The 69,707-nt window shown below is 44.4% G+C and overlaps 4 protein-coding genes across 8 annotated transcripts; 2 read left to right on the top strand and 2 right to left on the bottom strand.

Moving 5' to 3' along the window:
- Positions 1–1,412: 1,412 nt before the first annotated feature.
- On the bottom strand, positions 1,413–4,255 carry cetn3 (centrin 3). The gene is made up of 5 exons (XM_004074466.4): positions 4,090–4,255; positions 3,257–3,389; positions 3,071–3,185; positions 2,809–3,000; positions 1,413–1,690 (listed from the first exon to the last, which is right to left on the bottom strand). Exons 1-5 carry the CDS (start codon positions 4,104–4,106, stop codon positions 1,647–1,649), a joined length of 501 nt encoding a protein of 166 aa, XP_004074514.1. The 5' UTR covers positions 4,107–4,255; the 3' UTR covers positions 1,413–1,646.
- Positions 4,256–11,045: 6,790 nt separating this feature from the next.
- Positions 11,046–31,787, top strand: LOC101160748 (hyaluronan and proteoglycan link protein 1). 3 transcript variants are annotated; one of them, XM_023960803.1, is made up of 6 exons: positions 11,046–11,185; positions 23,350–23,484; positions 27,341–27,501; positions 27,593–27,791; positions 29,270–29,572; positions 29,806–31,787. In XM_023960803.1, exons 2-6 carry the CDS (start codon positions 23,379–23,381, stop codon positions 30,093–30,095), a joined length of 1,059 nt encoding a protein of 352 aa, XP_023816571.1. In that variant the 5' UTR covers positions 11,046–11,185; positions 23,350–23,378; the 3' UTR covers positions 30,096–31,787. The 3 variants fall into 3 exon arrangements, with proteins under 3 accessions (XP_023816571.1, XP_023816569.1, XP_023816570.1); XM_023960801.1 differs by having other exon boundaries at positions 11,055–11,185; positions 27,338–27,501; XM_023960802.1 differs by lacking the exon at positions 11,046–11,185 and adding an exon at positions 23,110–23,198 and having other exon boundaries at positions 27,338–27,501.
- Positions 31,788–35,403: 3,616 nt separating this feature from the next.
- Positions 35,404–47,123, top strand: LOC101160495 (poly(ADP-ribose) glycohydrolase). 2 transcript variants are annotated; one of them, XM_004074611.4, is made up of 16 exons: positions 35,404–35,706; positions 36,568–36,917; positions 37,004–37,090; positions 39,310–39,417; positions 39,496–39,567; positions 39,641–39,727; positions 41,086–41,246; positions 41,312–41,403; positions 41,471–41,537; positions 42,125–42,200; positions 42,269–42,416; positions 43,633–43,711; positions 43,779–43,887; positions 44,687–44,786; positions 45,630–45,758; positions 46,508–47,123. In XM_004074611.4, the coding sequence occupies exons 1-16, from the start codon at positions 35,700–35,702 to the stop codon at positions 46,606–46,608; spliced, it is 1,773 nt and encodes a 590-aa protein (XP_004074659.2). In that variant the 5' UTR covers positions 35,404–35,699; the 3' UTR covers positions 46,609–47,123. The 2 variants fall into 2 exon arrangements, with proteins under 2 accessions (XP_004074659.2, XP_011479714.1); XM_011481412.3 differs by having other exon boundaries at positions 41,468–41,537.
- A 2,062-nt stretch (positions 47,124–49,185) lies between these two features.
- LOC101160253 (2-oxoglutarate dehydrogenase, mitochondrial) lies at positions 49,186–69,305 on the bottom strand. 2 transcript variants are annotated; one of them, XM_004074610.4, is made up of 23 exons: positions 69,212–69,305; positions 68,014–68,391; positions 63,341–63,529; positions 61,726–61,819; positions 57,741–57,847; positions 57,378–57,532; positions 57,159–57,305; positions 56,993–57,083; positions 56,060–56,239; positions 55,855–55,983; positions 54,700–54,879; positions 54,386–54,538; positions 53,980–54,082; positions 53,671–53,799; positions 53,449–53,599; positions 53,194–53,321; positions 52,087–52,265; positions 51,895–51,966; positions 51,596–51,721; positions 51,443–51,515; positions 51,200–51,363; positions 49,797–49,951; positions 49,186–49,538 (listed from the first exon to the last, which is right to left on the bottom strand). In XM_004074610.4, the coding sequence occupies exons 2-23, from the start codon at positions 68,236–68,238 to the stop codon at positions 49,418–49,420; spliced, it is 3,051 nt and encodes a 1,016-aa protein (XP_004074658.1). In that variant the 5' UTR covers positions 68,239–68,391; positions 69,212–69,305; the 3' UTR covers positions 49,186–49,417. The 2 variants fall into 2 exon arrangements, with proteins under 2 accessions (XP_004074658.1, XP_020563072.1); XM_020707413.2 differs by lacking the exons at positions 68,014–68,391; positions 69,212–69,305 and adding an exon at positions 67,021–68,001.
- Positions 69,306–69,707: the final 402 nt, after the last annotated feature.

Below are 69,707 nucleotides of genomic sequence, written 5' to 3'. Positions count from 1 at the left end.
TGTGTGTGTGTGTGTTCATTAATGTGTGTTTATGTGGGTGTCAGTGAGTTTATCTGTGTGTGTGACTTTATGTGCGTCTCTGTTTGTTCGTGTCCGTTTTATGCGTGTTTGCGTTCATGTATGTGTGTGTTAATGTGTGTGTTCATTAATATGTGTGCGTTATCGGTGTGTCTGTGAGTTTATGTGTGTGTTTATGTGTCTGTGTTACTGACATTGTGTGTTTGTGTGTGTGTTCATGTGTGTGTTCATTTGTGTGTGTGTTGTCTCCAGCACTAACCACAGGGGGCGACTCTGAGTCTGTCACTGGGGAGGAACTGGGTGGGGTTATTTCTGGAGCGCCGGGGTCCGGGCGGTGACAGCTGAGCATGTGCGAACCCGGAGCGGCCAGCAGATGCAGGTCAGGAAGAACGCCGCCGACCTTCAGCCCGGGGTGGGGGCTGGGGGGCAGACGTCCATTCACGAGCACAGATTGAGGATTTCTGCGTCTTCATCTCCTCACCCGTGTGAGCCGGCGCCGCCGCAAAAGACGTTTGTTTGGTTCACTGCAGCTAAAAGTATTCTATTTAAATGAACTGCAAGTACACTATATACCAGGCAGTAATACTTGAAGTTTACTTTTTATGTACCATATATATATATATATATATATATAATAAAGTGCATGGTCAATAGTACACTTGCTATACTTGTACTCAAGTATATTTAATAAACTTTTAGTGCATTACGTTTTGCTAAAAGTTATAAGCAGTTTTTAAGGCATCAGACCTGAAGCCATATTATATAAAAAATAATTAAATCTCCCAAATATGAATGATTTTCACCTTTAAGTATAACTAAAAGCTCTTTTAAAAATATTTTTAATGAAAAAAGTATACTTGAGTATAAGTATAGCAAGTGTACTATAAACAATGTAGGTGTTGTTTAAGAAATATACTAACTGAATACTTCTTAAGACTACATTGAAACATTTTAACGTTACTATAATAATAATAGTATATAATAATGTATAAAAAAGTAAGCCTCACTTTACTTTATAGACTAAGTATACTTGTAGACACTTTTATAGAATACTTTTTGCCATGGCGAGCTTCAATGTTCAAATCAAAGAAATGATCAAAAACATCACAAGCTCAGTGTGTCCACCATCAGGACAGATGGCTAGTTAACCAGTTAACTAGTTTTCCCTTTCATTACTAACTAGTAGAATCCAAAGAGAGGGAGTGGAGAAGTGGCTCGAGGATTGCTTTTCTGCTCATGCTAACGTTCAGTTTGTTGTTGAAATGTCTCCATCTAGTGGACACTGAGGGTAAAACAGCTGCAGCGTCACAGAGCGGCTGAGCTCCAGAGGAGCCACACTGAGGGTTTGTCGGGTTCTGAACCCGCGGCGGAAATTCTGAACTATTAGGAAGAACTTTGTTGGGGAAAACACTCTTTATTTTATGAAAAATAAATAAAACACTCACACAAACAGTTCAAAAGTCAAGATCGACTTAAATCTTGATCTTTACAGAAAGTCAGTCCAGTTTTTACTGTTGGAAAGTCTTCTCATGTCCAGCGGGATTCAGACTCACGGGCTCTGAGGGGGCGTCCACTGGCTCTGTGGAGAAACGTCTGGGTCCAGCTCAGAAGGCGTTCCGGGCTCCTCCTCAGGAGTCTGCGGTCATGATGGCGAGGAACTCCTCCTGGTTTACTGAGGAAACACCGGTCTGCTCAGACTCTCAAGGCCTGTTCACACCGGGACGAATTTCGTCGGCGAAACGCCTCGTGACTAAACAAAGGGCACCAACGAGAGTGTGCACACCGACGCGAAAAAACGCCATGCGTTAAAGCGTCAAAAAAAAAAAACGCCTCGGGTTCGTTTTTTTTTTTTCGACGCGTCGCATCGAAATCTATTCGACCAATGAGAATGGCGCTTTTGCTCACGTGTCTGGAGCTTCTGAAGTTACAGTAAAACACAACTTGGGGGCGCTCAAACACAAAACTGCCTTGCTGAGCACACATACCAGCGAAGAAGATAGACGCCAAGTAGCGTCTACACAGCCGCGAAGCAATAATGACGGACATTCTAAAATATCCCCGAACCAAGCACCAGTTGGAGCTACTGATGCTTGAAATATTAATGTTTTCTTTGTTTGATTCTGACAAGCGTGTAAATACTTGCTCTCTTCTTCTGAGTGAAAAGCGACTTTAAGAAGCGTAAAGTTGCGCAGCGCCACCTTGTGTACAGGAGTATTTCTGTTTACATTAAGCGCCATCTAATGTCAGGGAATGAAATTGCATGTTCGCTCGGCTCATCGTCAGCGAAAATCGCCTGGGTGTGAACACAAAAAACGTGGAGAAAAACGCTGGCGAATAACGCCTGGCGAATATTCGTCCCGGTGTGTACGGGCCTTCGGGTCGCTAAAACTCTGGAACAGGTCAGCTGAGGAAACCGTGAGGGGAGGAGCCGCGCTCTCCGCCCAATCACCGGCGACCTCGGAGCGGGAACGCCAGAACCTTCCTGCCATGGAGGTCAGAGAGCGATGGGATTTCTAAAGCAGGAGCCGCACCGGGAGAAGAGCGGTCCACCTACGATCAGGAGGTCGCAGGTTTATGCGTTGAAGTGACCTTGAGCGAGAGACTGAACCCCCACCTTGCCCCTCTGTTGTCATGGCAGCTCTGCCGCCTTCAGAGTGACCTTAAAACGCGTTAGACCTGCATAAGAGCTACATAAGTACAGGCTGTTGACCCTCATCTCCGCGGCAACGACAGAACACGTGTCATCCGGTGAAGGGGGCGTGGCTTTAACCTGAGCGAATGCAGACTTACTCTCTCCGTCTCTGTCGGTGTCGAACTCGTCGATCATGCTGCGCAGCTCTTCGTCGTTGATGTCCTCGCCGAGCTCTCGGGCGACCCTCCTCAGGTTCCTCAGGCTGATCCTCCCGGACTCGTCGTCGTCGAACAGCTTGAAGGCCTTCAGGACCTCCTCCTTCGGGTCCCGCTCCAGGATGCGGTCCGTCACTGCGGGCAGACGCGTTTCAGGGCGGCTCCTCGTCGCCTGGCTCTGAGGAAGAGGAGGCCAGTGACTCACCTACTTCACTGAAGTCCTCAAAGGTGATCTTCCTGTTCCCGTCTCTGTCGTAGTCCTTCAGGATCTTCAGGACGTCCATCTTCTTCACTTCAAAGCCCAGGGCGCGCATCGCCACCTGGTGGGACCGTGACAGATGACACCTTTGGTCTCGTTTCCACGGTTTCCATCCGATCCGCCGCCGCTCACCTTCAGCTCGTGATAATCGATCTGTCGGTCCTTGTCCGTGTCAAACAGGTCGAAGGCCTCCTTGACCTCGTGCTTCTGCTCCTCGGTGAGCTCCCTCCTCTTATTAGGCTTGTTTTTGTCGGCCTGGTCGGTTCTGCGGAGCAAAACCAGAGTCACAGATTCTCCCTGTGACCACAAACCAGAGCTTGAACCTCGCCGTTCAACCGTGAAGGATGGACGAAGACAAAAAAACAAGAGTTTGAACATCTTCATCAGTCAGGAACAGACATGAAGGCAGGAGAAGACTGACGGCAAACTCTGAGCCGAGAGAGAAACCTGCTTCAACCAACTCAGAGATCTCCGATCAGATTTGAGCCAATAAGAACCCAGACCCATTTAGTCTTATCGTAGTATTTGACCACAAACCACAGAATCCTATTTCTGATATTTTTCTGTCACATTGACGTCACAACAGGTTTATTTGGAGAACCTTTGACCAAATATGGTGGAAAAACAAACGTTATTTCAAAATAAAAGAACTCATTCCCCGAAACGAGCTTTTGGTCCCGGAAAGTCCAAATCAGGTGAAATATTATCTACCGAGGACAGAACCTGAGAGGTCACAGAATTTCGGTGCAACGTCTTCAGCCAAGCTCAGATTGATTCAGAGACAGCTCCACCGAACCGAACCCTTTGACAGACACACATTTGGACCGTTTGGACCGACGCAGCCCTTTGACCGAGTCTCCGGTCAACAAGCTCTGAATGTTTGAGGCAAACGGGCGACATGCTAACGTCGGCTAACAAGGCGAGAGAACCGGAAATGACGTCACCGTAAAAGCTGCGATCCTCACCTCAGAGACAGACTCATTGCGATCGAATTGCAGATCCAAACGCGAAGATTTCACTTCCAAGGAACGGCTACTGTCGCTCAACGAGCAAAAACAAACCCCGCGTGTCCGCGCTCAGATCCGAGGTCCTCATTGGTCGGTGGTCTCTAGGCAACAGCAAGGCGCTCGCTTAGTGGCGCTCTGTTTTTTTTTCTTCGGGAGCAAACTGAACCCAAGCGGGACACCAGCGCCCCCTGCTGTCGTCTGTCATTGCTACATCTGCTAATACTGACGCTGGAATCCTTTTCAAAGTCAAATAAAATGTAGAAAAACTTTAAATAGAAAATCAGTTTGTGATTCACAAAAGAATAATCCAGATAACTTTAAGACACATTCCGGCCATCTTTTGATCTATTTCCCTTCCTGTGGACAGTTTTACAGGACAGTTTCTGCAGATCCACAGGAGTTCATCAGAGGTTCTCCTCTGAGTTGTGGCCATTGGCACACAGTAAGCCTGTCTAATTTCCCATGATTCCTTTGTTTACACTCTTTCCTGCTATCTAACAGCCCCCCCCCCAACCCCCCCAACATTACTGGTGCAACAAAAATGGCAGCCTCATCAGATCCGTCCATTCGTCCAGTTCAGACTCCAGCTCAGACCAGGAAAACAGAGATGTTTATGGATCTATTTGTCTGACAGTGAATGCATCGGAATGGAGCGCAGCACGGAGCTTGTGGCACCGCCCAGCACATTTTTTTCTTTTTTAAACTGCATTTTTTTAGTCTGCTCCTGATTCACAACAAATGAAAATTTGCGCTTAATTTTCTTCATACATGGTCCTCCATCATCAAGAACATGTTAAAAACACCTAAATATTAGACTTTGTCCTCCAACAGTTCAGCACACCCTTTATTTGTTGTAACTTGTTACTCTGAACTGATGACAAGTTTTCCTCATAAACATTGGTCAACGGTCCTGTTATGTCTGATGTCTGTCTGTCAACATTAAAGGCATGTAACCCATAATGGTCCTGGCTTGTTGAACAGTCGTCCTTCTCTCTGGAATCCTGCCGGAGGTTTCTACCCTCTGGAAATGCTTGGAGCATTTCCCGAGGGTCTTTGTGCCCCCACCCCTGATTTGGGCTTTGTCTCAGTTTTATCAGGGATTTCCCATGGTGCTCCGGGATGAAGGTGCCGCCCGGTCTCGGCTCACGTCGGGGCGTTTCCTGTGTCACATGTGTCATCCTAGATAACGCCTGAGTGAAAAACCATGTCGCCTCAGGAGAGATTCAAGCTCAGCAGAGTCTAAGTCAGAAAAAAATACAAAAAAACAGGTGGTAACAACAACAACAGGCAGTAGTTTGTGACGGAATGAAAATAACAGCATAAAAAAAACTCCTCCTGATGAATTTCCTACTGGAGCCTCTGAAGTTTCACTGCGATGATTGACTGGAGGAGGATTCTGGAGGCAGAACATTCTCCTTTCTGTTCAGCTGAAGGAGGATCTGTGTTTGATTTCCAGCCAGCCCTCCTGTTTTTACCCCCCACCCCACCCCCAACTCAGTCTGAGAATTCATGGGGGGGGGGGGGCACAGGTATTTAGCCAGCGTCATAGAGGAGGCTTTCTAAAGAACCCAAAGGGATGTGTGCACGTGTGCAGGCGTGCACGTATACAGGTGTGCACATTTAGCAGTGGGGGGGGGGGGGGGTAAGGTTCAGGCTCAGAAAGCAGCATCTTTATTTGCTCAAACCCACTTTCTAGAACCAAATCAAACTGAAAGAGTCAGAGAACGTTTTCACTTTTTAAAAAACCTGAAGAAATGATTAATGACAGAAGTTCACTCATGTAGGACAAGATAAGAACTTAGGTCCAGACGCCATGACTTCAAACATCATCACCTGGATGAAAGGATGAGAACCTTTTAACATCTTTTAAAGAGCAGGTGAGGCGCCTGAAGGCTCTGAATCTTCACGTGTTTTAAAACACACAGAAGTGCATCAACGGCAGTCGTGAATGCAAACATTTGAATAAATGCATTAAAGATGTAATACAGTCAACTGAGGAACGATGAAGAATGGCTGGTTCCTGCGGGTTCCTCCACACCATGAATGCACAGAAGTTCAGCTTGTTGGGGAGGGGCTGCTTCATGTCAGAGTCTCTCTGTCTGTGTTCATTCATGACCCTAAACCAAAACTGCCCCGAACCCCACCCTGAGCGCGCACAAAGACCCCCTGTCCGCCCGCCTGCACACGTATGCGAGTGCTCGGAGCCGCACAGCCTTAACACACCCGGAAAAAAAACAACACATCTTTTAGCAGAGAAAAGCTTCACTTGTACATTTATTTCACTTTTTACTGAATCATAACATAAACAAAACACCTACGAGGTAAAACACATTATTTAAATAGTTTATTTACTACATTCATTATGAATTTATGTCATGTTTAGGCTAATTTTAAAAACCTTAAATTCCATATTTGACTTAAGATTGTGTAAAATATCCTCTAGATCAGGGGTGGGCAATTCCAGGCCTCGAGGGCCGGTGTGTCTGCATGATTTCCAGATACTCTTGCCCTACTCATGGCTGATTACCTGGTTCAGGTGTGTACAGCCAATCAGAACATGCCAGAGCAGGGTATGCTGGAAAACATGCAGGACTGCGGCCCTCAGTGCCCACCTCTGCTCTAGATCCTCTATGAGTCACTACATCATTGACACGCGTCAAAATGTCCAGAGAAACCCGAGGTTCTCCAAAGTCTGATCCACAAGCTGAGGAATCATTTATGAGGAATCATGTATGAACGTCAAAGAACCCTCAGATGTAAGGAGTCTTCCTCTGAACGTTCTAGTGGAGTTCTCCTCCTTAAGAGGTTTTTGTGGAGTCACCATTCTGCAAATGTTCTCCTCTTCAAGATAATTTAGTGGAATTCTCCTCTTTAACACGTGAATCAACTTCTTAAAAAATGAGCAAATAAACTAATGAACTAACTATGAAACAAAATAACAAACAACTTAATTAACTGACTGACGCACTACAAAGCAAGCAAAAAAAACAAAAAAACAAGCCAACCAATGAACAAACAAACTGACTAACTGACTTACTAACGAACCAACCAAAAAATGAACTAACTATCCGATTGACTAACTAACCACCCAAACAACTAACCAACGAACTAACCAACTAACGAACTGACTAAACAAGAAACTAACTAACCAAACAACTAACTGACTTACTAACAAACCGACCACAAAAGTAACTAACTCACTGATTAACCAACCAACAATCAACCAAAAAACTAGCTAACTAACTGACTGACTGACTGACTAACTAATTAGCTAACTGACTAACTAACCAACCAAAAAACAAGCTAAGTAACTAATTAACTAACTAACTTCCTGACTGACTGACGTGGAAGGAAGTTAGGTGATAGTTCAAAGAACATCCTAATGTTTTCGGTTCTGCTTTTGCTTTAACTCTAAAACAGATTCCTGACAAACTTCATGACCAAAGATCATTTCTTAACCTTCAACTGAACCGATGCTGTAGAACCTCCCCAGAAGTTCATCAGAACCTCCCCAGAAGTTCATCAGAACCTCCCCAGAAGTTCATCAGAACCTCCTCAGAAGGATCTAAGTGTTTTTACTCAACATTGATCGTCATTATGGTCTGCATGGATTATGGGGGGGGGGGGGGGGGGGGGGGGGGTGATTTATTGGAGTTCCCATTTGTGCATTATTAGGGGCGTGTCTCTTTGATTGGCAGGGGGCGGGCCTAACAGGTCAGTGGTTAGAGTGGAAAACGAGAGTGGAAGTGGACCTGGAACCTTTTCTGTGACGGGAATGTTCTGTTTACTCCAGGTTCCGCCCCCCCTCCTCAGAGATATGCACTAATGAAAACCTTTTGTGTGAGTTTAGGATAATTAACGCTGAAACGAGTCTATTACACAATCCCCAGTGAGTCTTCAGAGGAGAAGTTAATGAAGTCCATCCGTCAAAAGTGACAGCTTAAAGTTCTGATGTAAACTTGCCTGATAACCGGGACGGTTCCCCCGGTTCCTCTGAGTCTTCCAGGCTCTCTCTGGCTTCTCCTTTGAAGGGTCCTGCTGCTGACAGGAGGCTTTCCACCCAAAGAACAACAGATGTGGGGGCTCAAGACAGGGACGGGGGGGGGAGGGGGGGATGCTCCGATAAGGATGGGATGGAAAGACGTGGAGGGAAAGAGGAGGGGGCAGGGATTCATTTCCAGATGCTTGTGTTTTGAAACTTTTGCCACAGAATGTAGTTTATCCAGAACTGTTTTAGATTAGAGCAGATGAGACGACACCTTAAAACCCACCAGAGTCAACTTTACCCCCAAGAACCCGGACGTTTGCCCCAGAGGAAGAGTTTCAGAGTAAATGTTTGTTGATGCTAAAGGAGCCCTCATGCTTCGCTCACACCGGGGAGAGCGCATGTGTTCACACTGGACAAGCAGGGAGGGGCTTCTTCTTCTTCTACTGTTTACTAGCGCATATTTGCCACCTACGGTTGGAGCAAGATGTAGAAATGGGGCAAATCTCAAGAATCTTTTCTTTCACAGCTCTGTTTCGATATATGCAGTCAAATAATTCCAGTCTGGCCCAAATTGCAGTTATTAATTTGTCCTTCATGATCAATTTTCAAACATTTGGCAATTCTGTGAATTAAAGAGGACGCCGTCCAAACGTCATGACTAAATCGGAGTCCCTGATTGGTCAAAGTTTGGTCTACTTTACCTTTCAAGTCTGCGTTGTCTCAAAAATGTGCATAGCTACGTGTGAACACCAGAGTTTGAAACTCGAAAGCCCAATAAGTAGGTTTACGTGGACTTTTCTTTGGAACTGGTCGCCTGAACGCACCGTTCCAAGTCCGGTGTGAACATAGCAGAAGAATTTGTTGTTTTGGTCAAATTGTAGTAACACAGATCAGGCACTAGAGGGCGCTTCCTGTGTGTCTCACAGCTGCTGCCTTATCGTTTTTGCGCATTTACACGTGTTTATGGCGGTAGCTTTAAAGCTCAGTAGTCTGCCTTCATGCAGGGATTCCAGAGCTGGACGATGATGCTGGATGAAGATGAGAGCGATGAAGAGGAGAACTAGAACCTTCTAAAATAAAAGACAAGTTGAACCTCTTAAGGCCCGTTCACACCGGGACGAATTTCGCAGGCGAAAATAACGCCTCGTGACTAAACAAAGGGCACCAACGAGAGTGTGCACACCGACGCGAAAAAACGCCACGCGTCAAAGCGTCAAAAAAAAAAAAAAAACGCCTCGGGTTCGTTTTTTTTTTTTTGACGCCTCGCGTCGAAATCTATTCGACCAATGAGAATGGCGCTTTTGCACACGTGTCTGGAGCTTCTGAAGTTACAGTAAAACACCACTTGGGGGCGCTCAAACACAAAACTGCCTTTCTGAGCACACATACCAGCGAAGAAGATAGACGCCAAGTAGCGTCTACACAGCCGCGAAGAAATAATGACGGACATTCTAAAATATCCCCGAACCAAGCACCAGTTGGAGCTACTGATGCTTGAAATATTCAAGTTTTCTTTGTTTGATTCTGACAAGCGCGTAAATACTTGCTCTCTTCTTCTGAGTGAAAAGCGACTTTAAGAAGCGTAAAGTTGCTCAGCGCCACCTTGTGTACAGGAGTATTTCTGTTTACATTAAGCGCCATCTAATGTCAGGGAATGAAATTGCATGTTCACTCGGCTCATCGTCAGCGAAAATCGCCTGGGTGTGAACACAAAAAACGTGGCGAAAAACGCTGGCGAGTAACGCCTGGCGAATATTCGTCCCGGTGTGTACGGGCCTTTAAGGTCCACAGAAGGAACCAGGTGACAGACATTGTTTTCAGTCAGTCTCTAATGTCTTCTTCTTATCAAACCCTCAGGAGCTCCCTCAGGTGTCCCTCCTCCGTCCTTCCTCCTCATGTGTTCCTTTTCCCTCCTCCTCTCTCCTCTTATTCCTCAGGTGTTCCTCCTCCATCCTCCTGCTCCTCAGGTGTTCCTCCTCCCTCCTCCTGCTCCTCAGGTGTTCCTCCTCCCTCCTCCTGCTCCTCAGGTGTTCCTCCTCCCTCCTCCTGCTCCTCAGGTGTTCCTCCTCCCTCCTCCTGCTCATCAGGTGTACCTCCTCCATCCTCCTGCTCCTCAGGTCTTCTTCCTCCCTCCTCCTGCTCCTCAGGTCTTCCTCCTCCCTCCTCCTGCTCCTCAGTTGTACCTCCTCCCTCCTCCTGCTCCTCAGGTGTTCCTCCTCCCTCCTCCTGCTCCTCAGGTGTTCCTCCTCCCTCCTCCTGCTCCTCAGGTGTTCCTCCTCCCTCCTCCTGCTCCTCAGGTGTTCCTCCTCCCTCCTCCTGCTCCTCAGGTCTTCTTCCTCCCTCCTCCTGCTCCTCAGGTGTTCCTCCTCCATCCTCCTGCTCCTCAGGTGTTCCTCCTCCCTCCTCCTGCTCCTCAGGTGTTCCTCCTCCCTCCTCCTCCATCCTCAGGTGTTCCTCCTCCATCCTCCTGCTCCTCAGGTGTTCCTCCTCCCTCCTCCTGCTCATCAGGTGTACCTCCTCCATCCTCCTGCTCCTCAGGTCTTCTTCCTCCCTCCTCCTGCTCCTCAGGTCTTCCTCCTCCCTCCTCCTGCTCATCAGGTGTACCTCCTCCATCCTCCTGCTCCTCAGGTGTACCTCCTCCATCCTCCTGCTCCTCAGGTGTTCCTCCTCCCTCCTCCTGCTCCTCAGGTGTTCCTCCTCCCTCCTCCTGCTCCTCAGTTGTACCTCCTCCCTCCTCCTGCTCCTCAGGTGTTCCTCCTCCCTCCTCCTGCTCCTCAGGTGTTCCTCCTCCCGCTCCTGCGCGCTGAGCTGAGGAGCAGCGTGGTTGTCCTCGTTCCACAGTCGTGAAGGTGCTGCTAATCTGATCCCAAACTCTCCTCCCTCCTCCCCCTCTGTCACCCCTGCGTGTGACATCGCAGCACCCCGGAGCCCCATTGGACCCGGGGAGGGCGCAGGGGCGCGCGCGCGCCGCCCGCCGCCGCTCATTTGCGCGCGCGGACGTTGCTGCGCCTCAGTTGACTTGGAACCGCGCAGAGTTTGACTTCCAGCCGCAAAGTGCAGCTCGAGGTAAGAAGCTTTGCTTTTTCTCTCTGCCTGATGAAGTTTTTTAAAGACTTTACGGAGAAACAGTTTGAAGAAAAGATTCTTTGTCGAGAAAATGGAGAAAAAGATAAATAAAGATTCCCGGGAGTTTTAGGAGGTTTGTGCTGAAACGGAGGAAAACGCAGAAAGTGACACAGATCTGTCAGAACAAAGAGCCTGCATGCTGATAATCAAAAACGACAGTTAACTCAGGACTGAGCCAAGCATCTCGACCTCCTCCTGACGCTCCTTCTGGTTGATGGAGGAGGAGGACTTCAAACGGCCTTTCCGCCTGTTTGAATCTGAAGTTTTTCATAACTTTGGCTGCTGCGTTCGTACTTGGACGGGAAGGGGGGGGGGGGGGGGGCTGTAGTGCAGAACATAACCCGGGTTAAAGCGTTCCTTTGGGCTGTCCATCATCTTATCACCGCAGGAACTGGAGCTCAGAAACAGGACCTTCTGGAGGAAACTCCAAAGGTGTCCATTTACTACAGAAGACCTTCCTGGGGGGAGAAGGGTTTCCATTACACCAACTTTATTATTATTCCTTTAAAGACAAAATATGCCAGAATTGTTATTAACTACACCGAAATCGCAGAGACTGCTCTTCCAATCATATCAGGTTTGTCCAGTAGGGGGCGATGATGAAAACTATTAAAAAAACGATTTAAAGATAAAATATCTCTATTAACAAGCGTGTCTTCTGCAGAGAAGATTTCTAAAAGTGAACATCTCCAACCACTCCATGCTACTGGATAGACTCTCTTTGGGATCTTCAGTTAAAATGGGCGGGGCTCTGGGAATTGTAGTTCTTAGAGGATTTAAAAAGCAAAACCTTCAAACCAAACTTAACTGAATACATTAAACCAAACAGAAACCAGCAGAAGCTTCAAAGTATTTCTCTGAAAATGATCGTTCCTGCATGACGGTGGGTTAGAAGAACCATAAGAGTAAAAAACACAAAAGAATAAAGTCATCAAAAGTTAAGGAAAAAAAATCCAAAATTTTAAGAAATTAACGTTGTAAAATTGTGAGGGAAAAAAAAGTCAATTTATGAGACTAAAGTCATCGTGCCTCATTTAAAAGTTGTGATTTTATAAGGAAAAAGTCCTACTTTTTCTCAAATAAAGTTGTAAAGCACACCCCCCCCCCCAAATACCCTGATTTCTATATTTTGTCTGCAACAGAAACAAACTGGATTGTCTTTGTTGAAACATTTTAAAAGTTAAACATAATCCTTTGTCTCTCAGAAAATTCCTTTTTTTTGTAAAATTACAACTTTTAAAGCAAAAATGAACAACTACAGTTCTATTCTTGTAAATTGTTTAAAAATTGTTCTTTTTTCCTAAATTTAAACTAAAATTAATTTTTTTGTGATCGTATGTTTTTTTTCCTCATAAAATTCTTTTAACATTTTAAATCTTTTTTCTCATTTATTTCATAACTTTATTCTTGTAAATAATTGCCTTATTTCATCGTTTTATTCTTAAAAAAATCGAAATTCTGTGATTTTAATCATGTAAAATTCTTTGTATTTTCTTATAATTAGAGGTTGTTCTCGTCGTATATTGTTGACTTTATTCTCATTTTCATATTTCCGCTCCTCTTTTGTGAAACATTTGGAGTCAAAGCAGAAAACCAGGACGTTTTGATGCTTTTAGAATCTTCTCAGCCCAATGAAACACACAGACGAACCTCAGCAGACTTAAAGACCTGCTCAGTGTCCCAGTGGGTCAGCGTCCAGCCTTGGCCTTTATAAATTGTCAGTTCCAGTCAGGTTGAACAAGACATTATCTATTGCTGAAAGTGTTCATAATGAGCGGATAAAAAGTGATGAAATAGTTTTAAAGAGGAAGGTGCTGTAAAGGGCAGGTTGTGCAGACTCGGGGATTGTGGGATGGATTTGCGGCGGTGGCGGCAGTGGCGGCGGTGGCGGCAGTGGCGGCAGTGGCGGCGGTGGCGGCGGTGGCCGCTTCGCTCCATTAGGAAATCACAACAAACATGAGTGTTGATCTTTTTCCAGCTCCTGACGTCACAGCCTCTCAGCTCCTGATGGTCACTAATGATGATTACCTCCACGGCAAAACTATGGAGGCTTTCATTCACTCTAAGTTTCTGGGGGTGGGGGGGGTTTAACCTCATCCATCCTTCCTCATTGATTTTTAATTTCTGAACCATGACGTCCCGCCTGGTCGGCTGTTTGAGGAAACATAACGATCGTCATCAGACTCACTTTCACTTAAAGGACTGGGGGAGGGGGAGGGGGGTTCCTCAGGCTGAGGCGTCACAAGCTCGCCGTCATTTTTGTGAGACTTGTCATAGCTGTGGTCGACCACGGCTGTGAAGAAAGAGGCAAAGAGATTTAAGGCTGAGAGCAGAGGGGCTGAGTGCAAAACCCCCCCTCTACAACCCCTCTCTGTGTGCTGGACCCCACCCTCGCCCCTGCACCCACCCATAACTCAAACACTTACAGTGTGTGCAGGCGAATGAAAAGGGGGGTGTAGCTCAGTGGGTGTGTCTGTGGAAACCAGGAAACAACACCTTAAACCAGGTTGAATGTTTGGCTCATTGTTTGCTTTGGAAAACGACTCACCTCTGCCATCTGCTGGACGGAGTCGCCCACAGTCTGTCAGTCACAACACATTAAAGGGGTCTATGTCACGCAAAATCAACGTTTGAGCTTTTAAGTGTATTATAACGTTAATTCCTTACCAGAAAACACCCAAAACTGTATTTTGATCCGTTCATTTCTGAGTATTCCTCTGAGCACCAGCCCCTCCCAACCCAGGAAAACCAGTGGGTCACATTGTGACATCACAAAGTGAGGAACCGCCCCTTCCAGGAAGAGTCTGCACTGCCAGCTCCGCCCCCAGGCTAACAAACCCCCACTTTCTCTGTGGAGCTAGCGGTGATTGGCTAAACGCTTTTATTTTCTATGCACGGTATGAAAATACGTCTTTGCAAAAGTTCAGATGTTGTTTAGTTTGTGGGAGAAACGCTGACTCTAGGATGACGTCGTGAAATGGGCGGCACCCACAAGGAGAGAAAGGCGGAGCCTCAGAGATCGAGTTCTCTTGCTTCCTGGTGGGAAAATGAGCTGTGAAAATAACTCATATTTCATTTAAAAGTTTTCTTTAGTGTACCAAAGGTAATATATTATCATATATGTGGAAATAGTTTACTCTGAAAGGCTAAAAAAAAAGCAGGATAGAGGCCTTTTAAATCGAGACGCCAAATCCGGGATCTCTGACGCTTCCCCGTCTTTGAGCACCGTCCCTTGATGTCCAGATGTTCTCAGCTTCATTGTGAAAAAAGACATTTGATCATCAGCAAACCTGGAGACTTTTCTTCATCTATCATTTGTCTGCCAAACCTAAGCCACAGCATCAACCTCTGTGACCCCAAACCTCTTTGGGAACTAAATCTTCCTGAAGTCCAGTCTGAAAATCCCACTCCGATCATCTTTTGATCTATTTTCAAAGTGCTATCAGAGGTCTTTTCATTATGATGATGCCGTTTTTGGCCAAAACCAAGGACTTAGTTTTTTTGCAGTAGGGCAGGAGTTTATTAAAAAATCACCGAGCGGAACTGTTGGTGCCCCCCTTCCCCTCTCTGTTGCTGAGAGCTCTTTGTTTACAGCCCCTCACACCACCAACCTAACATCAGTGGATCAACAAAAATGGCAGCAACATCATAGCTATCCATCCGTACAGTTCAGATCCAGATTCCAGCTCAGACGAGGAAAACACAGACGTTCGTGGATCTATTTGTCTCTAAAGATGCATCAGAAAGGGGCGGAGCTAACAGCATTTTTTTCATCTGCTCCTTACTCACCATATGAATAGAGAAAAAATCTGTTTTAATCCTAATTCTCCTTATTTATGCCCTCGTCGGAAAAATGCCAGAAGAACATGCTAAAAACACAATTTTTTGTGGGAGTGGGTCTTTACCTGCACTGACTCTCCATCCACCTGTGGGGTCCAGAAGGGCTGAGCTTCCAGCCTTCCTGCAAACAATGAGAAGATTTACAACCTCCCCAGTATTTGTTCTTGCTCCAGAATCTCGGGAAGAACCAACAAGCAGACTCTGTTGTGTCTCTTTCTCGGATCATTGTTTTCCCCGTGGATCCGTCAGCAGATCTCTGCACGTCTAAACCGGTCCATTCATCCAATTTAACTAGAAGGTTTATCCAGGTAAAGGAAAAACGGACACTTCAGAAATGTCAGCATTCCAGCTGTGAGGATCAGGGTTCATGGCATCACACTTTCTGAATGTGAGAAACACAAAACTGTCACGTGTCAGTCTAAAGACCACGCCTTTTCTGTAGCTACCCCTACACACACACACACACACACACACACACACACACACACACACACGCACACACTGCTGCAGGTTGGAGGGAAACTGCCCCTATGTTTGCCTCTGCTGTAAAGTGGGACTGTTTGTTGGGAGTAAATGGAGACGTAATTGTGTTACAACCCAACTAGTGGTCACCCGGCGAACTGATCTGGCTCCAGTTATTTTCATTTTGCAAATGTCCTGGAAAAAGGAAGTGGATGATTGTCCGCAAAAGCTAATGAGGAACCCTGAGTCTCGCCGCTTTGGCGCTTACACCATCATTAGGTCCATCGCGGGCCGTCAAAGATAGATAACCAGAAAAAGAAAGTATTTTTTTAAAATTCCGTCAGCGAATAATCGTGATTGACATGCAGAACGGCCAATTGAACATCCTCCGGTCCATCTGTCACTGCTGCTCGCTGGGTCCCCAGCGGAGGATCACTCCGGCTTCCAGGGGCGGTACTGAGGCCTGGGTCGGAGACGGAGACGCCCCCTCTGACCCCCGCCGCCCTGCCACGGCGCCTGGTTCCCGCCCGGGGGATCAGAGCCCGCTAAGGCAGCAGGGGCTCAGCCGTGGTTAGAATGATGATGACGATGAATTCAAAGTAAGAAACTAGCTGAAAAGTCACTAAGACTTTTCAAAATAAAAGAATTTTCGATTCACGTCTTTTATACAAAGTAAATTAACATTTAGTTGTGTTTTACAGTGATGTTATTGAAAAATGACCGCAAATGTAGAAGTTATTTTAATGAAACTTGTACTGACTGTACGTTTGTTTTTATGGAAGTGGCTGGAAACAGCTTTTGTCTCCACTGTTCAGTTTGCGCTCAAACCAGAAAAGTGGGGGTCAAACCAGCAGGAAGCAGCGCCGACTCAGCGGCATCCCCCCGCTTGAATGCCTCGCAGGTCAGGAAAAAACAAAACCTCTGACAAGCAGCTTCCCAATCCAGCCGCACAGCAGCCGAACATCTCCCAGAGTGCTTTGTGCTCTCAAAGATGGAGACGGCGTCTGCACTGCAGCAGCTGCTGATGGCGGGAGCAAGTCAGCTGTGCTCCCGTGGCATTTTTCTGACGATGGAGGACATTTATAAAGAAAATGAAGATTAAAACAGCATCTCAGAGGATTTCTTCATTCAAATCGTTGTGAATCAGGAGCCGTTTGACAAAAGATCGTATTTGTGACATAGAAAATACGCTTTAGCGGGCAACGAGCTTCTAGCTCCGCCCCATTCCAACCATCTGCAGGGGGTTTGGTCGGCTCTGCGCCAGAGTTTCAGCCAAACAAAGCGATGAGGTGAGGACGGCGTGTGACGTCATCCGTGCGTCCAGATAAGGCCTTTTTTTGGTCCCGCGGTGGTGTGAGCCGCTCTGCAGCATGTCAGACGTCGACGCAGAGACACAGCGATGGAAGCCACATGTGGGTCTCTGGAGCTCCTGGCGTTTCTCCCCGGGCCTGAGGAGCCGCTCCACACGGGGTCGGAGGCCCTCGCGCCTCCCCTCAGATGAGGTCATCTCCAAACCGCTTGTGGGGAAAAGCTCTTCTGCTAGTTCAGCGAGCCGTCTTTGTGACGAGTCCTGCTATCAAAATGCAGACATCCTCGCTGGGACTAAGAAGGAAGCAGGCAGCGCCGAGAGGAGGCAAGACTACCAAAACAAAAGCTTTCATTTGGAAGGCTGAGGTGAGGTGATAAAGTAAAAGAAGAAGAAACAAATCCACAGTTTGGCACGGTTTGCGTTTTTTCCTTAACAAACCAAAATGAGTGAGAAAACTGCTTTCAAAGCTTGTTGAGAGCCGGAAGCTCCTGTGTGACCTGCAGGTCAGGTGGGAGTCACCTCTGACCTGAGCCGAACTCTGACCTTTTGGTGCCTGAGAGCGAGTCCGCCCGTCAGAAGCATCTGACTTCCGCATCCGAGCAAATCGCACAAAATCTCGACACGAAACTCGGAAACTTCAACTTTTAAAAGAAGAACCTCTGCAGGGGTTAAAAAGGCCTCTGAGGCTCTGAGAGTGTTTATCGTCAGTGAAAGGATTGTTTTACGTTTGGCTGGACAGAATAAACTACAGCCCAGATCCTGATGCTCCACTTTAATAGACTCGTTCTTTCCTCGTTAAACCTGAATCCTGGAATCGCTGCTTCTCAGCTGCCAAACACTGACTGACACCAACCTGCCTCAGTTTTCCTCCCGGCGGAGGTAAACAGGAAACAGAAAAGCTGGGCTTTGCGAGGCCGGAGCGCAGCCACAAGCTGCCGTGCAGAAGCCACAGATGTTTGGACAGCAGCAGGAAACCCAAAGACATATTTAGACGTTCAATTAGTTTCACTGCGACTCTGTGGGAAAGGATTCAGTAACACGTTGGTGAACAGAGAAAATCATTTGGCTTTTAAGATAAAGAAAAATACTAAAAGTGGTGAAATTTGTGAGAAGAGGACAAAAAGAGAAACGAGATCCAGCTCCAAGTTTTGCTCTTAATGAGGGGCTCGGTTTTAAATTTCCTTTGGCTAAAAGAAACAGAACTGTAAACTTCCAATATTTGTCTTGTTTTAAATTATTCAGAAGAACCAAAAAGGGCGTTAATTTAATAAACGTGACTGGAAACGTCAGATACAAACCGGTTCCTTCATGTTTCTGCAGACGGGGGCTGCTGATGTTTCAAAATAAGAGCTTACCCAACGAGAGAACCGCTTTACTGTCTACCTGCTCGACCACAGAAACCGATGAAGCTGCCTACAAATGCAAGTGTGGGAAAAGCCCGCGGTATCCCGATAGGGATCACAGCAGGGCTGCTGGAGCCTATCCCCAACTACTGTCGGGTGAAGGTGGAGGTCACAGGTCGCCTGTCCGTCGGAGGACCTTTTTGTCGATTCCTTTACTGCTCAAACAAAAATGGGAACAATTGAATCAATAAAGCGTCAAAATGAAACAAACCTGAAGACCTTCAACTCGGTTTGTCGTCAGCAGACATTTCCTGCATGGATCATTCCATAAAAGGGCGGGAAAAAGTAAATTCAAGTTTGTTTGCTTTTTTGTCGACCCGCCTGATAAACATAACACCACGCGCCTAGACATGTATGTAGTTAAATAAAAACAGCTGGTTTAAAATAGTAGTAATGAATTAAATCTGAAGACACAAAAAGCTGTTTGACTCCATTTTTAAAATAAATCGCTGGGACATTTCTGAAACCAGCCTCCAGTGGTCGACCCGACAAAGGAGCCTGATGTTGGCGAAAAGGCGTTTCATTGGCGGATGTCAGGTCTGATGTTTGCTTTGGTGCCTCACACACACACACACACACACACACACGTGAACACACAGGTCCTTTCAGAGTCTCTTCCACCACGCAGAGGCTGATTGTGTGTAAATGCTTGCATTGGCGCCGGCTCCTTCTCAGAATGGTTACTTAACAAAGTTCCAGCTGTCGGGTCGGGGAGGGGTCCCGCTGCTCGCTGTGGGACAACACATGACTTCACTCCCAGCTCGTTTGACCTGAAGGGTAAACACTTTTCACTGACGTTATAAACGTCTGGAGGCTAAAATTAAGTCTTGAGGTCATTAAGTGACTCTATCTTATGTTGCCTGGACGGAACGGACCGTTAAACCAGAACCCGACCCCGTTTTCCAGCTGGACCTGCTCTGCTTGCACTTAATTACCTGGATCAGGTGGATCAGGTCAATCAGAATCTCTCATCTGAGTCTGACTGAGTCTGAGAGACTGTTCTTCACTTTAACCGTTGTGCTATCTTAGATGACCCCCCCCCTTCCATTGACGTGTTCTCCCTACCATGACAAAGGTGGATAAAGGTGGAAAGATTTCATGTAATCCATGGACACCAGTGAAGATCACAAATCATTGAAGAAAAAAGGTTCAGAGCACTGTCTAGTGGGTCTAGATGACCCAACTCCCAATGTCAAAGTGCCTAGGATAGCACAAGGGTTAAAAATGCACACATTATTAAAAGACATTGGAGTAAATATTGCAATATAATATATTTCACATTTGTTTTCTTTACAGAAATTCAAAATTCCCCAGATTTAAAGAAACAGAAGAGGCAAAAAAGTTGAGAGTTGCACGTCACAAATTCATAAAAAAATGTTTTTAAAAATGGCGCCTTTTCGAACATAAACACTCACCTGAGCACAGGTGTTAGCTCACCTTTGCAATAATAGTTTGCATGATTGAATGAATGAAATATTTCACACTAGTTGGTTTTAAGGCATAAGTATGCGTGTGTGAACACTATCTGTTTTGTGTACATGTCGACAGGTGGACATTTTTGCAGCTAGCAGGTGTGTTGATAACATTTGAGTGTGTGTGTGAACAGGCCCCGCCCTTTTTGTACTACATTTGAACCTTACCATAATGATAAACAACCAGTAAACTTGTTGCTCTATGCTGCTTCATGGTCTTACCCCCCTTCCCCTCCTATTATCACCCTCCTACCCCCCCCCCCCCTCTCTCTAACGTCCCTCTCTCTTCTTCCCCTCTTTCCTTTTCCGTCCGGTCCAACACCAAAGATTTTCAAACATGATTGAAATTAATAAAGTTTGGCCTCAATTACAAAAGGGGTTTATTCAGACATACCTTTGGTTTGTCTGAAGATTAATAACCCCTCTTGTTAAAGTAAAATATGTCCAACACAAGAGGCCCTCAGCTCTCATCTGCCTGCCTAGCTGTTGGACAGGACAAGTTAAAAAAAAAAATGGCGCCTTTCTCTGTTTTTTTTTTTCATTTAAATTTGTAGAAGGGACTAAATGCAATTTTTATAAAAACATATATGGATGGGTTATTTTTTTATTAATCCACCTGGAAGCAGGTGAGGAAGGGCTGTAAAACAGTCCTGGAGGAGGAGGAGGAGCAGAACCTTCATTCTATGTGAGGACAGACGAGGAAGACACAGACACACACCTGGCCTTGTTTACCATCCACACAGGTGGAAGCAGAGGAACGTTCCCACCGTTACGGTCTGCTGAACGCAGGAAATGACTCAGTGGATGTTAAAAGACTAATGCGCACTTTAAGTACGGAAGCAATTCTGTAGCATAATTAAAAATAAAAGTCAATACTTCAAAATGATTTTATTTTTTACTTAAAAACGTGTATTCTGTGTCATAATTAAAATGAAAATGCAAAGAGGGGATTTTCATTTTCACATCCACCCTGCGAACATTGTCGCATTATTCAATTTGCATAAGCATTTCTAGAGGGGAGGCGGGGCGATGATGTCAGTGTTATCTCCATCTCCATATCTGGGCTAGAACCAGCCTACAGTGATGAGCCAGAACTCCCAATCAGACGTTTCGTTTTTGCATTTACGCTGTTAGTGGAAGTGTCCCCTTGTTCCATCGTTTGAGCTCAGGTGGTCTAAATAACCTGAACCAATAAAATAAAAAACATACTGTTTTGTTAGCATTTTGTGTGGACAAATTACTATTAGTATTAGACTATTTAGTATCTTCAATTCCTACCACTAATTTGTGCTCACAGAATACTAGTTTTAATCACAGAATACTAATTATTTGCACAGAATGGTAATTTGTGTGCACAAAAGGTTAATTCGTGTCCACTTAATGCTAATTTGTGACCAAAAAATCCTAATTGTGTGCACAAAGCTCATTTGTTTGCACAAAATAATATAGTATTGTAACGACCCAGCTGGTACGTCACTTTTGCGGGGAAGCAAGAGCCAAGCTGCTGATTAACTGGCTAAGTTTTAGATTAGATTAAATTAGATTCAACTTTATTGTCACTGCACATGTAGGTACAAGGCAACGAAATGCAGTTGGAGTTGTCTGTCTGTGGAGAGCTGTCTGTGCTCCATACGCCACACGACCCCGGACAGTCTCAGAGAGGAAGAAACAGGCAACACACCACGAACAGCCTAACAGCATGGGGATCACTTGTGTTCCCAGCCCTCTCACTCATGGTTTTCACATCAAGATTCCCCACTTCCCATTAGTCTTATGGGCTGAAGGCGGGGCTAACCCCCAGGTCGCTACAGTATTTTATAATTTGTTCCCACAATATACTATTTGTGTGCATGAAGTACAAATTTTTCTGCACAAAATGCTAACTTTGTTTGCGCCAAATGCTCATTTTGTGTGCGCCAAATGCTAATTTGTACACACAAAATGCTAATGTGTTCACACAAAATGCAAAAGTGTTTGCACAAAATTACAAGTTATTAGCACAAAATTCTAATTTGCTGATACAAATTTTTAATTTGCGGGAATAATTTAAAAAACCTTTTCTTGTACGTCATGTCCAGGGCTCCGTAAGGCGCTCTGCATCAAATCGGCTGAATCTCAGAACGAGGCTGAAACTCACTAAAGTCACCAACTGCTCATGGAGCTGAAACTTCAGTCCTCTGCATCATTTCTGCTGCTTCTGCCCCCCCCCCCCATCTTCATGTGGTCTCATCACATGTTCCTGTTCCGCCCTGTCATGTACACGGACTAAAGGATGTCACCTTTCTCATAAGGAAAGAGAACCCCCCCCCCCCCCACACACACACACACAGTGATGCAGTCGCTCTGCCACCCCCCTTGTTGTGTTAATCGTTTTCATGGAGGGAGGGGTAACAAGTGATGCGTGCTGCACTTATTCTGCTGACTCCTCCTGGCAAACGAGGAAGAGCATCAGCAGTTTGGGACGAAGTCGATGAAGACTACGGGGGGGTGCATCAGAAGTAGATGTGTTATAGGAACATTACTTAAAAACAATTCGTTAAGCACTGCTTGATCTAAAAAGTAATCTAGTAAATCAAGTACTTAGTAATTAAAAAGTAACTTAATTACTCTATAAACATCGTTTCATGTCAATACTTGATAGAAAGCCAATGAACTGAAATTAGTTAAAAAATACATTTTTAGTATAACAACAAAAACATTTTCTAAACTTTAACTTTTGTAATAAAAGTAAACAGTTAAAGATTAAAAAGAGAGTTTGACTTTTTTACGAGATAAAACAGAAATTCCAAAAAGTGTGTTTCCATCTCAGTCAGCTGGTTGGTCTACATCTGCATGTATGTTCTTCAGACAGTTAGAATTTAAAATGCTCTCGAAGCTATGAACACTTCCAGCTCTCCGTCTGAACACTGGCCGTCTGCAGGTGTGGGTCCCGGGTGACCCGGACGGAGTTTCAAGGTTGTCCACTGCTGGGCCCGTAGAGGGGCTCTTCTTTTTCCTGTGGTCGTCCTGCGGAGACACGTCAGAGTGAATACGTCTACAACACGTAAGGGTCGAGTTCCAGAGAGGTCAAGCTCAGACATGAAGGTCCCGTGTTCTGCATCCGTATCCACTGATAAGGCCTGCTTTGCTTTGCTGGGATGAAGCCCAGGATGGGGGGGGGCTGTTTCCTTTCTGTCCTCACAGAGACAGAGTGTGTGTGTGTGTGTGTGGGGGGGGGTGACGCTGCAGACCGCCGCTCTGTCTGTAAAGTTGAGAGGTGCTGGAGGGAACGTGACACTGCACAGTACGTACACAATTCTGGTTAGTTTTTTTTTCTTTTTTTGGGGGGGGGAGGGCACATCCTGCCTGTGCATGGGGGTGGGGGTGAGGGGTTCTTCATGTGCTGAGTCAACTTTGGTTTCCCCGTCCTCTGTGTTTGCGTGGAACACGTTCAGAGTGGAAGGCAGGCGGCGCCGTGCACTCCAGTGGTAATGACAGCGTCCTCCGGGGGGGGGGGGGGGGGGGGGGGGGGGCAGCACTGCAGATGGAAATGCAGCTGCACGGTGCGACTGCAGGGATACTTTCAGCTGCATGTCCCGGACGATAACCCCTCCCTGCATGTGTGGTGTGTCTCTGCAGCGATCGGAGCCCCGCCGTGGTGAGCCGAGATGATTCCTGCGCTCATCTGTGCTTTGGTCTCAGTCAGCGTGGCAGAGAATGCTTTAGACGTTCTGTACCCGGACCTGGAGTTCTCCAGAACCATCTATGTCACAGGTGAGCTGCCCTCTGCGCTCCCGAATCAGCGGAGATCTTGCTGTGTTCTGTTGGTGACCCTGACTCTGGAGGGTTTCTCCTTCCTCATTCATTTCCATCCTGCTGGAAAGATGTCAAACAACTGCTCAGGCGGGAGAACGGCGGTGCGGACCAATCAGAAGCTGCATGGAGGAGCATTAAACATCACTGAGGAAAAGCTTTCCACATTTCCATGAACATGACTGAGCGTTCCTCGGTTCTTCTAGCATGAGGCCGTCGTAATGACTTTAACCCCGGAGAACCCACGGGGTCAAATTATTTTCCTTTGGCTGCTGTTTTGGTTCAAAATGAAGTAAAAAAAAAGTTTAAAGGAACTCTAAAAGCCAAGGAGAAAGATGTTGTTGGATTATCCAGGGTTAAAAGCCTCATTGATAGTCTGGGAGTCTCCTGAAGATGCTTCTGCTCTTTGATTTTTACCTGATCAAAGAAAACAGTCATTTAAAATAACGAGGAAACATTTTCAAATGGATTTTGTTTAATCAAGAATAAAATAAGAAGTAACTCCTACAAATATCAATGAAATGTCCAAAACTGTGTTTTATCTGATTGAAAGATTATAATGTATAAACTAAATGAAATATTTAAGAGCTTAACTTTAATATTTAATATCTGAATACAGTAATAGCTGGATAATTAATCACTTAAATGTTCTTATCCCATGGTCCGGGTGATTGGTTGCCAGGTGCAGATTAAAAAGTAATAATCCACAGGGATAATGCATACATAAAAAAGGAGTTCCGGTCACATAGCCTAAATGTTCTGTATCACTCCGCTGGAATCTTTAAAATAACCTTTATCTTCATATTCTGGACAAAAACAAGCGGTAAGAGCTGAACTTTCTCTCTGAGCTGATGCTTTATTTAACACATCATGATCATCAGCATAGATATATCGCTTTGCCGGATCAGCCGTTACCATGACAACGAGCTGCATCACGCATCAAATAGTCTGCGAGAGCAACGGCCCTCCGCTCCGCGTGGGATGGCTCAGGCTTCCACTTCATCCGTTAATTCGTGACGATGGACACCTGGTCGGGCGCATTATCCCTGACGTAATTATCTTTAAAAGCGGTTTAAAATACTAACCCATGAAAACAAACAACTGCTTTAAACTTGAACTACTTCAGTAATACCTTCAAAAATATGTTAAACTGTGATTTCTACATGAAAGAAGAACAAAACCTCACTTTTCTACTGTTCTTTCAAAAACCATTTCATCTCCAGCAGTCGAAACGAAGTCCAGTAAATTTATTTGAAATATTTTTCATCAGACGTAAATGTAAACACAATAAAATGGTCCAAAAGGAACCGAAACAAAAACAGAATCCAATGGATGTTCTAAGGCTTGGTTTGAATAAAGCTTCTTCAAACGTGTTTTAGACAAGATGCAAAAACCGTTTTGGGGGACTTAACTAAAAGCAGCCATTTTTAACCAAGATAACCAACAGAAGATGGCTTTGCAGGTTTACACGTGAGACCTCGCGGATCAGAGAAAACAAACAGGAAAACCATGACAGCAGCTGCAGACCCTCATCCTCAGGAGAAGAATTAGTTCAAAGAAATTAAAAACTCCCCCCTGAAACGGCCCATCAGCTCCGAACAACGGATCGATGGGCCATTAGCCGCTGGGCTCAACCTGGACGCGTGCTTACACAGCAGCTGGAGGGAAGACGAGCCAAGCCAGCAGAAGAATCGTCTGTGGTACCATCCTCCTGACAGACTGGCCGCTCCACCACGCTCCCCAACTGTGGACCGCTCAAAAGAAGCAGCTTCGTCGGCCACCACAAACTAGACGACAAACTCGACCAGAAAATAACCACAAACCGCAAAGAACTTCCACCGAGACGAGCAAAAAGAGATGAGGGACAGAAAGATAACATTATGTCCTAACATTCCACAATGGAACGTTAGTGCAGCCGTAACAAGAAAGAAATTGAAGCTATGAAGAATAAAGTCCAAATCTTCTAAACAGAAGTCAATGTTTCTGTTACTGAGAATCTCCATTCCGAGCGAGGTCCCAAAAGGTTGTCGTACGAGAGAAGCCGTGTGGTTCTGAAAACAATGAGGCATACTTCCAAACACCCAGAATTCTGTCGGTTCTCACAGAGAACGTGACCCTCAACCAACAAACCTTTTCAAACTCAAACACTAAAAGACTAAACCAAACCTGAGTGAATTCACAAAAACTTCCCACCTCAACCTAAAGTTCCAAAACAGTCTTACCTGAAGTTACACAGACTTATGAGACACGCGTGATGGTATCGCACAGTGTCCGTACGCCACACTCCAGTCCAGGGGTGGCCAAACTACGACCCAGGGGCCATTTGCATTATTAAAATCTGGCCCGCCAAACTGGAATAAATTTTAACAAGAATCCTAACTAAAGGGTATATCCTGCTTTTCTTAAGCCTTTCAGAGTAAACTATATCCATAAATATGATAATATATTACCTTTGGCACACTAAAAAATTATACATTTGATGAAATATTAAGTTATTTTCACAGCTCATTTTCCTACGCGGAAGTAAGATGACTCGATCTCTGAGGCTCCGCCTTTCGCTCCTTGTGGGTGCCGCCCATTTCATGACGTCATCCTAGCGTCGGTCTCGGCCGCGTGTCGGCGTTTCGCCCACGAAAACAAACAATATCCGAACTTTTGCAAAGATGGATGTGCACATTGTGGATAGAAAAGGAAAGTGTTTAGTCGATCACCACTAGCTCCACTGAGAAAGTGTGTGTGTGTATTAGCCTGGGGCAGAACTGGCAGTGCAAACTCTTCCTGGAAGGGGCGGTTCCTCATTTTGTGATGTCATAATGTGAGAACCCAGTTGGGTTTAAGACTTCACTCAGTTGGTGGAGTAGCACTTCTCTAGAAGGATATCTCAGCATCTCATTCAAGCCCTGATGACAACACAAGGAACCTGTGATACCACCGTGGTGTTTCATGGCTGAACCCCCTGGAAGCTTCACACAGTTTTAACGGCGGCTTGCTTGTGGCATCACTGCCTGAGAGGCGCTCCAAGCGTTTTTATCCTACTCCTTAAATCCGTATCCTCTAAAGTTACGTGACTCTTTGGTTTGCTTTCACACCGAACACAAAGGCCAGCAAACACCAGTCTTCCATATTTACAGACAAAATCATTTCTGAAACCTGGACATGAGCAAAAAAAACAAGAAATGCTAAACAAAAACATTTTAGCTAACAGAGCTTTTCCGAGAAGTGGGTTTGAAGGAGGCAAAGTCCCTGACACGGATTCTGGGTTCACGCCGGACCCATAGTCTGTTGGTTTGTCTGTGCTTGAACCTGATTAAGCGTGCTGAGGCTGGGCCAAAGGTGAAAGGTGGTTCAGATATCGGTTCAGAGGACTCTGGCGCCGTAGAGGTGGGAATGATTTTCCAAAATTGAACTTAACCTGTCTTATGAATCCATGAAAGCATCTGGGTGTGGAACCAAATGATGTGCTCTAAAGACAGACCATAGAAAAATTAAGGGATACACTCTGAGCTCTAGAAGATCTTTCCTTCTTTATCTCCTTCTTTTTCATTTCCTTTTCAATCTTTTTTTGGTGGAGGGTAAACAAACAAAAATAAGGTAATACTGCCACCTACTGGATAGAAGGAACATCTGCTCTCAGGTCCAGATTGTTATGGATATTGTGAGTGCTGGGCCAGTAGGACCAGGACAACACGTGTGCTGTAGCGGTGTCAGGTCCAGTTGTCTCGAATCAGCAGGTTCTGACCTGAAGGCGAGACCTGTGGGCTCTAGAAATGTTTGAAGCTGCAGTTCTTTCACAGATTCCATCTTTGTTTTTCAGAAGATGGCCCTCGCCTCACATTGGTGGCAGAACAATCCAAGGTGGTTTCAAGGAGAGGCGGAAACGTGACTCTACCCTGCAAGATCCAGAGGGACCAATCACTGGCACCCAGTCGCAAGATGAGGATTAAATGGACCAAACTAACCTCTGACTACCTAAAAGAAGTATCCAGTTACATCTTTCAGAATCTGAAATGTGCTAAGCTTACGGTAAATATTCTAAAACTGTTCTTTTCCTGCCTTCACCCTCTTGTAGGAGGACGTCTTTGTTGCTATGGATTACAATAAAAAGAGTTTTGGGAGTTACCATGGACGGGTGCACCTTCAAAGCTCCTCTCCGATGGAATGTTCCCTGGTCATCACAGACATTACCCTGGAGGATTATGGGAAATATAAGTGTGAAGTCATTGATGGGCTGGAGGATGGAACGGTGGTGGTTTCCCTGGACCTTGAAGGTAAGACTTGTAAGAACAGACCATAAAACACACGAGGAGGAGTAAAATTGCGGATGTGCAGCATGTCAGTAGTCAGAACTTCCTCTACCCCTCTGGTCACCGGCGGGAACCATTTCCGGAGTACTGAATGAACTACATCTCCCACAACCCCCAGTGCACATGCCACACACCTGACTTTCATTTGCAATCACTCACGGCATACCTTTTTTTTTTTTTATCACAGCATACTTAAGCACTGTACTGAGGCTCACTCAGTGTGAAGTATTGTTTGTGCCACTCTGCCTGCATTACCGAGCGTTTTATCTGTATCTTATCTTCTGATTTCCTGACCCTGTATTGTCTCTGACTCTGTTTGCCTTCCTTCTGTCCCGAATCTCTCCTGGATCCTGACTATTCCTGTTTCTTCTCTGATGCTCCCATGCTCGTTTTTGACCCCTGCCTGCCTGATTCGGATTTAGCTTTGTTGACTTTTAGCTGAGCCAATAAACCTGCTGCAATTGGAACCAGCTGTCTACCCCCTTACGTGTGACACTCTGAATGGCGTAGACCATTTACTGGGGTCAAAAAAATGAAGAATGAAGCCAGTGTCCAGTTAAAGAAATGTCCAGTTAAAGAAAATGTATATTACTGTAATTTGCAAACTAACAAAAAAGTAAAAACGTAATTTTACATGCAATGAAAGCAGAATTACAAAATTAACTTCCATTAAGTTACTCGGATCCTGTCTTTTTCTTCTTCTGTTCCTTTCAGCTTTTTCCTTCAGGGGTCGACACAGCAAATCAGCTTCCTCCATCTAACCCTGTCTTCTGCATCCTATTCTCTAACACCAGCTACCTTCATGTCTTCCTGCACTGCATCCAGAAACCTCCTCTTTGGTCTTCCTCTAGAGTCTAGACCTCTTGCCTTGCAGCTCTAGACTCAGCATTCTTCTACCAATAGATTCACAGTCTCTAGGCCCAACAACATGGATGCTCTCACCACAGTTTTCTATACCTTTCCCTTTCATTTGAGCTGTAACTCTATCACTTTTCTCCGCTCTGCATGCACTCACACTCTCCATTCCTCTGGACTGTTGACTCTAGATCCTTCAAATCCTCAACCTTCTTTCTGCACTCTTCTACCTGTAACCTCAGTCTTTCACTTGGGTTCCTTTCATTCACACACATAAACTCTGTCTTGCTGCTGCTAGTCTTTATTCCTCTTGGGGGGCAAACTTCCAAAAAGAAAAGAAAACGAAAAATCAGTGCAAAACATTTCACTTCCACAACCACACCTTCCTGACTCATTGGGCTAGGTATTGATACACTTGCAGAACCGCTGTCTTACTCTAGCCTCAACCTGTGACATCCAGGACAACGTGGGGTTGCGTGTCTTGCCCGAGGACACTTTGGTCTCAGCTTTGGCTCAGAGGATGGGCTCGTCTCAGGGCAGAAGCTGATTCTTCATAGCTCTTCTCTGCTTCCACCCCCTGCCTGCAGGTGTTATCTTCCCTTACTTTCCACGGTTGGGTCGCTACAACCTCAACTTCTACGACGCAGAGCGGGCGTGCCGAGATCAAGACGCCGTCGTGGCATCCTTCGACCAGCTGTATGACGCATGGCGGGGGGGCATGGACTGGTGTAATGCTGGCTGGCTGAGTGATGGCACTGTGCAGTATCCCATCACCACCCCCAGGGAACCCTGTGGGGGCAAAGACACGACCCCTGGCATCCGTAACTATGGTCTAAGAGACAAGGACAAGGGCCACTACGATGTCTTCTGCTTCACCTCCTACCACAAAGGTAAGGACCAAACCATTTACCCCATTTAAGAAGGGGGCAGGCTTTACACCCTTTGGGTTTGTTGGACCCAAAGGGTGTGGAAATCTTTGCATGTCTAGACCTGATCTTACAGAGTTTCAATTGAGAAACTCGAGTTAGACACACAGGATGACTGTCACGCAATTTCTTAAATCTTCTTGGCTCAAGAAAGCATTTTAGTTCCCATCAGCCTCCTTTCCTTTCCTACTCTTCAGGTCGCTTCTACTACCTGATCCATCCATCCAAGCTGACCTACGATGAAGCAGTGAGAGCTTGTCAAAAAGATGGCGCTCAGATTGCCAAGGTTGGCCAGATGTTTGCTGCCTGGAAGTTGCTGGGTTACGACCGCTGCGACGCAGGCTGGTTGGCAGACGGTAGTGTACGTTATCCGATTTCCCGCCCCCGGAGGCGCTGCAGTCCCACAGAAGCGGCGGTGAGGTTTCACGGCTTCCCTGACAAGAAGCACAAGCTGTACGGAGTCTACTGCTTCAAGGGCAACAACTGAGGGACACAGAGCTTTCTGCAAGCAGCTGCATACAGTTCACAAGCATGCACAACACATCTAAGGAACACACCAGGGGAGCTGAAACAACAGAAAAAAAGAGGAACTGACACGTCCAATCCAACTGTGATGCTTTAGTTCATAGAAAAATGATGCCAGCTGACTCATGTCGTTTTTTAATCTGGGACATGATCCTCTTGAAGGACAGTTTACACCCATATCATTATTTAATCAAAGCCTTGTAGAGGGTTTGTCATAACCACAGCGATCCTGACATCCAGAAATGGACTAGAAAACTGTGAACGGCTCATACCTGACTGTTGGATAAAACTTTGGCCACTTGTTGTGCTTAGAATACACGCCTAAAGTTTGTTTGCTTCGCCATTCCTCGCTGTCCGATCTGAACAAGGTGCTCCAACTGGTACTTTGTACTTCACCTACAGTCCAGTATTTGATGTTTTTGTACAAGTCTTTTGGACCAAACATAAGAGTCACAGCAAAGTGAACTAGAAACAGGAAGTGTACGTCTTTTCTGTAGGAAGTGGTTATCTAGAACATGTATTACTGTTAATGCATTTGTGTTTTCATATGTTTTGGAAAGATGGACTCTTTATTTTGTCTTTTAGATGAAAATATCCAAGATTATTTTAGTTGCATTAAACACAATTAGGCCGAATCCGAATTGCTTCCCAACCTCTACGGCTTCTCCCTATCCCTACATTTTTCCCTCCAAGTGGAGAGACATGGAAAGAAATAGGGTCTTCAATTCCGGATGTTACTACCGCTCAATGACATCATCTCCCGCTGAGTTAGGGTTAGCTGCTAGCGCTCTAAAAATACACAACAACATCATTTTATAACGTTAAAAAGTCATGCTAAAATAAAGACTCAATACTTGCATTTAAATGTAAACTTCTCCACGCCACAGATCACCCTACTGGTGGAGGGTTAGCCAGCCATAAGTCACTAAAGCTCCTCCGTAAAAAAAAAAAACTTTGGGATACCACTACAGCTTCAAATGCCCCTTCGATTGGAGCAAAAGGGAGGAGCCAGAGGGGTAGGGGAGGAATTCAGATTTGGCCTTAGAGTAGCGACAAAGTAACTTACAATCAACATCTAAAAAGTGAGAAAATATACCAAGCGGCAGAAAATAAAAAAGCATGAATAAAAAAAACTCACCAATTCTCTATTAAATCACTTCTACAATGAAATCTGTGGCTGTGTATCTGCTTGGCTTGGGTTTCAGAGCACGTCTAGCTTGGGTAGAATAGATAGAAAAAAATATGAATTATTGTAAAGTAAAAAAAAACTGATTTGTTTTTTTAAATGCAAATAATGTAATCTTAACCGTAGAATAAATTGAGCCAGGTTGCCATAAAGCTACTTTAATGCCTGGCTAACACAAAATGAATGAAAAATGTGTTCATTTTTTCAGTTTTATGATTCTGTAACTCACAATTCATACATTAGAGTGAAAAGTTGGCTTTAAGTTAGAGCAAAAAAATGAAAAGTGTTGTTGTCCTTGTTTAAAATCTACAGGGCTCCATAGAAAATAAAAACAGATTGGAGCTGCAGAAAAAGTTAAATTGTAGGAAGAAAAACTCATTTGGGGTTCTGAACTGGATCCATGTACTTTTTGGCATTTCAAAATTCCCCTTAAATAAATAAAACCAAAAAAACAACAAAACAAAAGTATTTCTTTTCTCTGTTTCATTGTGTTTGTCGATATAAAGAAACCAAAATAGAAAACCAGTATTTACGTTTATACTGTGCTTAGCAGCCGGGTAAATAAATTACCTGTTCAGATGCATCTTTTTCTTCTTTGTCAGTGTTAAAAATCTTTAAGGAGAGTTAATAAAAAAAATTGGTTATGACCTAACCAAAATTACAATTTTTCCAACAGGTGTCATTCTCCAAGAAGATCAGATAAATACGGTCTATAGAGGAAGCGTTAAACCAAATCCCAGAGAAAAACCTTCTTGTGACTGATCTTGAACAGAGGTCAGGTCTGAGGAATGCATGCACACTTCAACACGACTCTGCAGCAGCCGGCTAGACGTGCTGTCCGGCCTTAGAGCTCACTGCTCAAGCACCTCCACATGTTGATCAACCACAGCCTGCTAGAAAAGGACAAAATGCAAAACCTTTTCGTGCCAACGTTCCATGTTCTTCCATGTAAGGAAGTCCGCCGGTGCAGAGTGGACTCACTGAAGCTGGTCTGCCAGGGTTCAAGTGTTCGCCACCTGCTTTTACAGTCCAAAAACACACATGTCAAATGCTTGAAAGTATTTCGATGCATTTCCATGAACAGCATCCTGCAGCTGCAGACTAACAGCTGGGAGGAATCGTGTCCTGCTGTGCAACTACACCTTTTCTTTGTAAAAAAGAAAATGTTAGAAGACAGTTATTGTTTTGACGTAACCATGCAAAGTTTCAATAACTATAGTGAGCTACCTTTACACTGACTATTAAATTGCGCAAATAGGATTGGCAATGATAAATTCGCCTCATGGAAACACAACAGCTTAAAAAAAAAACAACAGCATTTTTTGGAAAAAAAAGTTAGTTGTTGGAGGAAGTGGTTTTTTGAGGCGTTTCGAAAAAGACACGTTTCCCAAAACTGCAACGGAAACACGTTAAATTTTTCAAGTTAAATGAGTCACATGACCAACAACCGGATGACGATGCGCCCCTTGGTCGCTGCACAGTGGGCACCACCAAAGTTGCGTGTGTCGTGTGGAAGCTCCTCTGGAAACCACCATTTCCCAAAATGGCTTCATCCGTAGCCCCTCCCACGTGTACGGAGCTCGCGCTCCACGGCTGACGTCTCCTTTGATCGATGATGATGAGCACAAGCGCCGTGGCGGAAATCTGAACGTATCTGCTGTCAATCAAAGTATTGATCAGATCCGTCACCGTGTTTCTGAATGACTTATCACATCAGCTGGTTTGTGTTTATTCACATAATTATCATTTAATGGAAACTGTCTAATTGTCAAATAGTGTTTTTTTTGGACACTTCCAGAGTTTTGATCAAGTTTTGCACATACGTGAGATGGAAACTATTGTTGGAACTTTTTTTTAATCTCAATTGTTTCTCAAAGACTTTCCCGAATGTTAAATCTTTGAATGTCACTTCAGAGACAAAAAAGTGGTGCAGCATATTTTTATCTGACATTTTCATGAGCCATTAAAAAAGTTAGTTTTTCCCCAAAAAACTTTACCAGATCATTAAAAAAAAGTTTTTTTCAAAAACAACAAAGCAAATATTGTTTATACCAGCAGCAGTAAAACGAATATTAAGCAAGACAAAAGAAACAAAAAACTATCCAGAAACCACGACTCTGCCTCTTCAAATAATAAAAACTTTTAGGAAAACACATGACAGCACATGAACTCGTATCTATGTGCCAAACATAACAAAAGGCAGTGAGGTTGATAGTAGCTGGAGCCAGGCTTCAGTTGACTTTAGGACGTCTGTCTGCAGGAACCGTCATGGCCGCTTGTGGTGGGAAGTACCACAGATGACAGAATGTGATGTCAAACGTTACACGGAACTGCAGAGAAGTACTACTTCTGACAAAGTAGTTTGTGCAGAGAAACAGTTATTGGGGAAAACAAGCGTTTAACTCCAGTGCGTACCACCTCAACTGAAAAAGTACAGCGGCTTCTGGACAGGTAAATGGCGAGAACCGGGGGTGCTCATGAAAAACAGATTTTTAAGTGAATCAGACAATTATTTTGAAGTAAATGGATACATTGAGATGAATATGTGAGATGACAACATGATTAAAAGATTCTCCGTCATTTTGCCTTCACCGACTTGTTGAGTTGGATCCGTGGTCATACTTGTCATGTGCCGACAACCCAAACCGTTGCGTGTCCATTCTGGTCTATGTTCTTTTTTAAGGGACTGATCTTGAGCCAGTCCAGAAAAAAAATCACGTTAGCAGCTAAATCCACCGTGAGGAGTCTGGTACTGAACGCTCACACCTTTCTGAAGATGAGGAGGAAGAAAGACTCCACACCTGGCGCTCAGGTTTTTTTTTCCTTATCTTTATGACAAACATTTATGCTATGGATAGGACCAACCAGGTCTCCCCGGAGCAAGAGAGCATGACAGCCCAGGCCCCTGGTCCGTGGGCAGGGCTGGGGAAGCGGATGCTCGGATCCCACGGGCGGGAACCATGGACCTGGCAGCGGGCGCCGTGGCAGGACTGCTGGGACGCGGGCCAGTTGGTCAGACTGAAGCTCAGAACCCAACCAAAAACACAGAGTGTGGGTTTGAGTCCCGTCCTCCACTTTCTGACTCACAAACCAAGTCAAGAAAAAGGAGGCGGAGTCTAATGAAAGTCCAAACTTTACACGCCTGAAAAATATCCGATGACAAAGTTTTAAACGAGTTTCCATCAGCCGACCCCGGTGGACATGCAGTTCTCAATTCCAGCTTCACAAAATATCGTGAATATGGCAAAAACCAATCAGATTATGGGGATGAAACTTCTGGACAAACAGGATGAAGATCTTTTGTTGTTTTATAAAAAGAAATCGGAACCAAGAAAGTTAGCATTTGCTAACGTGAAACCGAAAATGACTGATCTGAGATTTGTTTGCTAGGAATCGGATAGAATCCCTCTCTCTATATATATTTATATCAATATCTATATATATATACATTCATATACATACAATTTTTAAAACGCCCCTCTCACCCTCCGCAGGTGGTTTCTCCTCCAAGCTCAGGTCTTCTACCAGAGGCCTGGGAGCCTTGGGGTGAAAAGAAATCAAGGAAAATTTGTCGTCTACAACTTGATGAACTGCTTGAAATTGAATTTATAATCTAACCCATAGACACCATAGAGCTAGGTTTGAAGAAAAGTATAATTTATTGACTAATATAAGTCACACATTCAGGCAAAAATAGTTTTATCTCTAGTATCAAAGCTTTATGGATAAATGTAAAGAACTAGTTATGCAGTAACGATGTGTGCCTTTGTTACATTATTAAATAAAATTAGTGCTTCATGAACAAACTCGTATAGAGAGGTTGGAGTGAATCCAGACTCTTCCGTTTGGGTCACAGACAGACAGCAGGACGAACCAACAGTTCGCTGTTAAATGACCGCATTAGTTATAATTATAATAATTATAAAAACTCCAAACATAAAGAAGAAACCGGAAGTGTTCTGATAACAGCAGATCTGGAAAAGCTGGTGCTGAGACGAAAGCACGTTTGCTTGTCAGTCAACAGGTGTGAGGTCACCTGGTGGCTTCCCGCCAGAGGAGCGGCTGCAGAAGCGCGACACCCAGCGGAGCTCAGCAGAACGACGCTCACAGGCTGTGCGCGCTCCCGCGGACGCCCCATTCCTCTCCGACGACAGAATTTGACGCAGTTTCACAAAAACATGAAGGCTCAACGATCCAGGACCTGATGGACTCTGAGCTGAAGATCGGGGCATTTCCTGACAGCGTCCCACGGCTAAGCGGAAGTGCGCAGGCGCAGCAGACTGAAAGAGAAAGTGAAGTTTTCGTCACGGACCTCCGTGTACATCCATTAAAACAGCCCCACGAACACGCGGGATTTAAGCTCAGTCCCGCCGGTCTGTGATGGAAGGTGAGTTTAAAAACATCCACTTGATCCGAAATGAAATGTAATTTCCTCTGACGTCCAGAAACAGCCTTTTAGTCAGAAACGCGCGAGGGGTTTTCCTGATCAAAGACTTTAGTTTTGAGTTTTCTGAAAGCATAAGGCGGGAAAAAAGAGGCTTTTAGATCTATTTTACCTGATTTATTATGAGTGGATTTGATCTTTGAACTAGAACAGAGTAGAATAGAATAGAATAGAAAGTAGTAGAGTAGAATAGAAACAAGTAGAATAACGTAGAACATAATTGTATAGAGTAAAATAGAATATGATGGAATAGAATAGAATTTAAAAGAGTAGAATAGAACGTAGTAGAATAGAATAGTGTGGTGATGGTCAGAGGGGTCGTAGGTGCGTACTGGAAGCCACGCCCCCCTCAGTCTGCCCCACGGCAGCTGTGGCTACATCAGTAGTTACCATCACCAAGAGTGCATGAATAGTGGAGATCCACTGGAGACACTTTGAGCGTCTCTGTTGGGGAGTCTGGAAGTCTGCATGTGTAGCACTTGTGTCAAACTTAATTTCTAAGTGGGTTACACATGGAAATCATGTGGTTGTCAGAGCAACAACAAGCCCCTCCCTCATGATGGATTTGTCTCCATGCCATAGACCTCCTGTTTGCATTATGAAACCAGACACGAGCCTCTCCTTCCCAAAAACGGGCCCAGTGTCTGACACCAGAACCTCAAAGCGGGCCGACACTCGGCTTCTGGAAGGAGAACCGGGGCAGGACACCGCCACGTTAGCCCCCCCCAACACCCCCCAGTCCTGCCTGACTATGATTTCTGAACACTTTGTCTGATGAGCTGCTCTCGTTGTGAATCTCCACAGAGATGCGGAAAGGAAACCGTCGAAATGACAGCCACAACGTGTCTCTCGCCCTCCAACACGACCCCCCTGAAAGCAACAATGTGAAACCCAAGCCAGGTGACCACAGAGGGTCAGACTCCGCCCACAAGGACAAGAAACAAAACGTCCTGGAGCTGGCCGGGTTTGGCGGGGATGAGGGCCGGACAAACTCCGGCGAGCACGCCGGCGGACAGATGGATGACAGATGGAGGATGGAAGAGGAGGAGCGTCCTTCATCGTGCTGTAAGCTGGACGACCTGAAGAGACTCTCAGATTGCGAGGAGAACCTGGGTCTGATCCGATTTGATGGGACGCACGCCGTCCTGGTGGATGTGAGGCGCCTTCACCTGTCCTTACCTGAGCAGCGTCGAGAGGCGCTCCGCCTTCACGTCAGCTCACTGCTCTGCTTGTCTTCCAGGTGGAGCAGTTATATAACTGTCAGCGCATAGTTCCTGCGAAAGGAAAGGTGGCTTGGGACGATAACCACGTGAAGATGCCACACGCTGTAAGGGAAACCGTGACGCCACGTCCACACCGCCCTCGGCAACGCGCGTCTACGCAACCACTTCAGATGAAAAGTCTATGTGAACATGTATACATGCGTGTTTTGGGGTTCCGTATTCATGGGACACTGCACATTTTTAAGAGAGTGGCCTCGTGGTAGAGTGTGCGCCCTGTGACTGGAAGGTCGTGAGTTCAAATCCACGCCGAGTCATACCAAAGACTAAATATGGGACCTGATGCCCCCCTGCTTCACAGTCAGCATTAAGGGGTTTGATTTGGGGGTTAAACCACCAAATGGTTCCCGAGCGCGGCTGTGTCTGCAGCTCACCGCTGCCCCAGGGGATGGTAACTCATCGGAATATTGCACGTCCATGTGTTGAAGTGTCTTTGGGCAAGACACTGAACCCCACCTCGCGCCTGGTGGAAGGTTGGCAGCAGTGTTCAGCAGCGGAGCCGCCATCAGTGTGTGAATGTGTGTGACTGTAAAGGAAGGTAGAAACATGCTTTACAAACATACACTGTTTACCATTGACCTAGGTTTGTGACAGATAATGGGACTTTAACTTTAAGTCCATTTTCTGGCCCTGCGTCCAAACGCACGGCCATGGGACGTTGAAAACGTAACCATTTCAATGCTGACTAATCGGGGATTTGGATTTGGAAGTGAGAAATGGATGGCGCCCTTTTTCATTCACCGAACCTTTTGAATATTGATCATGGAGGTGAAATTAAGACCTGTGGTTTGCGTCCGGCCAGAATTCTCTGATCTGTTTCATTGTTGTGCATTGTCGGACAGATCGACGTTTGGATCGTAGGAATAGAATTCGTGAATCGGTACACCCCTAGTTTCCTTTCAAACTGCTCATTGAAGGTTTTCATTCGTTAGGAATCTGTGAGGGTATTTGAATGACTCCCAAACATTTGGACTCTTCTGGGATCTGTTTTTTTGTTTTTGTTGTCTTCATTGTGACGTCTTTGCTGCATAAAATGATTGATGGTGATGCAGAAACTGAACGCAGTTTGATGAAACCATCAGAGGAAACGTTTTTTTTACTACATCAGCACTTTTTTAGCACTTTTTATTTTGATTTGATTTGAAATGGTTTATGTCAAGCAATCAAATAAGAATATAACACAAAAACATTACAATCATCAGTTATACATTCATACAAACGAGTGTCAAACTTAGGATAACTAGACATAAATTAAATATTGCTTGAAAGGGAGTTGAAGGAAGTGAACTTCTATGACCCACCCCTTTTCTACCATAACCATTTAATTACATGATTTATCATTATCCGGTTCCTAACTTTTATCAGACAGAATTAAGAATCATTAGTTATCAATAAATCACATGACAAAGATGAATTACTTAAATTATTATGTAAAAAATAGTTAGAAATCAACATAAATGCAGATGAGTTTTCCAAAATATATGCAGATTATGTTAAGTATAAAAATCCTTTATATAAATAAAAATTAATACCATATCAGTCAAATAGGCATATCACTGTTTGAAAATCTTCTTAGCATAAATTGATCAAGTATCAAAAGTTAAAAAATGTGCAAATTATGTTTTATTAGGAAAAATCATGAATCCATTTTTGGAGCAAGTGAAGTAATATCATTAGAAATGAATCCATTTAACCATCTTCAATAACTGATTAAGATTTTTTTATTTAAATAATAAGGCAATGCTGTGAAATAAAATCAAAAAGGGTCCATAATCTATCAAATGACGAAGGATGGTCATTCGACCAACTTTTAAAGCCAAAGTTAAAGTACCACTAGCTGTCACACTTACCTAGGTGTGCGACATTTGTTCTCCACATTTGACCCCTCCCCTGGGGGAGCGGTGAGCTGCAGACACAGCTGTGCTCAGGAACCATTTGGTGGTTTAAATCCGCAGTATAACTCAAGTGTGTCGAGCAGGGAGGCATTGAGTCCCATTTTTAGAGTCTTTGGTATGACTCGGCCTGGATTTGAACTTACAACCTTCCAGTCACAGGGCGGACACTCTACCACTGAGCACAGTTTAGTCAAATGATCTCATCTGAGCAGAACAATCTCAAGTCTGACCAGTGAACTTTTTTGAATCGTTTTAATGCCTGATGGGAGCTACGGATGCAAAGAGGCCAATTGTATGCTAAAAACTGTTTGATTGGGATGAAGGTGTTTGTGGTCCTGAAAAAAACACTCTAAAGCTGTGTCCCGTTGTAGACGAGGAATCAAATGGGGCCAAACAAGGGTCCTCCCAAATGGAAGCAGATCTCTGAGTGCCTGTTTGCTCTCGCCAGTCGGACAGAGGCGAGCGCCAAAGACGTGGAGGTATGTTTGTGTCACTTAACCAAAAAAATGCACATTTTTATGAACTACTGACCCCCTCCCTGACAAAACTCTGCCCAGAAAGCCATCCTCCACTTCAACCCCAAGTACCGGAGTGTGTGGACGTTTGATGCGCTCCTCTCCTTTGTTAAGGTCAGAGTTCGCCTGAAAAAACACGATGAAGCTTTTTGTTTTTTATGCTGAAATCTTCATCTTTGCCTTTCAGTCGACACCTTCCTCAGAAAACGACCTTAACAAACTGTTTGCCAAGATCGCCGCTTTGGCCTTGAAGCTACCGGAAGAAGTTCAGAAGGTATGACCAGGAACCACCCGCCATGGTTTTTCCTCTGAGTCTGTCGATTTAGTTTTCCATGGAAACGACCACGGCATGAAACTGCTCCAAAAAAGGACGTCAAGTCAACTGTAAAACTGACTAAAAGCCAACAGCTGGTCACTCGGGTTAATGTCATGTCAAGCCTCAGTCCCACCTGATCTCATGGCTGGATAGGGGATAACTGCAGCAAAATGCTAAGGTTGTAGACAGCTTAGTGAACTCGTAGAGAGAAAATGTTCACAGACATTTTTTTTCTATGGGCGACGGGTCGCACAGAACCCGCCTTCGCCCAACAGTAGCCAGGACGGGCTCCAGCAACCCCGCAGCCTCAGCAGGTCAACAAAATAGATGGAAGTTCAGGACAAAAACAATGTGTCTTCTACCCACTGATCAGTTTACTGAAAACGTCACGTACCCAAAGCCGAGTCCCTGATTGGTAGATGCGATGCGGCGACCTAGCCAAAGTTTCGATATATGACCTCTGGTCGCGCCACTGAAATCGCGCTACAGGACTTCAGATCGCGTCTGTACCATTGATTTAACATTAAAACTGGCCGCCTCTGTCGTGCGAATCACGTTCAGTGTGAATGCAGCTCAAGGACACCGTTTGACAGCATCACCTGTGCGTGTAACTTCCATGATCCTTACGAATACTTCTTGATGAACTTTGCACACGCACAACAATGGTACGTTCCATTTTCATGACACCTTGAGGCGGCCATATGTGCATGTGACTAAGGCCTGACTTTGGAAAGTTTTTTACGTTTTTTTCGTTTACATACTACAGGAAAGTTCCTACAGTGTTTGGGATTTATTGCCATCTAGTGGTCAGATTTCAGAAGTGCAGTCAAACATTTCTGTAGAAACAGAATTATAGTTACTTCGTCAGGAAATGTTCAAGAAAATCTTATGGTTTAACTAGAAAATGTCAATTTTTCTCCAGAATATTTAAAGGGATTTTAACCTTTTGAATTCCTGAACGTTCTCTCTTCTGTTTGTTAAAACTATCAAAACAGAACAGAAAGCGCATCTAAATTTCTGCTTATGCTGCTGAAAACCAAATTTTTTCCTTTTTTTTCTTGTGGAGACATTGAAAACCATTTCAAGCTGAGTTAGAATTTAGAAAAATGACGATTTAATATTTTACCAAAAAGAAACAGGACATCCGCATCAGCCGTCTCACTCCTGTGGCAAACAGTTTGGTTCATTACTGACATCTTGTGGTTGCTGTGGTGCATTACATCCTAAAAAAGATAAAGCTTCTTTTTCATTTGAAAGCCCTGGAGTATTAAAACCCTGTTGCTCACCCCTTTCCGGCGATGTTTTGGTGTCATCAGGCCATCCCACTGCTGCAGCGAGGACGCTCTGCATCCATTACCCTGTCTCATGTTCAGATCTCCTGCCTGCTGGCCAACGCTTTTTTCTGTACCTTTCCTCACCGCAACGCCTCCAAACCCTCCGCAGAGTACCACAGCTACCCCTCCATCAACTTCTCCAGGTGAGGAAATCGCTGTATCACCGTTCCCACGTGCGTCCCACCTGCTCACGCGTTCTCTCGTGCAGTTTGTTCGGAAAGCCGTCACATCGCAAAATCCAGAAGCTGAAGGCCATCATGCATTACTTTAGGGTGGTGACGGATGAGGGGGCAGACAAAGGTAGGCGTGGGCCTTCTGTCTTTGTGACAAAAATCAGAAAAAAATGTGTTTATGTTGAACTCAGCAGGAACCAACGGCCTGGTGACGTTTGAGAGACGATGCCTCAGAGACGAAGATAAGCCCTGCTGGGAAAGGTGATCCTGTCTTTGCTACACGTTCCAAAAGTAAATGCTCAGGATCTGAATGCAGATCGTCGCCCAATCAGCTGCTCCAGACAAGAAAGATGGCGAAAGAAAAAACTGATAGAAAATCTCCCACTCCGACAGAAAATAATAATATTAAGAATTAAAGCTGCCATCGTCGTAGTGTGACTCACAGGGGCTAAAAAGTTGTTTTTATTTTAAATAACGCCTTTTCTGTTGGAATATCTCCATAGCAACCATTTAAGTTTTTGGTTGCCTGGTGGTGACAAACACATCTATGTAACTTTTAGCAGAATTGAGTAAAGTCCATTTTTGGATTTCCTTGGCAACCAAAGTTTTTTGTTAACCTAACATGTTCTTTTCAAATGTTATATCGTTTTGTTCAGCTTGAGCTAACGATTCGTGGATTATATTTTTAAGATATTCCAATCAAAATTGTGCGAGCAACAGGGGAACGTAACTCTTTCCAGCTAACGTTAAAAATCTATTTTTCAAGTCGCCTCCCAATGAACTTCGAGAAGTTAGGAGGCGATATATCAAAATCCTGCTTTCTGTTCTCTGAGTCGTTGGTTCTACAGCTGCAGGGAGCCGCTGAGAAAACTCCACGTCACGTCCGAGGGCAACATCGAGGACCAAGGGGCCGACCTCCTCCAGGTGAGGAGCTCAGATCCCGGGCTCCCGAGTGCCCGGCGAGGCCTGAACCTGTCCATGTGCACCCACAGGTGGACTTTGCCGCTAAGGTGGTCGGTGGGGGGGTTCTGGACTCAGGTCTGGTCCAGGAGGAGATCCTGTTTCTTTTACATCCTGAGCTAATCGTTTCGCGGCTTTTCACGCAGGAGCTCGCAGACAACGAGTGTCTGATCGTCAAAGGTGAGACTCCAAGTTTTTGTTGGTGACTTTCAGAACCGTTTATTCAGATCCGAGACGAGTCCATGATTTGAAGAATTAGGTCAGAAAAAAAAAATGACATCAAATCCAACAGATTGAAGAAACTCTGACAGGATCCAGTCTGAGGATTGGCTTCAGTTCTAGCACCCGGTGGAGAATCTTCCACCTTCTTCAAACCTTCGGTCCAGATTGTGACCCCCTCTGAGATCCTTCAGCGGTTCTCAGACACACCTGACACCTGAGCCGGTTCCTCTGTGGTTCCTCCTCTTTCCTGGTCTCAGTCCTGCAGGTTCTCTTTCACCTAAGTTTCACCCAAGTCCAGCTGGTAGAACCGCCGTTCCCGAGGTCAGAGTGTGTGGAGTTCGTAGGTCAGGTGATGTTCTGGCTTCTGGTGGGAGTCAAACAGGAAGTCCTGGTCAGTGTTAGAGGGGGGGTCCTGTTCTCCTCCAGCTTCCAACCTCTGAGTAGATCAATAAGGTGATCAGCTGTCTTTGGTGTTTTCCGCCTGATGTGTCCGTCCACTGTACTGATGTAGAGAGATCAGGTCTTCCACTTCCTGAGTTTGATTTGATCCCAACGATCCTCCAGAAAAGGACGGCAGGACTCTCCTGAAACGTCCCTGTTGACCTCAAACCCAGAACAGAAAGAACCAGAATCCTCCACAAACAGCTAGAAGATCCTTGGAAGAACAAAAACGATCTCTGGATGAACCTTGAAGCTACTTTGACGCTACATCGTACTGTACGCTCAGGCCACCACTTCCATCGAAAAGTCTTTGCAAGCATTTGGAAATACACACTTGGGGTTTCTGAGCTCTCCTTACGTTGAATGTACGTAAAACGTTTTTAAAAGCAGCAGAACAGGACCTGTGAAAAATCTTTGAAGATTTTAGTAAAATAGAAATAAAAGGCTTCTCAATTATCATTTTGACAAAATTAAAAGTTGATTAGTTTCATTAATAATCCCAAAATCTGAGTTTACATTTAGAAAATATTTTCATCTGCGAAAATAAAAAAAGTTATAACTGAAAATAAAACTAAATCAAATTTAAGGAGGTAAAAATGCTGACTCAGCATTTTCAGTACCAATTTCAGTAAGAATGACTCGTCTGTTTACTGACTCTGCTGACAGAAAATCATCTTTTCTCGGGTTCAGAGTGACTTTGATGAGGATCAGAGGCTTTTTGTTTTGTTCTCAGGTATGCAGCGGTTCAGCTTGTACGAGGGTTACAGTGACGCCTTCCAGTGGGCGGGGCCTTATGACAGCAGGGTGGAACGGTCAGAGCAGTCTGCTTTACTGGTCAGTGGAGGTTTGTGGGGTTCTGACCCGTTCAGGTCTCTGCAGGGATGAGTGGAGACGGCTGAAGAGGCGGATCGTCGCCATCGACGCGCTGCACTTCAGAGACCCCAAGCAGCAGTTCCACATGAACGCCATCGAGCGGGAACTGAACAAGGTGAGGCTGTGGGTGAGAGCTGGAACCGTGCATGTGTGCCGCACATGAAGCTCGTGTGCACATGTGTGACATCTGTGTGAGTATACAAACCCTGTGTACATGTACGACCCCAGTGAACATGCCCCAACCACCTCGTAAGTGTGCAACCTTGATGTAAGTGTGCGACCTTGATGTAAGTGTACAACCTTGATGTAAGTGTGCAACCTCGATGTAAGTGTGCAACCTCGATGTAAGTGTACGACCTTGATGTAAGTGCACAACCTCAAAGTAAGTGTGCAACCTCGATGTAAGTGTGCAACCTCGATGTAAGTCTACAACCTCGATGTAAGTGTGGGACTTCAATGTAAGTGTGCGACCTCGATGTAGGTCTACAACCTCGATGTAAGTCTACAACTTCGATGTAAGTCTACAACCTCGATGTAAGTGTACAGCCTCGATGTAAGTCTACAACCTCGATGTAAGTCTACAACCTCGATGTAAGTCTACAACCTCGATGTAAGTCTACAACCTCGATGTAAGTCTACAACTTCGATGTAAGTCTACAACCTCGATGTAAGTGTACAGCCTCGATGTAAGTCTACAACCTCGATGTAAGTGTGCGACCTTGATGTAAGTGTGTGACCTCGATGTAAGTGTACGACCTTGATGTAAGTGCACAACCTCAAAGTAAGTGTGCGACCTCGATGTAACTGTGCGCATGTGCATGTTTCAGGGCTCTAAGGTCATATGGGGTCTTATGTGAGACCGCATTGTACAAGTGAGACGTTTGGGTTCACTTACTTTTCTATTCTTCCTGTAGGCGTACTGCGGGTTCAAATGCTCCGGTAAGCACCAGGAGCCCGACATCGCTACGGGGAAATGGGGCTGCGGAGCTTTCAATGGGGACCCACAACTCAAAGGTTGGAGAACAACAATCAATATTTACTTTACTCAGAAACAAACAGTCTGGGTTTCTCGAAAACCATTCCAAGTTTTCCCTTTGAGGATCTAATTTGAGTCCAGAAGTGGAAATCTAACTGTTGACATCAATGGGACATTGGTTGTGTCCGAATTCCATTACTATTCAAAACTACCCGTTTTGTTGAGCTGTCCAAAGTCTATTTTCCTGGAAATTTCCCATAAGTCTCTGCGAAAAACCAGAGCGGATCGATGCTCACTAGCAAATATAGACCAATATAGACAATGCATTGCTTTCAAACAATTTTTCTTGTGAAAAAAATGTATTTGAATTTATTTTTGTAAACCATTGAAGTTTCATCATCAGAACTGTTACAAAACAGTGGTTTTCTAAAAAATAATCTCCGTAAAATGTTTGCACTTGATAGATTTTTACTTATGGAAATTGGTGATGTCATCGTTGGTATCAATAAATTTTAAAGTAGTGAGCCTAGTATCCAGATTGCTTTTAACCCTTGTGCTATCTTAGATGACCCCCCCTTCCATTGACGTGTTCCCCCTACCATGACAAAGGTGGATAAAGGTGGAAAGATTTCATGTAATCCATGGACACCAGTGAAGATCACAAATCATTGAAGGAAAAAGGTTCAGAGCACTGTCTAGTGGGTCTAGATGACCCCACTCCCAATGTTAAAGTGCCTAGGATAGCACAAGGGTTAAAATCCTGGACACCGGATAGTTCCACACTATATGTTTTGTTTAGTAGTTATGGAGGAAATGCCACTGGATCAAAGCAGAACCCCGTTCAGGTCCAGTTTGTTCTGTTTGTGTTCTGGCTCGCTCAGCTGTGATCCAGCTGATGGCGGCGGCGAAGGCCGGCAGAGGTTTGGCTTTCTTCACCTTCAAAGACCAAAAGCTGGAAAGTGAGCTGCGGGACGTCTACCACCTGCTGGTCTCTAAGGGGTGCACAGTTGGTGAGAACCTTTTTTTTAAAGCATCGAAGACAAAGATGACGGAGAAAACCTGGATTTAAACACAACCACACCTGCAGAAAAGACTGTTTTCTTTACTAAACAGAAACCAAAATGAAGTCTTTTGATCTCAATCCACCAAAGATTTCAAAAGAAAATCTGTGTTCTGCTGGAAAAAATAAATAAATAAATAAACAAATTCCCTTACTTTTGGAGGCGGAGCTTCTCTGTGATGCAGCGCCGATTACCTTAACCAGCATTGAAGATGAACAAACATCTAATTTGGGATCTACCCAAAAATTGGATTATTGTTCTCGTCTTACTGATGTTATTTTATTTAATTTAATTGTTTCTACCGTTTGTGTTGGACTGTGACATTTTCTCTGAAGGATTTTGTCAAGGTCATCATTAAAAAAAAAAGTTAGTGAGTAAAAAATAAAGAACGTCGTCAGTTTAAAATGAAGTCAAACTTTTGTGGGGGGAGGGGCTTAAGCATGTAAACACAGGGGGTCTAAATCAGAACCCTGGGGTACTCCACAAGTTGTTCCACATTCGTAGTGACAAAATGACAGGAGATTTTTAATATTCAAACTAATTGAACCCACTGATCTGATGCACTTAGTGCAGCGCTCAGCCTGAGGTCAAAGGTCAACTTTAAACCAGAGAGCGTCCTTCAAAATTCTGTCATTTTTCAGCTTAGAACAGGTACAAAAAAGGTCAGTTTTAATTACTAACTTGATTTTTTTCTACAGGTGGCCTGTACAAACTTCTGCAGAGCTACTGTGCAGAGGTGAGACGACACAAACATGAAGATCTGTTTGACTTCATCAGGAAATCCGGGAGCAAACTGTGACGACGGCTGCGCTCACTCATGAAGGAACGCCGTCACGTCAAAGAAGGAAGCTCTGAGCTAAACTTTACGCTCTTTGTTCTGTCTTTTAATTCTCACGCGTTAAGAAGATCCTCTTTGAGGATCCAGGAGCAGATGGAGCTGCTGTTCTGATCTGTTATGAAACACGGACGTTTCTGATTAGAGAATCTGCAGAAGAAACAGGGAAAATTCTGGGAAACATCTGTGATTGATTGATTTGGTCTGAATGTGACCGGAAAGTTCATCGTAATAAACAAACATCTCTGATGTTCTGAAGTCTTCAAAGAAACATTGCACTAAATCCATGAATTTTAATGAAGGTTTTTCCACATTTGAACTGGTCTGATCAGCTGCTTTTCCTGATTCTTTATTAGCTACAAAGAATAAAACAGAACTAAATAAATACATCGTTTCCTGAAAGGCTCTTTTCTGTTCAAATTCAGATCCTAGGAAGATGAAGGAATGTTCAAAATACATTTTCTTAAAAAAAAAAAAAAGATGCAAGGAAACATTTCTGAAGATTGCAAACATAGATTTGAGGCAGTGGTTCCCAAACTGGGGGGCGCGGCGGTGTTGCAGGAGGGGCGCGGTGGAGTTTAGAAACAAAGGATTTGTATGTTTGTGTCAGTGTGGGGGGACTCGAAAATATTCTAATCTTTAGAAAGAGGGGCCCTGCAGAAAATGTTTGGGAACCACTGATTTAAGGAGCCATTCTCCAGCAAGGACCGAGAAAATCACATTTCTGATTTGAAACTGCTGAAGCTCATTTTACAGCCAGAGTTCTGCCTCGTTCTTCACAGCATCAAACATCTTCTGGGATTTTTCTGTCCAACATCCAGTTTTTGGTGACGTTTGGGAAGAGAGACAAATGTTTGAAGCAACTTCAACCCTTCGACAAAAACCAACAGTTTCTCCTCCATCCTTCAATTCCTGATGATTCCAAACCAATGAATCACTAAAGATTCAGCCAGAAATGGAAAAAAGACCAAAAGAATTTAAGAGAAAAAGGTTGAAATTTTAAGAGAATAAAGTAGTAGAATTATAAGAATAAAAGTCTACAATTATAGAAAAAATTTTCTTTACGAGAAAAAAATCGCAAATTTATACTTCTAAAAGTCACAATTTTATAAGGAAAAGGTCATTTTTTTAAAAGACAATCAAACAGGATTTGTTTATTTTATGTTATAGAATGCTTAACAATGTCATTAATTCTGCTTTATTTTTTTGTAAATGTAAAAATTTAACTTAGAAAAAACATCAATTTCCTTATGCTGACTTTTTTTTCTTGTAGATTTGTATGTTTATTTTTCTTTCCTGGCGGCAGAAGCTAAATTGTTATGAGGTCAAGTCAGGATCAGCATAAAGTGTATAAAAAATCAGAATGTAAATTTGAAAAAATCTATTTTTTAAAAAGGAAAAATAGAAATTTCAAATAAAGAAATGAAATAAACCTAAAACTGTTATCAAATAAAAGATGTTTATTAGTAACAGCTGCTGGTTTGTATTTTGGTTTTGTCGTTTCTCTTTCTCTTCTAAGGGTGGGCGGATCGATCTGAGGTGAAGTATTGATACTGGATCAATACTTTCATTGCCGGTTTTCTTAATATGTACAGTAGCTTTAATGTACTTACGGGGTTCATGCCAGCTTAGCCTCCAGCTGTTTCCAGTGTTGCCAGAATGGGCAAAAACCAGCCCAATTTGAGTGAAAAGTGCCCAATCTGGCAACACTGTTGTCTGTGTAAACAGCGCCCCCTGCTGCTGGTCACCTTGCCCCTCCCCTCTCTGCTTTACCAGGCAGCCACATATTTGCACCAATGGCAGGATGTTTGTTGTGTTCTGTGCATTTTTGGATTTAGCAGCATTTAAACCACCAAACGGTTCCTGAGCGGCTTTGTCTGCAGCTCACCGCCCCCCCAGGGGTCAAAGTTCAACTAAAGGCACTTTAACTTTACTTCAGTACACTGTTGCTTTTGTTTACTTTTTTTTATTAGTCACCTTGTTATTTTATTTCTGCACTCAATTTTTTTTCAATATCTCTTTGTGGTGCTGTTTATATTTTTGTTAAATTGTAGCAGCTTTTTTGGATAGTTAAACTTTTTTTTGCTGAAAGTCTCTGTCCGGGTTTTTTATACACTTATTGTACAAAAAAATCAGTGTATTTCCAAACATTTTATATAATCAAACATTTCCAGAAAAAGTATCCATATCGATATTGGCAATACCGGCCCTGTAAATATTTGGTATCGGTTCAAAACCCAAATTTTCTGTATCGCTCAACCCCATCCTCTTCACTTTCAGTTTTCTATTTACAGTTTGAGCTCAGACTGTAACTTCAGGGTTGGTCATAATCATATTTGGGGGCGGGGCTTTGCGTCTCTTGGCTACCAGGACATGATTGACATCAGGTGACAGAGATCATGATGACATCATCATAGGAGGAAAGTAAAAACAAATAAAAATGTGAAAATACAAAATACCATTATTTAAAAACATTTATTTTAAAATTTAGTCACAAATTTAGGTTTATAATTTTTTAATTAAAGGTTTAGTATTTGTTAATTAAAATTTTTGCTTCTTTCCAAAAAAAAGTTCCACTTTTTTTTTTTTAAATGCACAATCTGGTTTTTCATTTACTTTAATCTGATCTTGACTTGACTCCATTAATTAAACATCATTTTTTACTAAAAACCTTTCCTTCATTTAAACTGCAGGAGATCTTGAAGCTAACAAGCTAAAGCTAAAGTTGTGCGTTTTGTCTAAAGATCGAAGATCAGTCGCCGCAGACGTGAGGTCATACTCTCCCAGAAAAGACGTGGAGGTCGAGCGCGGTGTCCAGCAGGCGCTGCAGCTCGCAGACGTGAGCCTGCTTGTTTCCGGTGGCCGGAGCAGCTGCGGGTTCACGACCCGCATACCTGCAGGCAGACGAGCAAGGCATTTCAGAGCACGTCCACCGTTGACTGTAAAAACAGCGGACAGCTAAACCCCTCCCTTCTCTTGTTCCCAAATAGGATGTACCGTCGCTTCCTGATACGGGTCAACATGGCGGCACCCGTATCAGAAGCAATGGTGAGGGATTTGGCCTGATTTCGCAAGAGCTAGAGGTAAGGCATCTGATTTGTCCATTGTTTATACAGTCCACCGCTGCAGCTGCCGGCTGCGTTCAGCCTTACCAGATGGGACGACTGTAGCCGACGGTGGTCTGGAGGCGGGGCTTGACGTAGTCATAGTAACCCTGGTTCTTGTGTTCTTCCTGACACCAGACCAGCTCAGCATTCGGGAAACGATCCGTCTCTGATTTCACCAGATCGAAGGGGAACGGGGAAAGCTGAGAAAAGAAAAAAGTAAAAATGCCTCAGAGACCAAACTGTTGTTCCTTCAGGTACGAAACACAGAAAACCTGAGAAAAATAAATGGCAGACGTCATCAAACATCAATATTTTTGTGATTAATACTCAGGAATTATGACAGAAACAGGAAACTCGTCATCAAATTAACACAGAGAGAACTGGCGCCCCCTTCAGACCCATTGTTGCATTTTTGGAGCTTGAATTCATTTCAGAAACCTAAATGTGTTTCGCAGATGACACCGCCATTAACCACCTTTTCCTGACACACTCTGACACAATATTCCTCACATGTGAAATGTTTAGTTGGTAAGACTTAAGGTAAAATTCAGTTTGAGGAAGAGACACAAAAACCTGCCCACACAATTATTCACCCGCAGACATTAAAGACGATGTATGGTTGATATCGACATCCACCTTTATGAAAACCTAAAAATGTCCGGCCTGTGGAGCCGCACCGTAAAAGTCCTAAATCAAGAAAAATCTATTTAAAAAAAAAAACTTTTAAGTGTTTTGTAATGATATTTCATCAAGGAAAACAACCCCATGGATGATGTCATGAAAAGGGCGACACCCACAAGGAGCAAAAGGCGGAGCCTCAGAGATCGAGTCGAAAATAACTCATATTTCATAAAAAAAGGCTCTTTAGTGTGACAGAGGTAATATATTATCATCTTTATGGATAAAGTTTACTCTGAAAGACTTGAGAAAAGCAAGAAATAGACCCTTTAAGGGGAGCACAGGTGTGTCTTTCAGTTCCCTCGAGGCACCTATAGTCACCTCAAGGGACGTTGTGAAAATGGAACGTACCATTGTGCATGTGGTAAGATTTTCATGAAGTATTTGTAAGGATAATGGAAGTTAAACACAGTTTTGTCGTCCAGCTGATGCTGCATGTGGTGTCCTTATGCCACACTCTAGTCTGTTCTTTCAACATACCCTGCTCTGACATGTTCTGATTGACTAGAATCACTATATCTGGAAATCTCACGTGTTCTATAGGTGTTCACTACGATCCGTCGACCGCAGCATGCCCATAGAAAAAATGTGCATCAAAAAACATTTTATTTAGCAGTTGATATTTTGTGTAGGTCAGCTGCGTGTCACACAGACAGCCCGTATCAACCCGTAAGGACAGTTGGAACGAAGGCTTAAACAGACTTTATGGAATACTGGGGGCTACCTGGAGCCTTACAGCAAGTCCCGCCCACGGTTCATGTTCACCGCACCTGCTCGATTCGTATGACGGCTATGTCGCCGTCCAAGCCTCTGTTCCTGCGTTCCCGAGTCAGTTCGTAGTAAACCTTTCCAGTGCAGAGCACCACTCTCTTCACGCTCTCCGGCCTGGCGCCTGCAGGCCCGTTGTCCACGATGATGCGCTGGAAGTGCGTCCCTGCAGAGCCGGTTCAAACTCCAACGTGAAACCAGACTTTTCCACAGATCAAAGGGGATTTGTCTCTTTCAGTTCTCACCCGGCAGCATGTCGTCAAAGCTGGACTTGGCCTCAGGGTGGCGCAGCAGCGACTTTGGCGTAAAAATCACCAACTGTTGTGTCAGAGATGAAGAACATGGCTGTTGGAGCTGAAGGGGTTCTTCTCGGCTCTCAGTCGCTGCCTTCCACTCACCGGCTTCCTGAAGGACAGCAGCATCTGCCTGCGCAGAACATGGAAGTAGTTCGCAGGAGTCGAGCAGTTCACCACGATCCAGTTACAGTCGTACAGCTGATGCTCCGCAAAGTCTTCCGAAGGTTTCTGGGTAAATTAAACAGAATCAGAACCAACACTGCTGCTGCTTCAGTCAACAGTGATGGGAAGGAGCTGTCGTCATTTATCCAAACTCTTTGGTTTATGAACTAAACCAAAGACCGTTTCAAATCAAAGTCAAGAAAAAATGATGTAAAAAGCTTCAGAAAAGGCAAACTGACAGGGAAAACATCTGGGTCATCATTGCACATCTGCAGAAACCTCTCAGGCCGGCCAGACGAGTGTTCTGGACCCTGAAATGAGGTGGAAATAAACAGTCTTTGAATAACCCCTGCCTTTGTCTCCCCTTTGTCTCCCTCTAGTGGTCGACTGTGAAACACAACAGAACAGAAATAAACAGCCGGAGCGCCTACCATCCCCTCCAAACCATGTGGAAGCAGAAGAACGATCCCGTTCTGCCTGACCCACTTGGCCTGACCCGAGCTGATGAACTGGTCGATGATGCACTGGGCTGTGTTGTTAAAGTCTCCAAACTGGGCCTCCCACAGAACCAGCGCGTTGGGGCTGGCCATGGCAAAGCCGAGTTCAAAACCTGCACAGAACGGGTCGACTCAGAGCTGGGGGCGCAAACCTCCGGACGATGATCGCGACTCTAAAAAATAATCACTCGAGATGTTTTCTTCATTCCGTTCGATTAACGCTGTTGGATACATTAACCCTTGTGCTATCCCACGCACTTTAACGTTGGGAGTGGGGTCATCTAGACCCACTAGACAGAGCTCTGAACCTTCAATGATTTGTGATCTTCACTGGTGTCCATGGATTACATGAAATCTTTCCACCTTCATCCACCTTTGTCATGGTAGGGAGAACACGTCAATTTGAGGATTGGGTCATCTGGACCCTATAGGATATAGAGGTAAGATCTTAAGCCCAAGACAGAACCCGACCCGGCCTGAAATCCGGGTCGGGTCGGGGACTAAAATGACAAGCATTACGTTCTGGTCGGGCTTTTCTCTCGCTGACTTTTTTAATAAATATATTTTAATAAAAATGTATACTAAAACGATGTGTGGATACTAAACTAACGAATACTATATATGCTATATAACTACTACTTAACAGGAAGCGCAGACGCTGGGCTGCAGTATTTCTCCGTGTAATTAAGCGAGTGCGCATCAAGATCTCTCTTTCACTCTCTTTGTCTGGCCTCTTATTCTGTGTTCCAGTGTTATTTCTTTGTGCAAATGTATTTATCATGATCATAAAAATATGTAGATTATTTTAACCTTAAGAAATCTTGCGTTTTTTTTCTGCCAAAAATACTATGGGATTAATTGAAATTTCGGGTTTGCTTCGAGCTCGGGCCTGCAAATCAAGTTAATTGGTCGGGCTGGGTTGGGCTTTAATGCCCGCAGCCCTGGGTCGGGTCGGGTTGGATTTTTTAGGCCCAATCTTACCTCTAACAGGATAGCACAAGGGTTAAAGCTGACATGCACCCCTAAACGCGTGCACCTCACCTAGCACGCTGTACTCGGACAGGGGGCTGTTGCAGACAGTGTAAGAAGCCTGGTCGGGGCTGATAAAGTTCATCGGGATGCAGATCCTCTTGTCCACGTTCTGGTCGTGAAGGACGTGGTGCCGGTGGCTGTGGAGCAAAGACGACCAGGGCTTCAAAGGTAACACAGGTAAACACAGGTGCAGGTGGCGCCTGAGGATGTCACGTGCACGTGCCATAACCTGCACTACCGAGAACAACCAGCAGGGCTGACTACCTGAATGTGCCTCTCTCCACATCCTGCCCACTGAGGCGCACATGGACCCCCTGTTTGAGCAAAGAGCCGAATGCCATGTACTCAGCCAGAGCCCAGTCGCACACCCGCTGGGCCACCATGATGGAACGCCCCTTCAGAATTCGGCTCAGGCCTGCAGCGAGACCACAGCTGGAGTCAGAGGAGCGAGACAGGGTCTCACAAACTGAGGAGAACGGAGAGCACCTCCATGTATGGTGAAATCTTCCATAGGGACGGAGGCGGCGATGCTTCCGATGTGGTTAAGCTCGTCTTCGCTAATACCAGTCGAAGGGCAGCTCATAGTTTTGGGCTGACCATCCAGTGTGAAAAAATCTAAGGACACCGAAATGACACAGAAATAGTACAAACAAGGGACTTTCTTTATCTAAAACCAACCACTTGAAGATGTTTTCAGTCAAAACAAAAGTAATGGTTTTGAAAACCACAAGATTTTCCCTAAAAACTTTTAAAAGTCAACCAAACCTATCATTTTTCCAGGACTAAACGTCTCACCTGGCCATGGAGAGTCAAGCCAGTGCTTGATGTGCAGAATCTTCTCATCTTTGGAGTGAGCGTAGGCGTCCTCACAGATTTTGTCGTACGCTGCAATTTGTTCCTGAAGGCAACAATTCAGGTTAAAGTGAAAAGGAGAAAAAGACCATCTGGACGTCACATTCTGGTCTCACATTCCAGTTCCCTGAAGAAGATAGACCATAGCAACCATTCCATTTTTTTCATGTCAGAAGATGATAAGTATCTGTGGTAAGATGTTCATCTCTAACTCAAAGTACATTTTACAGTTTTCCTAGGCAACCTTTGTTTATCCTTCGCTCTCTGACATTTTTTTTTTGTTTTGTTTTTTTTTTCTCTGACAATTTTAATCAGAAAGACGGACACGAGGTCGTCCAGAGCAGCTCACCTCATACTCTTGTGTCGTCACGACACCTTCAGTAATGAGTTTCTCAGCAAACTTCTGCAGGACTCCTTTCTGCTTCTTGATCTGCTTGTACATGAGCGGCTGGGTGAACATGGGCTCGTCCATCTCGTTATGTCCGTTCCGTCTGTAACACACCTGGAGACAGACGCAGGGATTCGACAGAAATTAGTCAAACCTTTTGTTTTAAATGGGTTTAGTTTTTAAGCAGGAACGAAATATTCTGAGTCACAGCTAAGTTGATGTAAAATTCCTCAGTAAAGAAAACTGAAAGACAAACCAAACCTGCTCGTATTTACCAGATCTACCACCACATCTTTGTGGAAGGTGTTCCTCCAGTCGGCCGCCACGCCGCACACATACATCACAGCTTCTGGGTCGTCCCCGTTGACGTGAAAGATGGGGGCGTTGACCACCCGAGCGATATCTGTGGGGTACGGAGACGAACGAGCCATCCTGGGGTCTGTGGTAAAACCGATCTGAGAGGGCAACAGACACAACGGGATGTGACCAACCAATCGTTACCGACGCTACAACCAGTCCTGCATCGAAGTGCAGACTTTGGTGCTTCGTTTTGGACTTGTCAATCACTTTTACTCTTTTACTTTTGATGGACAATGCTACCCAATCACTTTACCTTTCCAGTGGTTGTGGGTAGGCTCACATAAGAATAGGTGGGCGGAGCTTCAGTCAAAATGTTTGTCTGTACTACACAGCAAAATGTTCTATTGTTTAGGCACTGGAAGCATTTCCAGGCACCAGATATAATCCAAAAGATACCCAACCCAAACTGTCACAAGTGCCTCCATAGTGTTCCAATGTAAAACAGACCAACATAAAGATTTACTGTGGTTCTGACAGCGTTCTACTTCTCGTAATCACCAATTTAATACGGAATTCAAAACCTATTTTAGACTCGAGTCCTTCTTATTATTAAGACAGAAGTCAGAATCTTTGAAACTTGACCAAAGCCATTTAATAGGAGCCTGCAGCTCATCCAAAGCGCCAACATGTGACATGGAGGGGGATCCCGACCATACGTCCGAGTCGGGGTGAGAATGTGTTAGGTGGACAGGTGCTGACCTGGAATGGCCCCCACGGTGTGGCCAAACCTTTGTCGGAGAGGTTTGTTCCACCCATTTACCGTTTAAATGTACAGATTGGGGAGAGTTTGTGTGACAGTTCAATCAAGATAAAGACGGTTCTGAGCAAAAGCAAGTTTTTAGCATTTAGAGAACCCTCCCGGTAGTGAATTCTACAGATCTCTAGAGTAAATGTTGGTTTGATGAAACCTGGTGAGACCTGCCCATCTGAAACAGACTTGTCTTAATTTCCTGAACCTTGTTAACATCATAAGTCAGCACTGTTAGAACAAAGGTAGAACAAGAGCGTGCAGGACAAAGATGGGCTTCTGGGTAATCGGCTTTGGGGGGCTTGTGTTTCAATCAGAGTACCTGGTTGTTGACCACCACATGGACGGTCCCATGGGTGGTGTACGATGGTAGATCCGACAGGTGAAAGGTCTCATACACGACCCCCTGACCTGCAAATGCAGCGTCACCGTGAAGAAGAATCGGCATCACCTGCAGAGTCAGAAAAACATCTCCAGACCACAACCTTCTCTGTATCTGCAGTTCAGAACATGGAGGGTCTCCCAACCTTTTTGCCCTCGGAGTCTCCAGAGTAGAACTGTTCGGCCTTGGTCTTCCCCTGAACCACGGGGTCCACGGCCTCCAGGTGGGACGGGTTTGCCATGAGAGAGATTGTGATCTGCTTGTCGCTGACCCGGTTCATCCGCTTGTGATACATCCCCAGGTGATATTTCACATCGCCAGAACCCTAAAAGGAGACAAAAAACAAAAATGTTACTTTGGAAAAAAGAATTTTTACAAATTCTTTCTGTAGGACATTTTACAGGTTCCTGGAAACATCAGCAACTGAGCCGAGCAGAGTGGGTTCAAGAAATACAGTTTAAAGTCACACTGCAGATGGGTTTGGTCCTTTAGTTCATTCATCTTCAAATCTATTTTGTCCCTTTCAGGGTCACTGGGCTGCTGGAGCCTATCCTGGCCACTTGTGGGCGAAGGCAGGGGACATCCTCTGCCTACTCTGTCGCAGGGCCACAAACACACACCAATTCACAGTACTGTGAGTACTGACTCCTTACTGACAGCACAAATTCTGTAAGTGCCTGTAGGACGTCCAGACGAAACTACACTCTGATTGGCTAAATTCCTCCTTTCTAACATTCAGGCTGCAGCGAGGAGCGTGCACGTGTCACATGAACAGTACTAACAGGCTCCTCGTTCAGTCTGCAGGATTTGAGGCGCTAAAAAAATGACTTACGTGTTGTATAAATGTTCACTACGACATGTCGTCTGCAGTTTGAACGTAGAGAAAAAGGAACATTTTCTCTCTACTGGTTCACTGAGTGGTCTACCACCTTGATATTTCCTGTGCATTACCTGCACGCCCCGTACAGGTTTGTCCCCTTTTCCCCTGCAGACAGCTCGTACCCACCCTTAAGGACAACTGGGACTAAAGCGTTCCTACGATGTTTTCTGTTCACGTGACTTTAGGGGACGTCCAAACCTCGTCTGCAGCCTCCAACTTTGAGTCAAACTGGCAGAAGATTTGGTCCAGATCCTTCCGGACCACATTAGCCAAGACATTCAGTCGACCTCTGAAAGCACAAAAGTTCCTCTTCTTCAGGAATCGGTCTGCGTTCATGCAAAAGTCTTCAGGTGCTCACGCTGACCTGTGGGGCATCCCCATGATCACGCTCTCCACCCCGTTCTGACTGGACCTGTCGATGATGGTCTTCAGAGCCGGGATGAGGGACTCACAGCCCTCCAGGCCGAAGCGTTTCTCTGAAGACCACTTCCTCTGGAGAAACTCCTCAAACCTGTGAGCAGTTGGAGGGGTTAAAACTCCCCAAAACTTGCACCTCTACCTGCCTTCAGGTTCCTGAACCGACCTGGTGGATCGGATCATTCTGGCCAGCAGAGTCCTCTTCTCCTCCACCGTGAACTGCATGATTCCCGGGGTCTCAAACCTCTGCCTGATCCACTGGCACTGCTCCACGTCATTGATGAACATGAACTCCACTCCGATGTGCTGGCAGTACGCCATCTAGAGGACAGACAGAGAGGGCAGTTTGAAGCCTTCCTGCTCCGTTCCATGAAGGTCACTTGCACAAAACGGCTCTTCCTCATGTCTAAGAGCAAAGTCTCAGAACCTGTACACAGATCCATTTCCAAAAACAAGCCACGCTTTTTACATGTTCTCTAACTAACATCAAACTTTTATGAGAAGAACTTTGTCTTTGGAAGCATTTTACCTCGAGACGGCGGATGATCTCTCTGAGAGTCAAAACGCTCTCCTTCCCACCAATGAAAGTGGTTTTGGGAATCCGGAACATTCGGTCCATGCTGCTGGAATCCAGTCCTTTTCAGTGGCAGAGGGCGGGAAAAACCACAGCAAACCACCGACTTTTAACATTCATGACTTTCTTAAAGACCGTGCCACACCGCCACTACGTATATTTTGAGCATTTTCCACGTATGAAATTTTGGTTGTTTGTGAACCATGATTGATCTACGTCATTCATAGGTGCGTCCATCGAGGGTTTAGGCCGATACATGAATTCGGTTTTGAGCTGTTCACATTTTTTTGGTCGGATGAGAATTACGCAGTTTATGCGCCTTTTACGTAGTTTAAACACAATTATTATGTAAAACATACACAACTGTGCGTGATTTGCATACACAAATTTGTGTCTGTCATTGACCGTTCCACGTTTGTCTAACAGACTTTTCATGCATGAACCACCGAAGTATAACTTTTAAATTGAGCATACGCCGCACATTGCGTTAAAATTACGTAATTGACGAACGAATCACTAATGAACTACCGATAAACAGCACATTAATCACATACGTTTCATGTTCTACGTTGGTTTACGTGTTCTTTGCGTGGTTTATTTGTACTTCTTCCGTTGTTTTAACGTGGTTCATTTGTGATTCATCTGTGAAAATTTCAACTAAAAACCACAACTTTACTCACTTTTTCCTTGTGTTACCACATTTCTATCTGTGCAATATGCACAAAACGTAAGTAGCAGCTTTGTGACACGGCCATTAAGGCAAATAAAAAGACAAGAAAACATCCCAGCCACCAGATCAAAGCGTGTTTATTAATCACTTTAGAGTTTCTGATGTTAAAAAATACAAACTAGAGACTCCTAAAACCTGTTGCTGATTAAAAAGAATCTAGTTTAAGTTCAAGTTTTAGTTTATTCTGCATTAAAGAGCATTTAGACGTGACATAACATCAATCTGGCATAGAAAAAAAGACTGAAGGGAAAGAGCATTTAGGGACTATATTCCTGTAATCCCTACTTTCCTTTCACATTCACCCCCAAAGCTCCGTTAGTTTAATCCATGAGATTAAAGCTTCCTCTGAAAAACTGTAGCCACATTCCCGATGAGAAAAGAATTATCTCACGGCAGACTTTTCCGATTTATGATATTCCTACGATTATATAGACATTTTACTACTTACTCAGAAAAATTGTAAAAAGTTGTTTCTTTTTTTCCGGCATATTTTAATCTATACAGAAAATTTGTCACAAAAAATGGCAGGAAATATTTCCCTTAAACCTAATTAATTTTAATCAAACATGTGATCTCTAGGTGGCGCTGTTTGCAAGAAAATCACTTTTTTCTTGTGAAAGCTGGGGGGCAGAGGGTGAAGATAAAATGATTTGGATGCAATCTGCATTTTGGCCACTAGTGGCCACTAAATACCCAGAAATCAGATCATTGCTTTTGAATGTTAATCTGCTTCTCAGTGTCATTTTACTCCTGCATTTGGTTTATTCAGTAAAATTCCCTTCTTCTTTTACTTTTTGAGAAAGTTTTGCTTTTTACCCGTTCTAGCTCTACTCACATTAACTGCTTTCAGGTTCGGTAAGATGAGTCTTTATTTTTCCCTCACAGGACATTTCCCTGGCGCAGCACAACAGTTAACAGCAGCTGCGTTTCCATGTTTTCATTAAGTCTGAAATTATGCAAATTGAATTTGCGACAACAAATTCGCTGAATGGAAACACGGCAATTAAAAAACAACAACTCGCATTTATCGAAAAAAGGTTTTTGCTCTTGGAAGAGGTGGTTTTTGACACGTATCGAAATGGACGCGTTTCCCAAAACTGCAATGGAAACACTTTGAGTTAAATAAGTCACATGACCGACAACCGGATGGCGAAGCGCTCCTTGGTAGGTACTGGCGGCCTTGGTCGCTGCAAACCAGTGGCGTGTTGAGCGTGTCATGTGGAAGTGTTGGATCCACAGCTACTCTGTAAAACCAAAAATGGCTTCATCCGTAGCCCCTACCTACCACATATAAGGAGCTTGCCGGTCTATGGCCTGAAGAAGGCGCCGATGTCTCCTTTTAAAAATGATGATGAGCGCTGGTGCCGTGGAGGAAATGTGAATGTATCTGCTGTCAATCAAAGTAATGTTCACATCCGTCGCCGTGTTTCTGAATAAATGATTGTTGGTTTGTGTTTATTCGCATAATTGTCATTTAATAGAAACAGTATCATTGTGAAATTGTGTTTTTTTTTACATTTCTAGAGTTTTAATAAAGTTCTGAGCCTAATGGAAATGTAGCTAGTGGGAACAAATGAACACAATCTAAAAACGGGTTAACTCTCATATCTACACAATCAGACAGGAAAACGGTGTTCAGTCGTGAATCAAATGTTGCTCAGGAGGCTGCGGTTCAAATCCCAGCTGGGACCTCTCCGTGTGGAGTTTGCATGTTCCTTCTGTGCATGTGTGGCTTTTCTCCGGCCTCCTCCCACCCCCCAAAAACAGGCTTCATTCATTAACTGATTGTGTGTGATTGTGTGACCCTGTGACCCCTAAAGGCACGAAGCAGGTTAAGAAAATGAATGGATGGAATTTAACCAGATTACAGGCCTCAATTGTCGGGTTTTTTCAAATTTGTTGAAGTTTATTTAAAGAGAAAATTTTGTGGCCTTTAATCCAAACACAGACTTTAAGTGAAAAAAAACATTTTAACCAAAAAACAGACTATAAAAAGAAGCAGGTTTCTTTGTGAAATGTATTTAACCTACAGGTCACTAACTTTAAGAGTATCAGAGATTACTGTACGTTAAAATATTAAATGTTTCAAACAAAGATATTTTTTCGCTGTTCGGATCTTTCAGCAGAATGTAGATAAAAGTTTACAGAGCTCCAAGATCCCGATTTCAGAGATCATATGATCCCACACAGGTTTATGTCAGGCACCTGAGCAAACAGCTGGAGGCGTCGCCCCCTCCGCTGTGAAGATGCTCTGCAGTCCGAGAACATCAAACTCTGAGGCTCCAGCAGGAACCCGCCCACCTCAGCAGGAAAACAGGCGATAAAGCCGCCTTATCTCGCCGTCCGTCCGTACAGAACGTTCCCAAAGCTTTAGGCAAATGTTCCTCGAGAGACTTTCACCGCTGAAAAGCAGCCACTTGACTTTTACTCACACCTGACCTCTGACCCTTTATTGACTTCCCAACAAACAACAGAATCTGCTGATAAAGAACTGACTGACGAGGTTTCAGTTCCCTACAAGGAAAGTCCAGCGTTTGGTAACAGGTGAAGCGTGAAATCAGACGCCGAACTTTAGTGTCAGAAAAGAGCACACAAGCCGGAGTGTCACTCTTAGGTAAAACTTCATCATCAGAAACCTCCAAGAATCTATCATGAATCGTTCTTAAAATCCTTTGATTTTCTCATGAACCAACAGTAGGAATTCTGGTCCTGTTTACTGATATGGAGCTGATAGACTGTGGAACAGAGCACTTAAAAGTCTGTTTACATGTTTTAGTACGACATCATACGATAAAGCTGCGTGATGGCTTGTTGGGGCATTCTGGGTAGTGTAGTCAGAAGCCTGGCAGAGTGATACGTACTGGGCTTCAACATAACGACGGGAAAAACTGAGAGTATTGTTGGTATTTTATGTGTTACAACTGAACAAAGTACTGCGTTATTGTCAATAAAGTTTTATCTGCTTTAAACGTCCCAGATCTGAGGCTCTCGACTCTGCTGAATTTTTGCTCCAATCATCAACTTTGATCGCGGTCTTGTTTGGTAGAAATATACATTTTCTCCTAAACTTCACCTCAGGTTTGTAAGTTCATCTTTAGATAAATATCTATTGATTTTTCCTCTTCATCATCAATTCTTCTGTAAAAAAAACTAATAGCAGAGAAGAGAATGCAGAACAAAGAGAAGAAAAAGAAGATTTCTTTTCCTCACCGACGTTCTGGAGGCCAATGGGACACGGCGTGTCGTCAAAATCCACACAGCTGATGCCCAGAGGGTCCAGCTGGGCCATGTGGTGCCCTCGTACCTTCAGACGAGGCAGCGATGTAAACCATGACGGTCTAGATTTCTACATTTTCACTGCCTTCCCTCCAAGAACAAACTGGCAATCAAAACTTTTTGTTCTTGCAGGAGCCGCATAAAACTCCTAAATTCAGTTCCTTTAGATGTTAGAAATAAAACGTGGTGTGAAGAACAGTTTCACCGTAGATGGATCCTCGGGTTGGTCACATGACCCAACGCGCTAACTGCTTAGAGATGTTCCAAGGTGTGGATCCATTGACTGTAAACAGAGTGGCTGTAACATCACCCATAGGAAATGTCTTACCACCGTCTTCAGAGAAATCCGTCGCTGTTTCTCCATTTGGAGCCAGACAACCGTGATTTGTCTGAATCGTCTGAGTCAACGTTTCCAGGGCAACCCCGCTCACCGATCAGGATTAAGTTTGTTGGAAGTCCACACCCCTTCCACCGAAAGCAGCTTGGGAGTATCTGTCAATCAAATGTTCGATGCGATGTTCTCTATTGAAGTCGATGGGATTTTGGCTTCTTGGAGCCACTGGGTACATCCTGTTTGGAACGCCGGGGGGAGGGGTCACTCAGTCCAGTTCCTACGGACAGTCAATGGTTCCATCGAAGAGTCGGCTGGACTCAAGAGTTAAAGATACACCAAGTCCAGTTGGGTTTTGATAAAGTTTCAACACCTTTTAGACTCTGACTCCTCCCACATGACCTGTTACCAGCGACAGTAAAACCGTACTGTACATGAGATCTGGAGGTCCAATCTCATAGACGTCTATAGAGAAACAAACAGCTGTTACTCAGTCGTTCTATTGGTCAGAAGAACCATTCTGGATTTTTTTCATGATATTTTTTCTGTAGTTCAAGTTATTCAAGTCAAAAACTGACCAATCAGTAGCCTCATTAAAAGTGGGTGGAGCCTGCTGGCCCCCAAACTTTAAAATGTTTGATTGACAGATTGAAACTCACTCCTGAATGCCAAGAGTGGTTGCCATAGAAACGCTGACTCAGAATAATTGGACTACTCGCTGCTTACTTTTTTTTTTTTTTTTTTTTTTTTTTACAGTTTACATGTTTTGCAGACCGCATGTTTTTTACACTTTTGCAGCTGTATTTATTTAATATTTATTTCTTTATTTAATAAGAATCTCATTTTTGATAATAATTTTTCATAATAATTTTAGTAATATTTTTAATTATCTAATATAAATGTAATTCGTGATGTCCTTTATTGATGTTATATTATATAGATTATATCTGAATGTCGTGTTGCTGCCACAGATAAATGAAATTTCCCCATTGTGGGATTAATAAAGTCATCTATCTATCTAACGTCATCTGAATCCGACATATTGGTGTCAGAATTAAACCTTTCTCTATGGGTGACGTCAGCCAACTCAGTCCAGTCCTCATATACAGTTGATGGACTGAATTAATTTCTTGTTCCGTTCTGTTCACCTTTGGGGGTAAAATACGCCCCAGAAGGGGACGAGTTACGCGAACCTCACACACAGGGCTGCGTTTGTACCTGGTAGGCTCGGATCAGGGACTGCACTGCCAGATGATCCTCCACCAGCTTCTCCACACTGGGCTGAGCCCCCACCAGCGGCTGCACAGCGAACTGCCCCTCAGAGGACCCACTCATGGATGGGGGGCTCTGGTAGGTCACACCCATTGAAGATCCAGCGGTAGCGTTCTGGAAATATACATCCCAGGACTGTGGAAAGAGGAGGACATTGATGAAGAAGACTCACACCAAGGTCCTTCCAACCAGACCCCTACAGGCTCCCAAGGTCCAAGTGGTTCATAATTAGGAGCATGAACTGTTCTCACCTCATGACTTAGCAAAGGATCAGCAGATCTGATTGTTTAAAATCAACCAACAAGTATGGTGTTTGCTTCAATTGGACATCTGAGGCCAACACCCATCCTCAAAACTGTTTCACTTTAAGACTGTCCAGAAATTTCTTTTTTACTTTTTCACCAGATTGAGTTTATTTTGATTTAAAGTCACATTCGAAGTGGAACAGGAACAGGAAGTTCCTTTCGCCTTCAGGGTTATGGCTAAAATCAACGGTAATGGCGTATACAGCTGTTTACCATCAGTGTGAGACTGTGACGCTGCCAAACACTGGCGTCAACCTGCCAACAAAGCAGTGATGTCATCAACTCTCAGGTCAGGCGGGCTTTGGCTTTTCTCCGAAGTTAGAAGGACTTTTTTCCATTTATGACAACTTTAAACTATTTACCAAAAACCAACAAAAAGCCTGGATGAGCAGAACAACTCCCATAATGCACTGCTTACTTTGCAGGGCCGTTACTATTGAGTGTATCTGAGAACTGGAGTGAGTGAGTGAGTGAGTGAGTGTGACGTAATACGTAGGAAATGGTTTGATTCCGGCTCCAACCAAATTAAATAAATTCAGTCGCCGTTTTTTACCAATACAGATGCGGCCGTTTTGGAGCCACACGTCGTCAGTGAGCAGCGATTGGTCCAACTTAATTTGAGTCTCTATGGCACATGTGTCAAACTCAAGGCCCGCGGCCCAAATGTGGCCCGCCATGCGATTTTATGTGGCCCGCAAGAGAATAAGTAAGGGTTAATGGCCGACGAAGTGTGCATTATCACGGTTGCTTCTGCGAAGTGCGTTAAAAAGTGATAATGCACACTTCGAAGGCCATTAACCCGCTTATACCATGGTCACTTACAAAATAAATAAATAGTAACAAGTTTTAGTCCTTAATTCTTGTTTTTTTTCCCGATTTGGATTGCTTTTCTCACAAAAAGCGGACTATTTGTTACGTGGTGCAATAGTCCGTGTCGCGCCGCACCATCGCACCAAGCATCAGTTCAGAGAGAAGGTTCACCCCTTACCGCTTTTGTCCAGATGATGAAGCTAAAGGTTGTTTTAAAGAAGCCAGCGCAGCGATACAAAACATTTAAGCTAGGTGACCGGAACTTCTTTTTTCACCGTGCGGTTATCCTGTGGTATATCACGCTTTAATGCACACTCAACAGCCAATCAGAATCGAGTATTCACCCAGACCGTGGTATAAACGTTTTTAATTTCTTGAAATAAAAATAAAAAATTGGTGTGTATTTATTCATATCTAGAGGGAATCTGACTTGAAATATCGGATTGGGCAACTTTACATTAGGACTTCAACACTGTCCATATAACCTAACCTGATAGAAACAAATGTAAAAGGATTTATGCTAGATTAACAAGCAAACCTATGTTTTCTATGCAACTGTAGTTGTCATTTTAAAAAGTTATAATAAATAATGAGTTAATTAACATTAAGTAGTAGTTACATTTATTTTTCATTACATTTAGTTACATGTATAAGTTATATCTGGCCCTTTGAGGACAACCACTTTGCTGATGTGGCCCTCAGTGAAAATGGGATTGACACCCCTGCTCTATGGCAACCCCTCTCACCAATCAGAAGTGAGCTTGTTGGAAGGCCACGCCCCTACCACGAAATATGTCAAACGTTTAGAACACTCTACGTGGGCCCCAGCAGGCTCCGCCTACTTTTATTGAGGACTCTGATTGGCAGTGTGGCCAGATAGAGCCATGGTTTTCCAGCCCAAGAGTTGTCTAAAAACCACCAGGTCCCACAAAAAAAACAGCCAAAATTTGATGATTAATTAGCTGTAATTATTCATCCTTTATTTGTAACTTCCCATTTTGAAACTACCACTTCGTAACATTTTTTAATGACATTACATCCACAATTTTGGTGCTAGTCAGAGTAAAATGTAAATAGTGGAGCTTCAATAACTCCACAGGAGATCAAATGCGAGCTTGCGTGCCCCCTCCCTCCTTTTTTTGTTAAACATTAAGAACAATAAAAAAAAAAGAAATTGATAGGAGAAAACAAAAACTTATTAGTAACTTATCATGATCAAAACAGTTTACTGATGGGGAATTTAAGTGAATTCAAAGCAAATGTCCTGTGAAACGTAATAAAGAGCGGTTTGTGTGAATGTAATTATTTTAAGTAGTGTTTTGTTAAAACATTCAAAACTAAATCAAATATCACATGAGATTACTCCAGAAACTACAGTAGTTGATGTTTTCCTCATTTTGTGCAACACAACAGTAGAAATCCACCGTTTCTACATTCACGAACAAATGATCGATTGTTTCCTTATCAGAAAAATCTCCGCTGTTTTCTCCCCTTCATGTCTTTTCAGTGCAGCTTTATGTCAGATCTGAACACTAAATTAGCGTCAGACAAACGTGAAATATATTCACTATAAAACGGAAAAGGAGGACATGTCATAACAAATGTCAACAATGTGTTTTAAAAAAAGCATTTCATCATCAGCATACGCCGAGTTAACTAAAGGCACGAATTCTACTCAGTTTACAGGGTTGTGAGGGCGAGTGTGAGGCCGCGCTCCACGTGCTGCTACACCTCGCAGCCCTCGCCATAACTCAACAAAAAATACGCAAAATGCACAGATATCACGTAAAAACGGGGACTAAAAGATACATCTCAATTGCATGTATAGACAGATTAGTGGACCCACATTTATGTTGTTGTGAGTTGCTCATGATGGCAGGGATGATGACGTGTGTGGTGCTGCCTCACGTCCACACCTTCCTGATTGAAAAGTGTTTTGGCGAGGGATAAAACCCGCCCAAATTACCCGCAAATTCAGAACCAAAACCCCCCAATTGGGCGGGAAACTGCCCGATCTGGCAACACTGCTGATTGGTCAGTTTATAACTTGAAAAAATATCAAGAAGATGTTAAAAAAAAAAAAAGGATCAGAGCCAGAATGTTTGTTCTGACCAATAGAATGACTAAGTCTCAGCTGTTTGTTTGGGATTTCCTGTTTGGCTACATCTCATTTACAGTCATTGGTCTTTACAATATTAAAAATGACTGTTTGCATTCATCAACTTGGATCTCCATCAGAGAACCCTCTTACTTCTATCCTCCTTTTTTCTTACAGCTAACGGTTCTGCTTTTCTGCGTTTTCCACGTCCTACACAGATGTTTGAGGCTTGTGCTTCCGTTTTTACGAGTTTAAATGCCAAGAAGCAGCTTGAACAAAAAGCACATCGATGTCTGCTCTGTTGGAGACCGTTCGGACTTTTCCTTTGCTCTCAAGTTCTCATCCGACCACGGAGCGTACATGTTATCCCCCCACGTAAAGCCCCCCTGCCGGCCCCGGTGACCCACACTCACCCTCTGATTGGCTGCTGCAACGGTCCGCCTTTGCCGCTTACAGCCTGGTTTGAGATTTCTATCGGCTCATTTCCTAAAACCTGACAAGCGAGCTGAAACATGATTCCATGATTTCATAACATCAGCTGCGGAACCAAGACAGGAAAGAGAAATGATGGAAGAACGTGTTCAGAAAGAAGGTCGTGACAGCCGCCACTGATGTGACACTGAAAGAGCTCCGTTTGGTTAACGGCAGAGGTCAAAGTTCAACCCTGAACAAACACATCTGCGAATGTAAACACGCACACCAGCTTCCAGAGATACATGCACTGTTACTCCGGTTCAGCTGTGGCCCAGAGAGGGTCAGAGCAACCGTCAGGCGACCTCTGCAGCCAACGAAAGCAACGTTAACCTCTTACAAGCGGCGTCGAATCACGTTCAAGCGGCCTCGTTCAATGAAAGGTCTATGCGAACGGGCGCAGGCTTCTGCGATCGCACATCACTGAGTATGTTTTTCAGTCACTGAGTACGTTTTTCAGTGCGGTCGCGGGTTCTACGTCCGATTCAGGCGTTCACTGAACGCCGCTGAAAGTTGAACTTCTTCACGCTGAATCCCGGCCAGGCGGCACTGCGGCCAATCGGATTTGACAGTGGCATGCTTGTGGCGTCCTTTTCAAAATACGGACGTACCAACAACTGCAAATATGATGACGAAGGAGAAATTAAAAATCACATTTTGACACAAACATTTCAAAGAGAGTACACACAAAAAAAGGAACATTTCCAAAAGCTTTCTGATCCCGTGCAGCACGTGACTGTGAGAACATTTCCCACACCGTCTAAAGAGTTTGTTTGCGTACACTTTAGCCCACAAACGTTTTTCCATAACCGGTGGGTCAAGTCTAGAAGGCCAGGACGAGTGCAGAGGTCACCGAGGTGTAAAGGTGAGTAGCGGATACTGTCATTGTGTCCCTTCTGGTGCCTCTGAAGGGCATCAAACACACCTCACAGTACCTTGTGAACACTCCTGGGGTCTTCCAGCCACGCCGCGTACATTTCCTCCACATAGTTGGAGCCGGTTCCATTAAAGGACGGCTCTGGAGCCGCCGTCGTCTTCAGGAACCTCGCGGATGGAGGCGTTCCTTCCAGTCCCGCCAATCGGCCGGGCGACGCGCTCTGGATCGCCTGCGCCGCCGTCAAAGGCCGAAGCCGTAAAACTGTTGTTCTCAGGTGATGCATGGCTGCAGGGCGGCCTCACAGCTCCAGCCTCCCGTTTGCCCCCCAGGTCCAGGAATGCAGCACCTCCCTGGACCTCCTCCAAGGCCTCAGAGTTCTTCTTGTTCTTGTCAGAAGAGGCGGATCCAGAAATCCTGCGTCTTCTCTCCACGGTTCCTTAAATGTAAACAAAGCTCAATGAAAACAACATTTAGAGGAGATTTCTTTCTGGGCTTTAGTTCCACTTTTTATTTAAACGGTTTGTGATTCACAAAGCAGACAGAAAGACAGCAGGAGGTTCCACGTCCGTTAGTTTCAGCCTGAATGGAACCAGCTCTGATGAGAACATCCTGAAGAAATAGTCTGACAACAGCGACAGGAACCGGCAAAGGTTCCCGTCAGCTGGTCATTCAAAAAAGAGGGGGTGGGGGTCTAAAATAGGTCCGGATTTGGGTGGATGATCCAGAACCGGAGCTGCTGGTTCCAGAATATTCCAGTAATCCAGCAGAAATGAAGATTACGGTCAGTGATTCCGCTTTAGCAGCATAAAACTGGATTGGACCACTGAACCGGTTTGAAGGTCGGGTTCAGATGCGTCCACACTCTCTTCACGACTGGAGCCAAAGGAACAGCATCCATAGGGGGAGGAGTCACAGGAGCTGTTCGGACCACACCCCATCACTTCCGTTTTCTTCTGATTAAAAGCTTGATCGGGTTCTGACGTCACGAAGACATGACAGGTGACATGAAAGTCTTCTTTTGGAAGAAAACATTCAGAACTGCGGATCTAAGTCCAGATGTGTCTTTACTTTAAACTTCTTCACGTTTTTCAAACCCGAACTAAACTTCTGACCTTTGACCTTCATTTGATTCAGCTGTGGTCAAACTCGCTCGAGCGCACGCGCGACTTCAGCGCCGGCAGGAGAGCGCTCACGTGCGCAGGTGATGAAGACCCCCCTCCACCCGTCCCCGCTTGCGCTCTCCTTAGCCCTCTTACCTGTCGCACGCGCCCTCCTCCTCCGCTGCCCGGCGGATAAATGAAGCGTCCTGAGCGCGCGCGCGCGTGCGGCGTTGTTCCGGAAGCGCGCGCCTGCTGCGCGAGACCTGTCAAATCGCAACGCGTGACGCTGCTGTGACGTTTTTCCAATTACTGACAGTTACAGCCGCGACTTTTCATAAAGCTTTAAGTTTTTTTTGTATTGATGTTTAAAGTAAACAAACAGTAAATGGACCGAACGTCACGTGACTGCAGAGGACAAAGAACACAGGAGAGCTAAACCAGAACTTCTGGACTTCAGAAAAAACCGTCTGGAAGTTTTCCAGGTCATTACCTGATGTCCATCACTCTAGGAACCGCCCACAACAGAGCAATAAAGGTGACCTTTGACCGAGTCCAGGTCATCAAGCCTCATTTCTGTTTCCGTTTGAGACATTCAGGAAGCAAAAGTGACTCCATGACGTCAGGAACACTCAAGGCCAAGAAAAGGTCAGTG

This window comes from Oryzias latipes, chromosome 12, assembly GCF_002234675.1.
Source record: "Oryzias latipes chromosome 12, ASM223467v1".
NCBI lineage: Eukaryota > Metazoa > Chordata > Actinopteri > Beloniformes > Adrianichthyidae > Oryzias > Oryzias latipes.
This window is presented reverse-complemented; position numbering and strand designations above follow the sequence as displayed.

Bases quoted from the DNA above. Each gene is read 5' to 3' on its own strand.
- LOC101160253 (XM_004074610.4), bottom strand. From the start codon at position 68,238: ATGCATCACCTGAGAACAACAGTTTTACGGCTTCGGCCTTTGACGGCG. The intron at 63,530-68,013 runs GTACTGTGAGGT...CTCTTTCCACAG, and splicing joins ACCCCAGGAGTGTTCACAAG to TCCTGGGATGTATATTTCCA. The intron at 56,240-56,992 runs GTTTGGACGTCC...GTCTCCTTTTAG, and splicing joins AGTTGGAGGCTGCAGACGAG to GGTTCTGGCGATGTGAAATA.
- LOC101160748 (XM_023960801.1), top strand. From the start codon at position 23,379: ATGATTCCTGCGCTCATCTGTGCTTTGGTCTCAGTCAGCGTGGCAGAG. The intron at 27,502-27,592 runs GTATCCAGTTAC...ACCCTCTTGTAG, and splicing joins CCTCTGACTACCTAAAAGAA to GAGGACGTCTTTGTTGCTAT. The intron at 27,792-29,269 runs GTAAGACTTGTA...CCCTGCCTGCAG, and splicing joins GGTTTCCCTGGACCTTGAAG to GTGTTATCTTCCCTTACTTT.
- cetn3 (XM_004074466.4), bottom strand. The intron at 3,186-3,256 runs GTGAGCGGCGGC...CGGTCCCACCAG, and splicing joins TCGATTATCACGAGCTGAAG to GTGGCGATGCGCGCCCTGGG. The intron at 3,001-3,070 runs GTGAGTCACTGG...GTCTGCCCGCAG, and splicing joins TGAGGACTTCAGTGAAGTAG to TGACGGACCGCATCCTGGAG.
- LOC101160495 (XM_011481412.3), top strand. The intron at 39,728-41,085 runs GTATGACCAGGA...TGGTGTCATCAG, and splicing joins TACCGGAAGAAGTTCAGAAG to GCCATCCCACTGCTGCAGCG. The intron at 42,201-42,268 runs GTGAGGAGCTCA...GTGCACCCACAG, and splicing joins AAGGGGCCGACCTCCTCCAG to GTGGACTTTGCCGCTAAGGT.